The following is a 70,909-nucleotide window of genomic DNA, read 5'->3' as shown; positions in this document are numbered from 1 at the left end:
ATAGAACGTTGTTGTTGGCTGAGTGTGGCCATGAGCACGTGAAGAAGCTGCAAAGCATGAGATTTGTTAAAAGGAAAAGAGGAGCCTTGTAGTTACGTGAAGAAGCTACCAGTTGCAACGAAAAATTGTGTACAGGAGGGATCCATCAAAGTTCAAGTTCTGCACATGTTGTTTCTTTGGGTCAAGTTTGTTGATGGGCTTGGTTTGCGTACGGCAAGGACTCACGTATAAGGCTTGGAGGAGTCTGGAGTGCGTCATGGCAAGATCATGCAAACACAGGGCATCAAGGCAATACACGAAGATGTGTAGAGGCGGACACGACGCAGGGTGAAGCATGGTTGCAGTCGGATAATTTCGGCTGGGTCGGACTGGGTTGTCTGATGGACTGACGTGGATGTTGGTCAAAGCAGAAGACGGAGGTGATTTCAGCGATGACGACATATGAGCGTGATGCTGATGGTGGCCGACTTCTGGGCGTGGAAACACGTGATGCAGGCCTGAGGGCTTGTGCGGCTTCGACAGACTATTACGCAGGGTTGATTCAAGACAGTGCACATGAGAGCTTGGAGTCGACAGGGCACGGGAGGGTGGCACGTACAACCACCATGGAGTCATGTTGAAGGTGGAGCTGGAGTCTGACGGATGACTACACTCTGTGCTGATGGAGGGGCTACGGCGTAAGTTAATGGAGAGTCGAAGCTTATTTCAGCGGGTAAAGCGAGAGACACGTGGATCGGACTGGGTGCCAGTGGTCTGATGGAGGCGTGATACTCGGCATCGGTCGGTGATGATCGATGGTTCTCTGCAGTGGGAGTTGAGATAGTGGGGGCTAGCTACCCGGGAGACTCGACCAGGACAGTAGAGGCTCGACGCGGTGATAGCGGCGAGGCGTGCGGTAAGCACAGGACACAGCGACAGGCCAGGGCACCTGTGGTCAGGTATGTTGTTAGAAAAAGTGTGCAGGGGGTGCTGAAGCAGTGTTGATGAGTACCGGATTCAAGTTGGTGACTAGGTCTATCAGTGCCGGTTGATGGACAGGAGTTGACCATGTAGAAACTGAGAAAGTGGCGGAAAGTCTGGAATTGTCAAAAGCTAAGAGAGTACATGGCCGTATATTTTGTGGTGTTCAGTGCACATGGCAAAGTGCGGATGACAAGTACAGAAGGAGGCAGAGTGCTATAGCTATGGGACATGTCAAAGACTATCCAGGAAAAAAGGATGAGACAACTATAAATTTGACTCAGGGTGACACAGGGCGACGGTGAAATTCCTTCAAGTTTCAGATAGACGGTCAAGAAAGAGTGGTGTTGTCGAGTTCAGGTAACTCTTGTATGTGAAATCCAATATGTGAGTTGTTCATTTTCACGCAGATAAATTATCGGTGTGTGATGGCGTTGAACGGAAACTCCGGAAGTTGGGAGTACAAAGTAGAGTAATGAGAAACTTAATTTTGCTTGAGTGTTGACTGTGAAGAAGACGAGAAAGGACTACAGTTGCATGTGGAGTCCGGGAGTAGCAGCGGTGCTCATGACGTATCTCAAGTCCAATGTACATGGAGGTTCGACGCATGGATGAATTCAAGGTGGTGAATAATATTCGCCAAGGTGGAGTTTGTTACAATTGTGTCGAATATTATTGCACAAGGTAGGTTACAATTGGACTTGGTTTTGGACTATGTGTAGACAGGGTGAGAGTTGTGTTCTAATAGGACACCTGTATCCTAGGCCTCTCATATATATCGGGGGTAGACACACGATGTAACCTATGCCAACATAATAGCATGGGCACGCGGGGGAGCCGGTAGCGTGTGCCGGCGCCCGGGCGGCCGGGGTGTGGTATTGTGACGGTGTCATGGGGAGGAGCGCCCGTAGTCATGCTCCGGGGATGTAGCCATATCGGTGAACCTCGTTAACAAATCTCTGTGTCGTGTTTGTGTGATTACTTGATCCTCCATAGATCGACGGAGTGCCTCGGATTATTCTAACACGTACTGGAAAACATGATTTGGGCATTTCTAGTTTGATTTAGAGATTCAGACAAAAGTTTACTGTCAAAATTGTCAATTTACTGAACAAAATTTATATACTTAACTGAATTTACACCGATAACTGAATTCTTGCCGTCAAAATTCAGTCAGCACATATCTAGATGACGAATACTCTTGTTCTCTTATCGCTACTGAATAGTTTGCAGTATGTAGACTTTAACATACTCCATCTAACATACTCTAACATACTACATCTATGCAACATACCCTTCGGTTGATACTTCTAAAATTACTGTTGATACTTGTAGAATTACAATCACAATGACAGCAACAAATATAGCAGTTCGCCAATTTAAGGAAAATCAATACAATATTCAGTTTGATTCAGTTAACTTCTCATTGATATTAACTGAAGATTTTGGGGGTACTGAAAATTTCAGTTGGGAGTACTGAAAATTTCAGATGGGGTTATGTTTAATCTTTAGTCAGATTTAAGGCCACTGATGGGTGGCGCGCCATCTGAATTTTTCGGCCGGTCTGCTCGTAGACATTTGATCTGCATGTACAGCCGTTAGATTTGTCCCCATAGTAAAAAAATCAGATCTGTCCTTGTCCTCGTCATTAACCTCTGCACAAGAAAAACGAGAGGAAAAGGAGCGCCGCCCCGCACGCGCCAACCGCCTCACCTCCTCGTCTTCCCGCACCGTCGGTCACCGCCGGTCGCCGCCTACACTTCTCGCCGGATCCACGCATGTAGTCGCGTCCACCCACGGTGGTAGCTTCGGTGACGACGCCAGCAGCTTGCCGGTGAGCTCCATGATTGCAACACCTTAATGCGTCGTCGCCGACCCCTCGCCGTCGAGGCTTGCTGCCTAGGGTTGCATCAGCAGCGGCCAAGATTCAACGCCGCTCATGGATGTAGCAGAAAAAAATGTTGGTCATAGCAAAACACTAGTAGAAAACGGGCCTATTGTCCCGGTTCGTAAGGGCCTTTTGTCCCGGTTCCTGAACCGGGACTAAAGGGTCGGTACTAATGCCCTGTCCCTTTAGTCCCGGTTCAATCCAGAACCGGGACAGATGGGCCTCCACGTGGCATGTGCGCGGAGCCCAGGCAGGAGGGCCTTTGGTCCCGGTTGGTGGCACCAACCGGGACCAATAGGCATCCACGCGTCAGCATTTCTGTGGCTGGGGGTTTTGTTTTTTTTGAAAGGGGGGTGGGTGTTTTGGGGGGTTAATTTAGGTGTTTCATATATTGTGTTAGCTAGCTATAATTAATAGAGAGAAGTGTCCTCTCTTATGTCTGTGCTTGGTCGACGCTACGTACTATACATACGTATAGAGAGGACTAGACACGCTAGCTAGCTAGTAAGCAAACGAAGGAAACAGAAGATCGTCATGAACATATATGCATACAGAGAGAAGTGATATCGACCACCTCTCCTTCTCCGAGAGATTGGTCGAACAACAAGTTCTCGTATATCTATCCGACACTACCGGCTAGATATATACAATAATTATCTCTTACAAATATAATCTCCTAACATATGGATGCATGGTCCACATAGTATTCTCCATCTTCAGCGATCACTTGGTCAAGAAAGAATGCCGCCAATTCCTCTTGAATTGCTCGCATGCGAGCTGGTGCTAGGAGTTCATCCCGCTTCCGAAACATCTAATTTGAAGAAGGGGGTCAATACATATATATATGAATGAATGAAACTCAACACAAATGATGGTAATAAAATAAAATTGTGAATGTTGTTATTTACGCACTTCATATTGTTCGTCAGAGTACCCCCGCTCACAGGTCGTGTGGCGGATGGACTCGCAAACGTAGTATCCACAGAAATCATTCCCTTGTTCCTGCCACAACCACTTTACAAGAAATAGAGGTCAATCAAACTGATAAGCAAGAATGCCAAATGGTACTAATGAAACTAGCGCTTGAATCACTAGGAGATACGCGGAACATGCTACTATAGTACTTACTTCCGGGTGTCTAAATTGCAGCTTCTTCGGCAGTCCCGGAGCTTTTTTGGTGAATTTTCTCCAAACCCTGCCAGATAAAGAAAACAATTACTTGATATATTAGGAAATGAACAAAGTTGTTGATATGGTGGATAATGATCGATTTAACTTACTTCTTGAGCATTTGAGTCATGTCCGCATAGTCCTGGGGATCTTTTCGTCTCGAGTCTAAGACGGTTATTAGTCCCTTCTCAAGCTTAATCTCTAGGAGAATATAGTGGAAACTGCACACGCATGCATAACTCATCAATTACATTACTATAACCTTGACTAATATATAAGGGAAACTGAATATGCACAAGACAGTAACACTCACTTGAAGTTGTAAGGAAAGAGTATTATATCTTTGTTTTCATTTATTACCAACGATCGTAGCAAGTTGGCCTCGGTATCTGTGGCATGAAATTTAACTTGAGTTGCATCTATGAGATTTGTGTTAATGAACTCAATATCACCAATTTGTCTTTTCTTCAATTCGACGATCTTCAATCTGCATAATATAGTGAGGATAATTATAAATACATGCAATGAAAGAGCTGAGCTATATAGAGAGACTTAATGACAGAAGTACTACTACTTACAGACAGTAGCAGGTGACCATTGCTTTATCGAGGGCCAATTGATTGAAAAACTGAAAGAACTCCTCAAATGGAACAAGCAACTGTTCAATTCCAACGATGTCATGCTCCTTTTTAACTCTCACATACAAAGTACTCCTCCCCCCAGACTCTCTGCAGATTTGAAAGGATCGAGAAGAGGTGTCTAGAGGGGGGGTGATTAGACCCTAAGTGCCAAAAGTTGCAGTTTTTAATATTCTTAAGTTTAAGTGGAGTTTAAGCACAAGTTTAACAAACACGATACATATCAAGCAAGCATGCAATGAGTATATGAGCAGCGGAAAGTAAAGCATGCAACTTGCAAGAATGTAAAGAGAAGGGTTTGGAGTATTCAAACGCAATTGGAGACACAGAGGTTTTTGTCGTGGTTCCGATAGGTGGTGCTATCGTACATCCACGTTGATGGAGACTTCAACCCACGGAGGGTAACGGTTGCGCGAGTCCATGGAGGGCTCCACCCACGAAGGGTCCACGAAGAAGCAACCTTGTCTATTCCATCACGGCCGTCGCCCACGAAGGACTTTCCTCACTAGCGGTAGATCTTCACGAAGTAGGCGATCTCCTTGCCCTTACAAACTCCTTGGTTCAACTCCACAATCTTGTTGGAGGCTCCCAAGTGACACCTAGACAATCTAGGAGACACCACTCTCCAAGAAGTAACAAATGGTGTGTTGATGATGAACTCCTTGCTCTTATGCTTCAAATGATAGTCTCCCCAACACTCAACTCTCTCTCACAGGATTTGGATTTGGTGGAAAGAAGATTTGAGTGGAAAGCAACTTGGGAAGGCTAGAGGTCAAGATTCATATGGTTGGAATGGAATATCTTGACTCAACACAAGTGTAGGTGGTTCTCTCTTAGAAAATGTGTATTGGAAGTGTAGATATGTTCTGATGGCTCTCTCGATGAATGAAGAGTGGGTGGAGGGGTATATATAGCCTCCACACAGAATCTAACTGTTACACACAATTTGCCAAACTCGGTGGGACCGAATGGTTAAACTCGGTCGGACCGATTCAGCAAACCTAGTGACCGTTAGGATTTTCGGTGGGACTGAGATGCAACTCGGTAGGACCGATATGGTTAGGGTTAGGGCATAACATAATCTCGGTGTGACCGATTACACAAACTCGGTGGGACCGATTTTGGTAATAAGCTAACCAGAGAGTTGGTCAGGCAAACTCGGTGAGACCGATTACACAAACTCAGTGGGACCGATTTTGGTAATAAGCTAACCAGAGAGTTTGCATTGTAATCTCGGTAGTACCGATTGCTCAAACTCGGTGAGACCGATTTTGGTAATGGACATACACAGAGAGATTACAATCCCATCTCGGTGAGACCGAGATCCCTATCGGTGAAACCGATTTGCTAGGGTTTGTGGCAGTGGCTATGACATCTGAAACTCGGTGGTGCCGGATAGATAGAATCGGTGGAGCCGAGTTTGACTTTTGGTTTAGGTCATATGTGGATGTGGGAAGGTAGTTGAGGGTTTTGGAGCATATCACTAAGCACTTTGAGCAAGCAAGCCATTAAGCAAGACCTCATCCCCTCTTGATAGTATTGGCTTTTCCTATAGACTCAATGTGATCTTGGATCACTAAAAATAGAAAATGTAGAGTCTTGATCTTGAAGCTTGAGCCAATCCTTTGTCCTTAGCATCTTGAAGGGGTTCCACATCCTCTAGTCCATGCCACTACATTATTGAACTTATTTGAAACATACTAGGTAAAAGTGTTAGTCCAACAAGAGATATGTTGACATTAATTACCAAAACCACCCAGGGAGCACTTGTGCTTTCAAGATTTTCAAGTACCAATCATGCAATCTTCGTATCATCGTTGATAGAGATCTTTCATCTTTGACGAGAGGCTTCCCGTACTCATATCTTTGTATCTGCACCTCCATGAAATCATAATGTACATCGTCGGGTAGGTAATCTCCAAGATTGCTATAACCGGGCACCATCCTCGGATCATTAGCGACGATGTCGCTAGGCACCTTGAGCGGGGGGCACAATTTCTTTGCTTGTTCGCCGAGCTGGGCAATTTGTTTCCCAGCTCGTCGTTCTTTCAGCCTTTGATCACTGACAGTACTTCCCGACCGCTCCGCTTCGGCAAATGCCTTTCCGATAATGCACTCATAGTTGCCTTTTGGCAGAGACTTGGGTGGTTTTGTCAGGGCAGCCAGAGTGCGCTTCGCTTTCACCGGATCTACCTTCTCCTCCGGAGGTGGATGTTTCTTTGCTTTCACCCGTTCAAAGAAGTTCCTCACTTATTCTCGCGCGATCTCGGCGTTCTCCTCCGGGGTCCTCTCGTATGGAAACTTCTCTGGAGTCTTCAGAGAAGGACTGAATCTGTATGTCCTCCCGCCTTTGGCTGTACTGCTAGACGCCGGTAGAGCAGACGGAGCGGCTGTCTTCTTTACTTTCTTACGAGGCGGAGGAGAAGGACTACGATGCGCCGGAGCAGCCGGAGCGGCAGCGGGTCTCTTCCGCCCTTGCTAACGAGGCGGAGAAGGAGGAGGCTGGCTGCTCGGGCGCGCCGGCGCAGGCGGAGAAGGAGGCGGAGTGCCTCCACGCGCCGGAGAAGGAGCTGGCCGAGTGCCCTGATCGTCACTCACCGGAGGAGGGGGCGGTGGAGGAGGCGGAGTGCCCTGACTCGCCGGAGAAGGAGGAGGAGGAGGCGGAGGCGTCCAGTTTGGAAGGTTGATAAGCTCCTTCCGCCATAGGCATGGAGTCTTCAGAGCAGAACCCAGCCGAGTCTCCCCTTCACCGGTAGGGTGGTCAAGCTGGAGGTCCTCAAATCCCTCCGTTATTTCATCGACCATCACCCTAGCATATCCTTCTGGAATCGGCCGGTAGTAAAAAGTTGCGCCGGGTTCAATAGGAAAAACAGAGCCAACAGCCGCCTTGACCTTCATATTAATCCATTGCGTCATAAGGTGGAAATTTTGAGACTCTGTGATAGAATCCACGGGATAGCTGGCAGGAGCCGTCAAGACATGCTCCGGCTGAAGCAGCTCGGTGGAAGCCACGCTGCTTCTCCGCTGAGATGGCGGGGTAGCTTCGGGGGAAGCTTCGGCGGTTCGTTTGCTGCGATTTGCTTCTCGTTCCTCTATCGCTTGTACCCTAGCGTGCAGCGCCTGCAGTTGGGTCCGCTCCACTTTCTTCCTCCTCTCGTGGCATTTGTAACCGCCTACGTGCGGAAACCAGCCTTCCACGGAATGGAGCCTGGCGTGCCTCGTGTCCGTCCAGGGTGCTCAGGATTCCCGAGGGCCATTGTGAGCTCATCGTTCTCTCTGTCTGGAACGAGTGTCCCTTGCTGCGCTGCTTAGATATAGTGCTTAAGCCTCTTGACTGGTATTTCCATTTGCTCGTCCGTCCAAATGCACTTCCCTGATACAGGGTCCAAGGTTCCGCCAGCCCCGAAGAACCAAGTCCGGCAACGGTCTGGCCAATTAATTGTCTCTGGTTCAATCCCTTTATCAACCAGATCATTCTCAGTCTTGGCCCACTTAGGCCGGGCTACGAGGTAGCCACCTGACCCCGTGCGATGGTGATGCTTCTTCTTCGCAGCATTTTGCTTGTTTGTCGCCGACATCTTCTTACTCTTTTCCGATGTCTTGTGGGCCACAGATGCGGGCCAGTGATCTCTGATCTTCTCATATCTGCCCTTGAATTCTGGTGTCTCTTTTTTATCGACAAACTTATTCAGCTCTTTCTTCCACCTCCTGAATAGTTCTGCCATCCTCTTAAGATCAAAAGACTTGATTAATTGCTCTTTAACTGGCTTCTCCGGATCATCCTCTGGCGGTAGGGTGAAATTTGACTTTAGCTCAGTCCAAAGATCATTTTTCTGCATATCATTGACATAAGACACCTCAGGGTCTTCTGTGGCCGGCTTTAACCATTGCTGGATGCTGATCGGGATCTTGTCCCTAACCAGAACCCCGCACTGAGCAACAAATGTGCTCTTTGTTTGGATGGGTTCAATCAGTTGGCCGTCGGGCGCGATTGCTATGATCTCAAACCTTTCATCCGAGCTCAACTTTTTCTTCGGGCCTCGTCTCTTTACCGAAGTTGTGCTCGATCCGGAGGGCTAGAAAAAAGAACAAAGACTTAATTAATATGTGTACATACCAAAACAATGAATGCATCAATTAGCTAGTCAGCACAGGCTTAACTAATATATATACCTGGCCGGACTCGGTTCGGTCACCGGAGACGTCATCACGGTCTCCTTCTTGCACCGGCATTGGGTCACCGGAGCCGTCCTCACGGTCTCCTTGCACCGGCATTAGGTCACCGGAGCCATCATAATCATAGCCAGCTGCTTCTAGACCATCGATGTCGTTGAGAAACAACGAGCAGACGGCATCACTTCCTCGTGCGATTATGTCCCCCAAAAACTCTTCTTGTACTTCGTCTCGGGCGGTATCCATAGTTTCTACAAATATTTACAACATGGCAATTATTATTCAAACATAACAAATGGATATATTAGTGGCAAACGTAGAACTATTAATTAGTGGCCTCGACGCTGCTTCTCTAGGGTTTGGCGTGGCCTCGACGCTGCTTCTCTAGGGTTTGGGGTGGCCTCGACAACGCTTCAAGGATAAAAAAAGAAGAGGAAGAAGAAAAAAAAAAGAGGAGAAGAAAGAATAGAGGAATGAGGGTCGTCGAGGGTCGCCGAGCGGTAGAGGAAACCCTAAATAGCAAGTATCGTTGGTGTGAGATACATGTGGCCGTCGGTGTCGGACACTGCATCCATAGCGGTAGAGGAAACCCTAAATAGCAAGTATCGTCGGTGTGAGATACATGTGGCCGTCGGTGTCGGACATGCCCGCGTCACTTGTGGGACGTGGATGTAGTGTCCGACACCGACGGCCACATGTATCTCACACCGACGATACTTTCTATTTAGGGTTTCCTCTACCGCTCGGCGACCCTCGACGACCCTCGTTCCCGATAAAAAAAAAGAGGAAGAAGAAGAAAAAAAGAGGAGAAGAAAGAATAGAGAGTTCTCCTCTATTCTTTCTTCTCCTCTTTTTTTCTTCTCTATTCTTTCTTCTCCTCTTTTTTTTTCTTCTTCCTCTTCTTTTTTTATCCTCTTCTTCCTCTCATGTTCGGCGACCCTTGACGACCCTCGTTCCCGATAAAAAAAAGAGGAAGAAGAAGAGAAAAAGAGGAGAAGAAAGAATAGAGGAGAAGATCTCCTCTATTCTTTCTTCTCCTCTTTTTCTCTTCTTCTTCCTCTTCTTTTTTTATCCTCTTCTTCCTCTCACGTTCGACGACCCTCGACCCCTCGGCGACCCTAGACCCCCTCTCGACCCTCGACCCCTCGGCGATCGTCGACCCCCTCTCGACCCTCATATATAAAACCTTTTCTTCCTTCTTCTTCCTTCTATTCCTTCTTCCTAAATATATAAAACTTTTTTAAAAATGAAACTAACCTAAAATGTACTAAATCAGAGAACATATATAGATAAAACTTTTCTAATTAAAAATCTAACTTTTGCATATATGTATTTTTAAAACATCATTACAACTGAAAAAATACATACATATATACATATATGAACATACATCAAAAAAACATATATGAACATACATCAAAAAACATATATCTAAAAAATACATACATACATATATATATGAAAATCTAAAAACATGTAAAAAAAGCATGTATAATTAAAAAAATGCACGGCGGCGGCGGGGGCAGCAGACGCGCCGTGCTCACAGAGGCGGCGACGCGTCGGGGCAGGGGACGGCCGGCGAGGGCGCGGGCGACGGCGACGACGGGCGCGGGCGACAGCCGGCGAGGGCGCGGGCGACGGCGACGACGCGTGCAAACGACGGCCGACGAGGGCGCGGGCGACGGCGACGACGGGCGCCGAGGGCGGGGGTGAGGGCGCGGGCGACGACGACGACGGGCACGGGCGACGGCCGGCGAGGGTGCGGGCGACGGTGACGACGGGCGCGGGCGACGGCGACGGCGACGGCGGGGGCGGCGGGCGGCGTCGGGGCAGCCTGGCGGCGTCGAGGAGGTCGGCGTCGTCGGTGGCAACTGGCGAGGGAAATCTGAAAATTTCCCAAGTGTTGCTTATATAGCAAAGGCATTGGTCCCGGTTGGTGGCACCAACCGGGACTAAAGGGGGCATTGGTCCCGGTTTGAGCCACGAACCGGGACCAATGCCCCCTTTAGTCCCGGTTGCTGGCACCAACCGGGACCAAAGGCCTTGTGCTGCCCCGCACCAAAACTTTAGTCCCACCTCGCTAGCTGAGAGAGCTCGAGAGTGGTTTATAAGCGGTGTTGCGCCTTCCCTCTCGAGCTCCTCTCAAATGCAGGCTTTCGGGCCCAAACCTGCGCTGTGTGCCTGTGGGCCTACTGGGCCTCCTGCGGGCCTGAATCCTGGCCCATGGTAGGGTTTCTAGTCGTATTCAGGCTGTGGGGGCCCAGTAGGTGGCACTTTTTTTTTCTTTGTTGCTTTATTTATGTTATTTTGTTTTTACTTACAACAAAATACTTATTGTTGGTATTTTTCCAATTTTTTGTTTTGTTTTGTGCATTATTTATTTTCTTTTGTTTTTTGCTTTATTTTTTAATTCTTTTTTGCTTTTAGTTTTAGAAAAATTATGAACTTTCTGTTAGTGCCATTAGTTTTCAAATTTGAAAACACTTTTTTTGTTTTTTCTTTGTTGCTTTATTTATTTTATTTTGTTTCTACTTACAACAAAATACTTATTGTTGCTATTTTTTCCAGTTTTTTGTTTTGTTTTCTGCATTATTTATTTTCTTTTGTTTTTTGCTTTATTTTTTAATTCTTTTTGCTTTTAGTTTTAGAAAAAATATAAACTTTCTATTAGTGCCATTAGTTTTCAAATTTGAAAACATTTTTTTAGTTTTTTTCTTTGTTGCTTTATTTATTTTATTTTGTTTCTATTTACAAAAAAATACTTATTGTTGCTATTTTTATTTTTATTTTTCCAGATTTTTTGTTTTGTTTTCTGCATTATTTATTTTCTTTTGTTTTTTGCTTTATTGTTTATTTCTTTTTGCTTTTAGGTCAGCAAAATTATAAACTTTTTATTAGTGCCATTAGTTTTAGAAAAATTACAAACTTTCTATTTGTGCCATTAGTTTTCAAATTTGAATAGTTAAAATTTGAATTCTTTGAAATTTGTGTGAATCACAAGTTTGTGATTAACTTTACTAAAAAATGAACATATATGCACATATAGAGAAAATTCGACCTAAATTCATAGTTTTCAAGTGAACTCTGAAAAAGTTGGCATAGCATACTCGTGTGTTACAAAGTTGGCATGGTATCATCATAATAGTTGCGGGAGAAAGTCTTCACTTTTTCTTCGCTTGTGTCATTTGCTTATTGCGCCGTAACCATGGATAATCTTCATCGTTTATCAGGATGCTTGGGTCAGGCTTGACATTGAAGGGAGGAATTTCATGAAACTTTTTATAATCTTCAGACATGTCTGTCTTGCCCTCCACTCCCAGGATGTCCCTTTTTCCTGAAAGAACTATGTGGCGCTTTGGCTCATCGTATGATGTATTCGCTTCCTTATCTTTTCTTTTTCTCGGTTTGGTAGACATGTCCTTCACATAGATAACCTGTGCCACATCATTGGCTAGGACAAATGGTTCATCAGTGTATCCAAGATTTTTCAGATCCACTGTTGTCATTCCGTACTATGGGTCTACCTGTACCCCGCCTCCTGACAGATTGACTCATTTGCACTTAAACAAAGGGACCTTAAAATCATGTCCGTAGTCAAGTTCCCATATGTCCACTATGTAACCATAATATGTGTCCTTTCCGCTCTCGGTTGCTGCATCAAAGCGGACACCGCTGTTTTGGTTGGTGCTCTTTTGATCTTGGGCGATCGTGTAAAATGTATTCCCATTTATCTCGTATCCTTTGTAAGTCAATACAGTCAAAGATGGTCCCCTGAACAACAAGTACAGCTCATCACAAACAGTGTTGTCACCTCTGAGACGTGTTTCCAACCAACTGCTGAAAGTCCTGATGTGTTCACATGTAATCCAGTCGTCGCACTGCTCCGGGCGTTTGGAGCACAGACTGTTCTTGTGTTTATCGACATACGGGGTCACCAAGGTAGAGTTCTGTAGAACTGTGTAGTGTGCTTGAGACCAAGAATATCCGTCCCTGCATATTATTGAGTCACTTTTAAGAGTGCCTTTTCCAGCCAGTCTCCCCTCATACCGCGATTTAGGGAGACCTATCTTCTTAAGGCCAGGAATGAAGTCAACACAAAACCCGATAACATCCTTTGTTTGATGTCCCATGGAGATGCTTCCTTCTGGCATAGCGCAGTTACGGACATATTTCTTTAGGACTCCCATGAACCTCTCAAAGGGGAACATATTGTGTAGAAATACGGGCCCTAGAATGACAATCTCGTCGACTAGATGAACTAGGACGTGCGTCATGATATTGAAGAAGGATGGTGGGAACACCAGCTCGAAACTGACTAGACATTGCGCCACATCACTCCTTAGCCTTGGTACGATTTCTGGATCGATCACCTTCTGAGAGATTGCATTGAGGAATGCACATAGCTTCACAATGGCTAATCGGACGTTTTCCGGTAGAAGCCCCCTCAATGCAACCGGAAGCAGTTGCGTCATAATCACGTGGCAGTCATGAGACTTTAGGTTCTGAAACTTTTTCTCTGGCATATTTATTATTCCCTTTATATTCGACGAGAAGCCAGTTGTGACCTTCATACTAAGCAGGCATTCAAAGAAGATTTCTTTCTCTTCTTTCATAAGAGCGTAGTTGGCAGGACCTTTATACTGCTTCGGAGGCATGCCGTCTTTTTCGTGCAAACGTTGCAGGTCCTCCCGTGCCTCAGGTGTATCTTTTGTCTTCCCATACACGCCCAAGAAGCCTAGCAGGTTCACGCAAAGGTTCTTCGTCACTTGCATCACGTCGATTGAGGAGCGGACCTCTAGGTCTTTCCAGTAGGGTAGGTCCCAAAATATAGATTTCTTCTTCCACATGGGTGCGTGTCCCTCAGCATCATTCGGAACAGCTAGTCCACCGGTACCCTTTCCAAAGATTACGTAGTGTAAATCATTGACCATAGCAAGTACGTGATCACCGGTACGCATGGTGGGCTTCTTCCGGTGATCTGCCTCGCCTTTGAAATGCTTGCCTTTCTTTCGACATTGATGGTTGGTCGGAAGAAATCGACGATGGCCCAGGTACACATTCTTCCTGCATTTGTCCAGGTATATACTTTCAGTGTCATCTAAACAGTGTGTGCATGCGTGGTATCCTTTGTTTGTTTGTCCTGAAAGGTTACTGAGAGCGGGCCAATCGTTGATGGTCACGAACAGCAACGCCTTTAGGTTAAATTCCTCCTATCTGTGCTCATCCCACGTACGTACACCGTTTCCATTCCACAGCTGTAAAAGTTCTTCAACTAATGGCCTTAGGTACACATCAATGTCGTTGCCGGGTTGCTTAGGGCCTTGGATGAGAACTGGCATCATAATGAACTTCTGCTTCATGCACATCCAAGGAGGAAGGTTATACATACATAGAGTCACGGGCTAGGTGCTTTGATTGCTGCTCTGCTCCCCGAAAGGATTAATGCCATCCGCGCTTAAAGCAAACCATACGTTCCTTGGGTCCTTTGCAAACTCATCCCAGTACTTTCTCTCGATTTTTCTCCACTGCGACCCGTCAGCGGGTGCTCTCAACTTCCCGTCTTTCTTACGGTCCTCACTGTGCCATCGCATCAACTTGGCATGCTCTTCGTTTCTGAACAGACGTTTCAACCGTGGTATTATAGGAGCATACCACATCACCTTCGAAGGAACCCTCTTCCTGGGCGGCTCGCCGTCAACATCACCAGGGCCATCTCGTCTGATCTTATACCGCAATGCACCGCATACCGGGCATGCGTTCAGATCCTTGTATGCACCGCGGTAGAGCATGCAGTCATTAGGGCATGCATGTATCTTCTCCACCTCCAACCCTAGAGGGCATACGACCTTCTTTGCTGCGTATGTACTGTCGGGCAATTCATTGTCCTTTGGAAGCTTCTTCTTCAATATTTTCAGTAGCTTCTCAAATCCTTTGTCAGCCACAGCATTCTCTGCCTTCCACTGCAGCAATTCCTGTACGGTACCGAGCTTTGTGTTGCCATCTTCGCAATTGGGGTACAACCCTTTTTTGTGATCCTCTAACATGTGATCGAACTTCAGCTTCTCCTTTTGACTTTCGCATTGCGTCCTTGCATCGACAATGACCCGGCGGAGATCATCATCATCGGGCACATCGTCTGGTTCCTCTTGATCTTCAGCAGCTTCACCCGTTGCAGCATCATTGGGCACATCGTCTGGTTCCTCTTGATCTTCACTAGCTCCCCCTGTTGCAGCATCACCGTATTTAGGGGGCACATAGTTGTCATCGTACTCTTCTTCTTCGTCGTCTTCCATCATAACCCCTATTTCTCCGTGCCTCGTCCAAACATTATAATGTGGCATGAAACCCTTGTAAAGCAGGTGGGAGTGAAGGATTTTCCAGTTAGAGTAAGACCTCGTATTCCCACATTCAGTGCATGGACAACACATAAAACCATTCTGCTTGTTTGCCTCAGCCGCATCGAGAAACTCATGCACGCCCTTAATGTACTCGGAGGTGTGTCTGTCACCGTACATCCGTTGCCGGTTTATCTGCGTGCATTATATATAATTAAGTGTCCAAATTAATAGAAGTTCATCATCACATTAAAACCAAAGTACATACATAGTTCTCATCTAACAACATATAGCTCTCCAGAGCATCTAATTAATTAAACCATACATTGAAACTATGTAAAACATTTCAATGCGAAAACAAATGCGATCATAATCGCAACCAAGGTAACAATTGATCCAACGGCATAATGATACCAAGCCTTGGTATGAATGGTATATTTTCTAATCTTTCTAATTTTCGAGCGCATTGCATCCATCTTGATCTTGTGATCATCGACGACATCCGCAACATGCAACTCCAATATCATCTTCTCCTCCTCATTTTTTTTATTTTTTCCTTCAACAAATTGTTTTCTTCTTCAACTAAATTTAACCTCTCGACAATAGGGTCGGTTGGAATTTCCGATTCACATACATCCTACATAAATAAAATATATGTCACGTTGGTCGGCATAATTTTCATAAACAATAAATGAACCAATAGTTATAAAGATAATATATATACCACATCCGAATCATAGACAGGACGAGGGCCGACGGGGGAGGATACCAAAACCATCGCACTATATAAGATGCAATAATAAAAGTAAGAAAATAATACAAGTATCTATGTAAACATACAAGTAAGAATATTTTTTCCTTTCAGAAAAAAGATAAGAACAAGAGGCTCACCACGGTGGTGCCGGCGATGAGCTCGGCGCGGGTGATCGACGGCGGTGAAGACGGAGAAGGGGCATGACGGACCGCTAAACCTAGACAAATATTGAGGAAAATGGAGCTTGGAGGTCGAGCTTGGAGAGGAGAAAGCTTAAGTAGTGTGGTTCGGGCATTCCATCGAACACCTTGTGTGCATAGGAGGTGAGCTAGAGCACCACCAAGCCCTCTCCCCCTCGGCCAGAAAAAACAGAGCAGTGTGCTCTGGTCTTACGCGAGGGGGTATATATAGGCACCTCATTGGATCCGGTTGGTGGCATGAACCGAGACTAAAAGGGGAGCCTTTGGTCCCGGTTCAAGCCACCAACCGGGACCAATGGTGGTGGGCCAGGAGCGAGGCCCATTGGTCCCGATTCGTCCCACCAACCGGGACCAAAAGGTCCAGACGAACCGGGACCAATGGCCCACGTGGCCCAGCCGGCCCCCTGAGCTCACGAACCGGGTCCAATGCCCCCATTAGTCCCGGTTCTGGACTGAACCGGGACTAATGGGCTGACCCGGCCTGGACCTTTGCCCCCTTTTCTACTAGTGAAAAAGAACGATAGTTGAAGAAAAATCGTCGTCGCCGTTGTCGCGGGTTGTGATTCCGACATGATGGATGTAGCAAAATCCCTCACCGATAGTAGCAAAATGAAAAGACGGTTGCGGCAAAATAATCTTGCCACCGTCACCAGTCGTAGCTCTGGCATGATGGATGCGGCAAAATCACATGCCGGTTCCAGCTCTTGATTTTGCCGGTTGTAACAAAACCAGAAGTTGGTTCTAGCTCAGAGCTTCCTACCGAAACAACTCGCTTGTTTGCAAACCACCTCGTGGTCGCTGCTTTCGCCAGTCGTCGTGGTAGCAAAAAAGCTCAGGGGTAGAAGCTTTTTTCCTTGTCTGTTGCAACAAATGAGGACGGCCGTTGTCGCCGCCGCAGAAAACAAACCAAATGATGATGCAGTAAAAGCAATTGCTGGTTCTAGCTATGGATTTGCTCGTTGCAGCAAAACACGACAAAGGTTGCAAGTTTGCTCTATGGGGCTGTAGGGAAAAAGTGTCGGTGTGGTCTTCTTTTCCAACACCGGCGACCATAGTTAGTAGCAAAAACACGCCACCGGTTGCAGCTCCGGCACTCTCCGAGCCCTATACGGAGAGGTGGAGAAGCTCGCTGCAGCATGTTCGCTGGAGTCCCAGCACCTCGTCGCGCACCGTAGTATGGGTAGCGGATGGTCCTAGCACGGGGAAGGAGGTGGAGGAAGAAAGGTAGAAGATAATATGTGATAGGTTGCGGCGTAGAAAAGAATCCTTGGGGTGAAAGACGGGTGAAGAGATAAGATCAGAAAAAAGTGGATCGTGGGTGGGCCAGCTGCCTACGTGGTTGTCTATGGGTGAGTGCGCATGCAAACGAATCGGTGCGACCGGCTGAAGCTTCGACCGGCGCACCGTACACAAACGTTTTCCCATATTTAATCTGGACGCCGTCATGATCCATGAGGTGTGTACCTTTGTTTCAAGAAGGTGAACCACATAAAGGAAATCTATCTATCATTAAAAAAAGAGGGTGTGCATGTGTCTTGTTGGATTGATGGTTTGATTGATCACCACACACAATGAGTACTTAGTTTGAGAAAAAAAATGAAGTTGGACTACTAAAATCAAATAAAATACTCCATGAATTTTGTCATCTTGTCTTTGGAACAGCTTGACTCAAAAACATCACGCATCACTGAGTCACATGGATTCCTACCCGAGTGCAAGTCCGATCCTGTTGGCTGGCCACGTCCGCCAAAAACTGGACAAACGCCACGCGTGACGACCCGCCGTCGTTCCAAGCTGCCGAGGCGTCTTCCTTGTTCGCCGCGACCCGCGCCATGAGCGCTCTGCCCTCCTCGGACTTCATGACAAGCCTTACCTTGCCCTCCACCTCGCCGGCCTTGACCAGCCCCTGCTGCCACCCGACCATCTCTACGGCGATCCCCATGTCCCCCACCATGAACAGCTTGTTCATCTTCTGCTCCGCGTACAGCGGCCAGCACAACATCGGCACGCCCGCCGTGACGCCCTCCAGCACCGAGTTCCATCCGCAGTGTGTCACGAACGCCCCGGTGGCCTTGTGGTGGAGAACGTCCGCCTGCGGTGCCCACAGCTTGACGACGAGGCCACGGCCATTTGTGCGCTCCATGAACCCGTCAGGCAGAAGCGCGTCGAGGTCCGGGTCGGCACGGGGGTCGAACGGCTTCTCCGGGTCATCGTCGCTGACTGGGGCTCGTACAACCCACAGGAAGCGGTGGCCGGACTTGTCAAGCCCGACGGCGATCTCCCTGAGCTGCTCCTCGGAGTGGTTCCCTATGCCGATGCTCCCGAAGCAGAGGAAGACGACGCTGCGGTCTGGTTGGCCGTCTAGCCAAGCGAGGCACTCGTGCCGCTCTTTTGCCTCGGCGACGGCGATGCTGCTGCCGACAAATGGCCCGACGCAGTACACCGAAGGCAATACCCGGCCGGGGACACACCGAGGGTCCCTGAGAGCCGCCACCCCCCGAGCCTCCAACGACTCGAGCGTGTTCACCAGCGTGCCATCAGCGTCAAGAATCCGGGGCAGCGAGGCCATCATCGCCTTGTACTTGTCGCTCTCCAGGTCCTCAAGCAGTTCGGCCATTAGGTGCGAAGCCGGCATGGGTGGAAGGCCGAAGAGCTGGAGAGGGGTGTCTCCTAGCTCCTTGAAGCTCGTCCCGCCCTCTGCGAGGACCGTAGGAAGCTGTGCGAAGGCGGCGAGGACGGAGGCGCTGGAGGTGAACAAGTTGTAACCGGGGATCCCGAGCCTCTTTACGATGCCGAGCGCCTCGCTGGACAGCGAGTCGACGACCACGGCCTGGACGCTCCGGGGGCGCATGGAGCAGAGGAAGTCGCGGAGGCGCTCGTTGTAGCGGCGTATGAGCTCGAGGTAGCCGGCGGGGAACTGCGTGTCCTGGGTTAGATTGGGCACGTCCTCCACGCTCGGGAGCGTGTGGAAGCGCACGGACGGCATGGTGGCGGCGACGCGGGAGACGATGGCGCCGAAGGCGATGTCTTCCTTGACGGCGGGGTCGATGAGCGCGACGGAGACGGCGTAGCCGTGCTCGAGGAGGGGGGCGGCGAGCTGCATCATGGGGACGAAGTGGCTCACGGCGAGGCCGGGGTACAGAACGACCGTCTTCTCCATTGCTTGAAGGCTTGAATGAAGCTTCGGTCGATGGTTGTGTTGTGATTTGTGTGGTGGAGCATCTGCATCTGCAATAACGTCAGGCTCACATGGCACAACAATCAATGATTGAGAAGCATCGACTGGCCCTGGGCCCTGGCGGTCAGCCACATCCAAAATCTCACTAGCACGTTTGCTTCCCTCTGTGATTGCTACACTGCACCAGTGCATAGATTATCAAATTGTGACCTTCTTTTAAAATATGGTGTTGTTTTGCATTTCCTGCTAGTCCATGCATCCGTGCATGTATTAGTTGGATTTTCCTTTTCTTTTGAGATGAGCTAGCTAGGGATGATGTGTCTGTTCTTCACTCACGGTGAGCGGTCTGAGCGATTCAGGATTCAGCAAAGGGATGGCTGCATAGTGGACTAAAGTTACAAGTTTTGGTGTTCCTCTTCTCTGAACGTGGCAAGTTTTTGTTCGATGAATTGCTGTTAGAGCGTAGCTGGTGCGGCTTCTGTTAGACCTAACTGATGCTAAGGACACGACCAGCTGGTCACTAACGGCCAATGCCAGTTACTCTACGTGCTCTGCTTATGGAATTGATCGGATGGATGCATTAGAGTAGGTAGTAGTTGTTAGAAATCATCCATTCTGGTATTGATGGTATAGGAGTATAGGAGGCAAAGCACACATGTTGTATTTCTACTCTCATATGTGATATCTCAGTTACAATACCCTTTTATATCTCTTCCTTGCCAATATCCAATGTCGTCAGCCCTCGCACTGGCTAAACACTAGGTAAACTGGCCCGGTCTCTGCCTCTTCCAAAATACAAAAGTGGAGAGTCTCAATATAAGTGAAAGCAGTAGAAGGCGTATTTTCATCATACATCTTTAAGAGAGGAAGACACGGAACCGGCTGGGCGGGCTCGACCAAGACATTCAAAACCTAGCTAGCATTGCAGGCTGTGGAGCTAAGCATGGGACCAACCCCGAAGTTGGCAATCTTTAATTACTCTGTTAGCATCATCAACCAGAGTGTTGCTGAAGAAAATATGCCCTAGAGGCAATAATAAAGTTATTATTTATTTCCTTATATCATGATAAATGTTTATTATTCATGCTAGAATTGTATTAACCGGAAACATAATACATGTGTGAATACATAGACAAACAGAGTGTCACTAATATGCCTCTACTTGACTAGCTCGTTGATCAAAGATGGTTATGTTTCCTAACCATAGACATAAGTTGTCATTTGATTAACGGGATCACGTCATTAGGAGAATGATGTGACTGACTTGACCCATTCCATTAGCTTAGCACTTGATCGTTTAGTTTGTTGCTATTGCTTTCTTCATAACTTATACATGTTCCTATGACTATGAGATTATGCAACTCCCGTTTACCGAAGGAACACTTTGTGTCCTACCAAACGTCACAACGTAACTGGGTGATTATAAAGGTGCTCTACTGGTGTCTCCGAAGGTACTTGTTGGGTTGGCGTATTTCGAGATTAGGATTTGTCACTCCGATTGTCGGAGAGGTATCTCTGGGCCCTCTCGGTAATGCACATCACTTAAGCATTGCAAGCATTGCAACTAATAAGTTAGTTGCGGGATGATGTATTACGGAACGAGTAAAGAGACTTGCCGGTAACGAGATTGAACTAGGTATTGAGATACCGACGATCGAATCTCGGGCAAGTAACATACCGATGACAAAGGGAACAACGTATGTTGTTATGCGGTCTGACCGATAAAGATCTTCGTAGAATATGTGGGAGCCAATATGAGCATCCAGGTTCCGCTATTGGTTATTGGCCAGAGACATGTCTCGGTCATGTCTACATAGTTCTTGAACCCGTAGGGTCCGCACGCTTAAAGTTCGGTGACGATTATATTGTGAGTTTATGTGATTTGATGTACCGAAGGTAGTTCGGAGTCCCGGATGAGATTAGGGACATGACAAGGAGTCCCGAAATGGTCGGGACGTAAAGATCGATATATTGGACGACTATATTCGGACATCAGAAAGGTTCCGTGTGATTCGGGTAATTTTGGAGGTACCGGAGAGTTACGGGAATACGAGGAAGAAGTAATGGGCCTCATGGGCCAAGTGGTGGAAGAGAGGAGGCAGGGCGCGCGGCCCCCCTAGCCCAAACCGAATTGGACTAGGGGGGCGGCCCCCCTTTCCTCCCTCTCCTTCCTTCTCCTTCTCCTCCTTCCTTTCCTCCTCCTAGTAGGACTAGGAAAGGAGAGTCCTACTCCTACTAGGAGGAGGACTCCTCCTCCTGGCGCTCCCATAGAGGGTCGGCCGGCCTCCTCCCTTGCTCCTTTATATACAGGGGCAGGGGGCACCTCTAGACACACAAGTTGATCAGTTGATTTCTCCCAGCCGTGTGCGGTGCCCCCTCCACCATATTCCACATCGGTCATATCGTAGCGGTGCTTAGGCGAAGCCCTGCGTCGGTAGCAACGTCATCACCTTCACCACACCATCGTGCTGACGGAACTCTCCCGTGAAGCTCTGCTGGATCGCAGTTCGCGGGACGTCATCGAGCTGAACGTGTGCTGAACTCGGAGGTGCCGTGCGTTCGGTACTTGGATCGGTCGGATCGTGAAGACGTACGACTACATCAACCGCGTTGTGCTAACGCTTCCGCTTTCCGTCTACAAGGGTACATGGACAACACTCTCCCCTCTCGTTGCTATGCATCACCATGATCTTGCTTGTGTGTAGATTTTTTTTTAAAATTACTATGTTCCCCAACAGTGGCATCCGAGCCAGGTTTTATGCGTAGATGTCATATGCATGAATAGAACACAAGTGAGTTGTGGGCGATATAAGTCATACTGCTTACCAGCATGTCACACTTTGGTTCGGCGGTATTGTTGGATGAAGCGGCCCGGACCGACATTACGCGTACGCTTACGCGAGACTGGTTCTACCGACGTGCTTTGCACACAGGTGGCTGGCGGGTGTCAGTTTCTCCAACTTTAGTTGAACCGAGTGTGGCTATGCCCGGTCCTTGCGAAGGTTAAAACAGCACCAACTTGACAAACTATCGTTGTGGTTTTGATGCGTAGGTAAGAACGGTTCTTGCTCAGCCCGTAGCAGCCACGTAAAACTTGCAACAACAAAGTAGAGGACGTCTAACTTGTTTTTGCAGGGCATGTTGTGATGTGATATGGTCAAGACGTGATGAGATATAAGTTGTTGTATAAGATGATCATGTTTTGTTGAAGTTATCGGCAACTGACAAAAGCCTTATGGTTGTCTCTCTATTGCATAAGATGCAAGCGCCAAATAATTGCTTTACTTTTTCGCTATGCGATAGCAATAGTTGCAAGAGCAATTGTTGGCGAGACAACCATGTGACGACACATTGATATAGATCAAGATGATGGAGATCATGGTGTCATGCCAGTGACGATGGAGATCATGACGATGCTTTGGAGATGGAGATCAAAGGCACAAGATGATGATGGCCATATCATGTCACATATTTTGATTGCATGTGATGTTTATCTTTTATACATCTTATTTTGTTTAGTTCGACGGTAGCTTTATAATATGATCTCTCACTAATTATCAAGGTACAAGTGTTCTCCCTGAGTATGCACCGTTGCGAAAGTTCTTCGTGCTGAGACACCACGTGATGATCGGGTGTGATAGGCTCTACGTTCAAATACAACGGGTGCAAAACAATTGCACACACGGAATACTCAGGTTAAACTTGACGAGCCTAGCATATAAAAGATATGGCCTCGGAACACGGAGACCGAAAGGTCGAGCGTGAATCATATAGTAGATATGATCAACATAGTGATGTTCACCATTGAAACTAATCCATCTCACATGATGATCGGACATGTTTTAGTTGATATGGATCACGTGATCACTTAGAAGATTAGAGGGATGTCTGTCTAAGTGGGAGTTCTTAAGTAATATGATTAATTGAACTTTAATTTATCATGAAGTTAGTCCTGATAGTATTAGCATATCTATGTTGTAGATCAATAGCTCGCGTTTAGCTCCCCTGTTTTATTTTTGATATGTTCTTAGAGAAAATTAAGTTGAAAGATGTTAGTAGCAATGATGTGGATCGGATCCGTGATCTGAGGATTATCCTCATTGCTGCATAGAAGAATTATGTCCTTAATGCACCGCTAGGTGACAGACCTATTGCAGGAGCAGATGCAGACGTTATGAACGTTTGGCTAGCTCAATATGATGAACTACTTGATAGTTTAGTGCACCATGCTTAAACGGCTTAGAATCGGGACTTCAAAGACGTTTTGAACGTCATGGACCATATGAGATGTTCCAGGAGTTGAAGTTAATATTTCAAGCAAATACCCGAGTTGAGAGATATGAAGTCTCCAACAAGTTCTATAGCTAAAAGATGGAGGAGAATAGCTCAAGCAGTGAGCATGTGCTCAGATTGTCTAGGTACTACAATCGCTTGAATCAAGTGGGAGTTAATCTTCCAGATAAGATAGTGATTGACAGAATTCTCTAGTCACCATCACCAAGTTAGTAGAACTTCGTGATGAACTATGATATGCAAGAAATAACGGAAACGATTCCCAAGCTCTTCGTAATGCTAAAATCAACGAAGGTAGAAATCAAGAAAAATATCAAGTGTTGATGGTAGACAAGACCACTAGTTTGAAAAGGGCAAAGGGAAGAAGGGAAACTTTAAGAAGAACGGCAAGCAAGTTGCTGCTCAAGTGAAGAAGCCCAAGTCTGGTCCTAAGCCTGAGACTAAGTGTTTCTACTTCAAAGGGACTGGTCACTGGAAGCGGAATTGCCCCAAGTATTTGGCGGATAAGAAGGATGGCAAAGTGAACAAAGGTATATTTGATATACGGATTATTGATGTGTATTTTACTAGTGTTCGTAGCAACCCCCCGGTATTTGATACTGGTTCAGTTGCTAAGAGTAGTAACTCAAAACGGGAGTTGCAGAATGAACAGAGACTAGTTAAGGGTAAAGTGACGATGTGTGTTGGAAGTGGTTCCAAGATTGATATGATCATCATCGCACACTCCCTATACTTTCGGGATTAGTGTTGAACCTAAATAAGTGTTATTTGGTGTTTGCGTTGAGCATGAATATGATTTGATCATGTTTATTGCAACACGGTTATTCATTTAAGTAAGAGAATAAATTGTTGTTCTGTTTACATATATGGTTACACACCCAATGAAAATGGTTCGTTGGATCTCGATCGTAGTGATACACATATTCATAATATTGAAACCAAAAGATGAAAAGTTAATAATGATAGTGCAACTTATTTGTGGCACTGCCATTTAGGTCATATTGGTGTAAAGCGCATGAAGAAACTCCATGATGATGGCCTTTTGGAATCACTTGATTATGAATCAGTTGATGCTTGCGAACCATGCCTCATGGGCAAGATGACTAAGACTCCATTCTCCGGAACAATGCAGCAAGCAACAGATTTGTTGGAAAACATGCATACTGATATATGTGGTCCGATGAATATTGAAGCTCGTGGCAGGTATCATTATTTTCTGATCTTCACAGATGATTTGAGCAGATATGAGTATATCTACTTGATGAAACACAAGTCTGAAACATTTGAAAAGTTCAAAGAATTTCAGAGTGAAGTGGAGAATCATCGTAACAAAATAAAAGTTTCTACAATATGATCGCAGAAGTAAAATATTTGAGTTACGAGTTTGGCCTTCAGTTAAAACAATGTGAAATAGTTTCACTACTCACGCCACCTGGAACACCACAGTGTAATGGTGTGTCCGAACGTCATAATCGTGCTTTATTAGATATGGTGCGATGTATGACGTCTCTTACTGATTTACCGCTATCGTTTTGGGGTTATGCATTGGAGACAACTACATTCACGTTAAATAGGGCACCACTAAATCCGTTGAGACGACACCATATGAACTATGGTTTGGCAAGAAACCTAAGCTGCCGTTTCTTAAAGTTTGAGGTTGCAATGCTTATGTGAAAAGTTTCAACCTGATAAGCTCAAACCCAAATCGGAGAAGTGCGTTTTCATAGGATACGCAAAAGAAAATTTTGGGTACACCTTCTATCACAGATCCGAAGGCAAGATATTTATTGTTGAGAATGGATCCTTTCTAGAGAAGGAGTTTCTCTCGAAAGAAGTGAGTGGGAGAAAAGTGGAACTTGATGAGGTAACTGTACCTGCTCCCTTATTGGAAAGTAGTTCATCACAGAAATCTGTTCCTGTGACTACTACACCAATTAGTGAGGAAGCTAATGATGATGATCATGTAACTTCAGATCAAGTTACTACCGAACCTCGTAGGTAAACCAGAGTGAGATCTGCACCAGAGTGGTATGGTAATCCTGTTCTGGAGGTCATGTTACTTGACCATGACGAACCTATGAACTATGAGGAAGCGATGATGAGCCCAGATTCCACGAAATGGCTTGAGGCCATGAAATCTGAGATGAGATCCATGTATAAGAACAAAGTATGGACTTTGATTGACTTGCCCAAAGATCGGCGAGCCATTGAGATTAAATGGATCTTCAAGAGGAAGACGGACGCTGATAGTAGTGTTACTATCTACAAAGCTAGAATTGTCGCAAAAAGGTTTTCGACAAGTTCAAGGTGTTGACCACGATGAGAATTTCTCACTCGTATCTATGCTTAAGTCTGTTCGAATCATGTTAGCTATTGCCGCATTTTATGAAATCTGGCAAATGGATAAACAAAACTGCATTCCTTAATAGGATTTATTAAAGAAGAGTTGTATATGATGCAACCAGAAGGTTTTGTCGATCCTAAAGGTACTAACAAAATATGCAAGCTCCAGCGATCCATCTATGGACTGATGCAAGCACCTCGGAGTTGGAATATACGCTTTGATAAATTGATCAAAGCATATAGTTTTATGCAGACTTGCGGTGAAGCCTGTATTTACAAGAGGGTGAGTGGGAGCACTACATCATTTCTGATAAGTATATGTATGACATATTGTTGATCGGAGATGATGTAGAACTATTCTGCAAAGCATAAAGGAATGTTTGAAAGGAGTTTTTTCAAAGAAAGACCTCGGTGAAGCTGCTTACATATTGAACATCAAGATCTATAGAGATAGATCAAGACGCTTGATAAGTTTTTCAATGAGTACATACCTTGACAAGATTTTGAAGTAGTTCAAAATGGAACAGTCAAAGAAGGAGTTCTTGCCTGTGTTACAAGGTGTGAAGTTGAGTAAGACTCAAAACCCGACCACGGCAGAAGATAGAGAGAGAATGAAAGTCATTCCCTATGCCTCAGCCATAGGTTCTATAAAGTATGCCATGCTGTGTACCAGACCTATTGTATACCCTGCCCTGAGTTTGGCAAAGGAGTACAATAGTGATCTAGGAGTAGATCACTGGACATTGGTCAAAATTATCCTTAATGGAATAAGGATATGTTTCTCGATTATGGAAGTGACAAAAGGTTCGTCGTAAAGGGTTACGTCGATGCAAATTTTGACACTGATCCAGATGACTCGAAATCTCAATCTGGATACATATTGAAAGTGGGAGCAATTAGCTAGAGTAGCTCTGTGCAGAGCATTGTTGACATAAAAATTTGCAAAATACTTACGGATCTGAATGTGGCAGACCCGTTGACAAAACTTCTCTCACAAGCAAAACATGATCACACCTCAGTACTCTTTGGGTGTTAATCACATAGCGATGTGAACTAGATTATTGACTCTAGTAAACCTTTTGGGTGTTGGTCACATGTCGATGTGAACTATGGGTGTTAATCACATGGTGATGTGAACTATTGGTATTAAATCACATGGCGATGTGAACTAGATTATTGACTCTAGTGCAAGTGGGAGACTGAAGGAAATATGCCCTAGAGGCAATAATAAAGTTATTATTTATTTTCTTATATCATGATAAATGTTTATTATTCATGCTAGAATTGTATTAACCGGAAACATAATACATGTGTGAATACATAGACAAACAGAGTGTCACTAGTATGCCTCTACTTGACTAGCTCGTTGATCAAAGATGGTTATGTTTCCTAACCATAGACATGAGTTGTCATTTGATTAACGGGATCACATCATTAGGAGAATGATGTGATTGACTTGACCCATTCCATTAGCTTAGCATTGATCGTTTAGTTTGTTGCTATTGCTTTCTTCATAACTTATACATGTTCCTATGACTATGAGATTATGCAACTCCCGTTTACCGGAGGAACACTTTGTGTGCTACCAAACGTCACAACGTAACTGGGTGATTATAAAGGTGCTCTACAGGTGTCTCCGAAGTTACTTGTTGGGTTGGCGTATTTTGAGATTAGGATTTGTCACTCCGATTGATTGTCGGAGAGGTATCTCTGTGCCCTCTCGGTAATGCACATCACTTAAGCCTTGCAAACATTGCAACTAATAAGTTAGTTGCGGAATGATGTATTATGGAACAAGTAAAGATACTTGTCATAACGAGATTGAACTAGGTATTGAGATACCGACGATCGAATCTCGGGCAAATAACATATCGATGACAAAGGGAACAACGTATGTTGTTATGCAGTCTGACCAATAAAGATCTTCGTAGAATATGTGGGAGCCAATATGAGCATCTAGGTTCCGCTATTGGTTATTGGCCGGAGACATGTCTCGGTCATGTCTACATAGTTCTCGAACCCGTAGGGTCCGCACGCTTAAAGTTTCGGTGACGATTATATTATGAGTTTATGTGATTTGATGTACCGAAGGTAGTTCGGAGTCCCGGATGAGATCAGGGACATGACGAGGAGTCTCGAAATGGTCGAGACGTAAAGATCGATATATTGGACGACTATATTCGGACATCGGAAAGGTTCCGTGTGATTCAGATATTTTCGGGGGTGCCGGGGAGTTACGGGAATACGAGGAAGAAGTAATGGGCCTCATGGGCCAAGTGGTGGAAGAGAGGAGGCAGGGCGCGCGCCCCCCTCTAGCCCAAACCAAATTGGACTAGGGGGCCGGCCCCCCTTTCCTCCTTTTCCTCCCTCTCCTTCCTTCTCCTTCTCCTCCTTCCTTTCCTCCTCCTAGTAGGACTAGGAAAGGGGAGTCCTACTCCTACTAGGAGGAGGACTCCTCCTCCTGGCGCGCCCATAGAGGGCCGGCCGGCCTCCCCCCTTGCTCCTTTATATACATGGGCAGGGGGGCACCTCTAGACACACAAGTTGATCAGTTGATCTCTCCCAGCCGTGTGCGGTGCCCCGCTCCACCATATTCCACCTCGGTCATATCGTGGCGGTGCTTAGGCGAAGCCCTGCGTCGTAGCAACATCATCACCGTCACCACGCCGTCATGCTGACGGAACTCTCCCGTGAAGCTCTGCTGGATCAGAGTTCGCGGGACGTCATCGAGCTGAACGTGTGCTGAACTCGGAGGTGCCGTGCGTTCGGTACTTGGATCGGTCGGATCGTGAAGACGTACGACTACATCAACCGCGTTGTGCTAACGCTTCCGCTTTCAGTCTACAAGGGTACATGGACAACACTCTCCCCTTTTGTTGCTATGCATCACCATGATCTTGCGTGTGCGTAGGAAATTTTTTGAAATTACTACGTTCCCCAATAGTTGCCTGGTTTAAGATCTCGATGAACAATTTTTCGGATGTGTAAATAGGCAATAGCTGATAGCGTCTGTTTAACCACCAGATTGGATTGTGAAATCAGAGCCAGCTTTTGGAACAAACTTGTCTCTCGTCAGTGCCCCGTCACTGTCTCGTCAGTGATGTGCCAGCCTTCAAGAAATCCCGAGTCCATAAATTCAAGCAGAATCCTAATATTCCCTTCAAACTGATACATATCATGATACCCGGTGAGGTTTGGGTGCTTCACGGTGTGCAATATGGATATTTTAGGGGGCAAAGCCCCCCCCCCCCCCCCTCCCCCGCCCTCTCAGGAATTCCATTATATTATTTTCCTTGATCTCTTCTATATGTTTTGAATCTGGATTTGTAGCATTGCATGTACTTTGTTCCAAAACCCCATTTGTATTGCCAATGATGCAATGCCCAACATTTGGAGGTACAGATGCTCAAGCTACACTGCTCCTCGAGTGCCTAAGACTTCTCGATCATCGGTGAGGAGAATTGCTTAGGATCGCGTGAAAATGAGTCCTTCTACATACCCTCCTGAAGCTATAGTGTAGGATCTCCTATTGTTGTAGCTTTGAACTGGGTGTGGTCTTTTGCTGCCTTTGGCGGTTGTAATAAGTAGGGCTGTTGCAGTTAGCTTTAAACTACAAGTCGTTACCTTTGAACTGTAGTAGTCTGAACCGCTATAGCCTTGGCTTTTTTAATAAAAGGTTGTGGCAGGGGAAACCCATCTCATTTCAAAAAAAAAAGTAGGTAAAATAACAACATCTGCAATATCTAGTAGATAAAATATGAAACTACTTTTCATGAATTGGATCAAATGATATAAATTTTGTATTGTGCATGCTGATATATTTTCCTAAAAACTCGGTCAAACTTACACTCGTTTGACTTAAAAAAAATACACCTTATATGGAATTTGTCGTTGGCAGGATTTCAGCAAATATCTTCACACATCTCTCTCTTCAGTTCGTCGTCACACATCTTGGATGAAATGGAGTTGCCCGCGCGAAATGATAACAGTCAATTACGCATGATCTAACTCCCGGTGGCTGGTTCAACAAGAATTGATGGAATCTCATGTCGCAGAGGCAAAGCCAAAGCCATACGTGAGCAGAGTGCAACAATGGCGACGGCGACGCTCCCAGTTACCTGTCCTCTCCACTTTTTCCTCTTCATGTCTAGCATCGTCGTCGCCGCCGGCGTCGCGGCCACGGAGAGAGTCCCAAATCCAAACAACAACACCACCGGGACCACGTCCGCCTGCCCGTCGTACCGCTGCGGCCACGCCGTGGACATCCGGTACCCGTTTTGGATCGACGGCGGGAACGGCACATTGAACGGCTCCCACCACTGTGGGTACCCGAGCCTCCGGCTGGAGTGCCGGCGCGACACGCCGGTCCTGCGGCTCCCGTCGGGCGACTACGCGGTGACGCACATCCTCTACGGCGACCGCACGGTGTCCCTGTTCGACCTGGGCGTCTTCTCCCGGTCCAACACGTGCCCGCTCGTCGGCCGCAACCTCACGCTCCCGGACGGCTCGCCGCTGTCGCTCACGGCCAGGGACGCCAACCTCACCTTCTTCATCCACTGTTCCTTCATCGGCATCCCGGCGCACCAGGTGGCGTGCCTGGAGGGCAACGGCCGGCACCACTCCTACGTCTTCCGGGAGGGCGACGATCTCACGCCGTACAGTTACGCCGGGCTGTGCCAGGACGTGGTGGGGATGCCGGTGCTGAGGAGGTCCCTGCTCGGCAGGACGGGGACAGCAGCCAGCGGCCCGCTGGACGCCGTCATACCGGCGCTGAACATGGGGTTCGAGCTGAGCTGGAGGCCGGAGGCGAGCGGGGAGTGCGGCGGCTGCGAGAAATCCGGTGGCCTGTGCGGTCACCGTCGGCTGGCGGCGCGAGATGCATGGACGTTCACGTGCTTTAGAACTGCAACGACTCCTGCTGCATGGGGCACACCCAAATCTTCAGGTACGCAACACTGTTTCGATCGCCTTCAATCAGCTGAGATTGTTCTCTGCACCTTTCTGTTACCCTATAGTATTATTGTTTGGCAGTCCCATTTCCCGTACTAAAGCATTTTTTTGAGAGAGAGAGAGAGAGAGAGAACGATTTTTTTCAAAGTCTGCCACTTTAGTTCAAACTTCAAACTAGTTGGTACGCACCCAAAAAAGGTTTTAAAAAGTTAGACCATATGTACTAGTGCAGTAGTGCTGGTGGCCTGAGACAAAGGACACCAACATTGGCCTAAACTCAAAGAAACAAGTTGCTATGGATGTACTCCAAAAATGCTAGACCTACAAACAAATACATGATTTTACAGGCTCTTTTCATCTCTTAACCAATCACAAACTTGACTCCCCCCCCCCCCCCCCCCCACCTGATTTTCAGGAGGGTGGGCCACCTCCCTCACCTATTGACCAATCAATTAACCCTCTTTGTATAATCCTGTAATTTGTTTGTATGTGTAGCATTACTGGAATGTACTCCAGCACTGCCCCAATGTGGGGTGACTGGTAATTTGCGGTAGAAAACTACTATGTGGACGGCAGCTAACCGCACAAACTATGGACGGTGGAATTATTAACGGTGCTATATCCAGTTATTGCTCTATGCATGAACGGTGTGATCTACTGCGTCGTCTGAAAATCGTTCAAATCTTATCATGTGTGTACCAGCGTTCTTTGTGGTAAACCGTAGCATCAATCACTTTCGACAGCCTCCCTTGTTGTGCCCAAGCATTCGCTTTTACTTTTGGGTGGATATCCAATAGACAACTACCTCAACTTTCATGTTTTCCGACATGTACTTCCATAGCCGGTTGTGACCACTCAGTGTTTAGTGAGAACATATATATTGTGGGTTTGTTGCCAATGATGGCACTACTGAACCGTAGCCTTGTTTCTCGCGGGAAATGTTGAAGCCATAGCCAAGAAAAGAACATCCCTTACAAAAGAAAAGCGAGTGGACCGTTATTAGTTAATTGGATTTAGTCCAACACTAACATTCATCAAACTTTCAACAAACAATCCGCAAAGCACAACTATTACTTATAAGCATTTTAAGAAACAAAAAGATTAAGCTTTCAATTGTTGCTCCATGAGATCTCCGCCAAAAACACTAAGACTTTCAACTACCTATATGAGCCTTTGAATAAAAACTTAACGAGCTTCGACCAAAAAATAAACATAAGAAATGCAGAAACCCTAGATTGAACGCCATTGATCCTAATTAACCCCCCTCGGCGATGGCAGTGAACCATGGCGGTCGTAGCGATAGATCTGGATCTTGAGGGTGGAGAAGAAAAAGGAACCGACTACTAGCATGCTTGACGAGAGCAGCGGTCATCAAGATATTAAAGTCGGAAGGTGTCTAGATCATCAACGTGCGGAGAAACACGAGAAAGAGACCGAGAACATGGTGAAGACAAAGGCTAGCTCCCTGCTTTATCATCTTCGTTCCTTCACTCGTAGTCAACCATGCCGTGCCGGCGACGGCGGCTGGAACGCCGTGGCGCCGCCCCGTGTGGTGGCGCTCTAGGAGTAGATGGTAGAACCATGCACTGATTTGGGTGGATGGGCCCCACGTCGATGCATGCATGCAGTCATGCAGGCGTAACGCGTCTTGTCCGATACGGAGGGGGAGGACTCCTCCTGAGTCAAGTCTACGTACGCATACAGAGGCTTAACTTGCTCTCTCTTTTTTTTGGCATCGATGCTTAACATGCAAGCACTCGTTTCCAACAAATTATTACAGCGCGTATGAGAAAAATAAGCCGTCACTGTATGCATTATTCGCACACAGCCACAGGACAAGGATACGGTAACGACCCTCCAGACTGTGTTATTACCAAACTCTTGGATGATGTAATCCTGTTTTAATTCGTAATAAAGCTTGCCATGATGGTCTTTCCTTGAAAAAAAGATACGGTAACGACCAGAGCACGCGGCTGTTTTACTTTGCTTGCTTGCGGAAAAGGGTAGAAGAAGAAGAAAAAAAGTTGTTTTCCCGTGTATAGTAGGTAAGGACGCGTTCAAACCCAGACCCGGACCGACGACCTTCCTCCGGCCACTGGCAACCGGGCCAGCGCCGCCGTGAGGACCCACGTGGCGGGTGAGCTCCCACTCGGCCACTCGCCGGCGAGGTGGTGGTGTCCACTTCAGTCAAACTCCGTGACCACGAATCGTCAACACAGCCGGCAACCATGGCTGCATGAATGTCCCGGTGCTTCTTCTCCTTCTCAACTTCTCAATCCTCATCATCACATCAACTGCCGCTCTTCACTGCACGCCTCCCTCTCTGCGCCTTCGGGAGCACCACGTAGCGTAGCCGGTGGCCTCCCTTCTCCCTTCGGTCGCAGCAAGACCAATGACTCCATTTCGTGTCCCGGCGCCCGCCGGCGTGCTCTGCTCAGCCATACTGCTGCTAACTGCTGGCGTCCTTGCCACACACGCCACAAACGCCACGCCGTCGCCGTCGTCGTGCGAGCCGGCGACGTGCGGGGGCCTGCGCATCGAGTACCCGTTCTGGCTCGGCGGCACGCACCCGCCAGAGTGCGGCTACCGGGCCTTCCAGGTCAGCTGCCACAGCAACGGCACGGCCTCCCTCAAGAACTCCATCTGGACGTACAAGATCCTGGACATCTCCTATGAGGACAGCTCGTTCCGGGTCACCAACGTCGAGCTCTCACACAGCACCTGCGACGCCAAGCTCCAAGTCAACGTCTCCTCCGACCTTGGCCTCGCGCCCTTCAGCATCAGCGCCGCCAACCGGGAGCTCTTCTTCCTGTACGACTGCATCGACCTGCAGGCGGCGCAGCAGCCACCTACGCAATGGGCGCCCTTGAACTGCGACAGCAACTCGTTCGCGTGGCTTGCCGGGGGTTACAAGCTCGACGACAAATGGCCGCTGGTGCCGGGGAACTGCTCGGTGTCGATGATGGCGCCGGTGATGGGGTACCCGGGGGCGACCGCGGCGAACTACCACAAGCTGATGGAGCGCGGGTTTCGTCTCGAGTACACGGCCGGCGAGTGCACAGCGTGCAGGGACACCGGTGGGCTTTGCCGGATCAACACCACCTATGACATCTTCGATTGCCAATGTCCCAGCGGCATGTCTGACGGCCCCTTAATCTGCGGTGATGAATTCATCATCCCCGCAGAAAAAGGTAATCGATTCAACTCGTTTTTACCTCTTTAAACCATCTCATATGCCATGTATACTACTAGTTCAAACCCACGTTTAAAAAATAAGACTAGGTGCACAATTTTGTCACAAAAAGATAGACTTTATTCAGGAAAATTACAGAATAATTTCGGGATTCCAAATTTCGAGTCATTTCAGGGAGGCGCAAATTAAATATGTCGACATTCCAAATTGTAAACCCTCCCTTTGCCCTTCCAAATCTTAAACCAATTGATTGACACAATTTTTTTTAATTTGGGTCGGTTGATTGGTTTCTAGCCATTCGAAAGAAAATAAATGCTAGATGGGTGTCTTCAATCTCTAGATGCGTGTCTTCAATGTCCAGACAGCCCTCTTCCACACCTCTAACAGCCAAGCCATCGCAGGCCTAACCGCCTGCTACCATCGCCTGCAACCGGCGTGCTCCCACGTTGCGCTGCTCTGCCCTCCCCCAAACCGCCGTGCTGCTGCCGCCCCACCTCTAACCCTGGTCATGAACCATTTTTTCGATGAACCTGTACCCCCCCCCCTCCCCCTCCCCCTCCCCCCGCGAACCCACCCCTAAGATAAAGAACGGGATCACCTGCCATCCTAAGAGAGACCCAGAGGGCTTCTCTGGCAAGCCAGTGACTGATTCTTCTTTCCTTCTGACGGCTGCTTCCTTCCAAAATCGACTATTTTCAGATGACTTAGAAGTAGCTATTGTGTGTAAATATATGGGTTGACATGGTAACGCTCATCTATACATTTTGTTTTCTCTTCCCTCCCATGTGATTATATAGTCGTGTAAAATCGTATCAAAGGTGACCAAAATTTTGGTTGCACTAGCAAATCAAGTGGTGACGCAATTTTAGATGGCCTATTGATGACTTGGGATGTGTGCATCTTGTTCGATGCAAAGTCCCCGGAGCAAGTGACATATCCACTTTCTTTGAAAGTAACAAGTGCACTTAGCTCAATTATTATTTCGTTTCTCTACGGGTTTGGTGGTCGTTTCCCAATTTGGCAGCAGTTTAGTCTTCTTGCTATTAGTACTCCAGTCCCCTCTTTTTGTCTGGTAATAATTGTCACCCAGTGAGATATGTATGATATGCGATACTCCCTTCGTCTGAAAAAATTCGTTCCTCAAATGATAGCTGCACTTGGTGCTAAATACATTCATTTAAGACTAGTACATCCATTTAAGAAACAAGCTTTTTTTTCGGACGAAAAGAGTTTCGTGTCAAGATTTAATGCAAGAAATGAATTTGAATTTTCAGATACGCCCACCACAATCCCTGTGTACTACTAGCAAATTCAGCCCAGTCCTGCATTCCATGTCCTAGTGTCAATTTTAAGCAGAGCATACCACTTCTTTTCCTTGCTTCCGTTCCTAAATATAAGTTTTTTTAGAGATTTTACTACAAACTACATACTCCCTTCATTCGGAAATATTTATCTTAAAAATGGTTCTATCTAGACTTATTTTAGTTATAGATATATTTATTTTATTTATTTTTAGGATAAGTATTTCCGGACGGAGAAGTATATATCACTCATTTTGCTTTGTATGTAGTTCATAGTAAAATCTTTAAAAAAAGTTATATTCAGGAGCGAAGGGAGTATTCAGCTTAAATTGGAAAACCTTCCCCGCTGGCGTTGCATCCTTCAAAAAATCTTTGCAGTTAGTATCTGAGACACGTTCCGCTCCCGATTTTCGCATGCATGCAAGAAAGTCATTCGAAAATATAGCAAAATAACGCCGCGAGGATCGATCAAGACCATCTTCCCAAGTTCTAGCATTGACCAACCTCTGTAGCCTCCGTAATCAAGCGCCCAAAATGTCGCACAAATCGGCTGCTCCCTTCGCCCGCTACCTCCTCGTCCATGGACGACCACCCCCTGCCGCTTACAAATTACTAGTACGATCCAGTCTCATTCACCCAATCATAAAATACCCCAAAAATATCCTCCTGTTTCGCCATTCGATCCGAGATGCTGCTCGTGCTACTATTGTTCACGCCTCTGCTTGGCGCCCGCGCGCAGCCGCTGGACGCGAGCTGCGCGCCGGCGCCGGCGGCGTGCGGCGGCCTGACCATCACGTACCCGTTCTGGCTGCGTGGCCACCACGAACGCAACTGCGGCTACCCGACCTTCGGCGTCACCTGCGACGACCCCACCGGCGCCACGGCGCCCACCCTCAGCGAGTCCTACCTCCGCCTCCTGGACATCACCTACGGCAACCGCTCCGTCGTGGCCTACTGGGAGCTCTTCTTCTGCAACAACTGCTCGCGCGCGCCGCCGCCGCCCGCGGGGTCGCTCTGGCTTAACAACTGCTCCGGCACAGTCAGCGGCGCGTGGTCCGTGCACATCGGACGGAGGTACGAGGCCCGGCCGGCGGGGCCGGCGGAGTGCAAGTACTCGGTCGTCCCGGTGCTGCCCGGGTCGGAGCTGCGGGCGTGGGGTGACTACGCGGGGATGGTCAGGCGCGGGTTCCTGCTGGAGTGGACGGTGCCCGGGGACTGCGCCGCGTGCGCCGCGACCGGCGGGGGGTGCCGGTACGAGCCCGGCGCCAACGCGTTCGGGTGCCTCTGCCCCGGCGGCCGCATGCACCCGGCCACGTGCGGTGACTACGGTGAGTTGCTCGACACCTCCCCTGATTCTCCATGCGAATGCGATTCGAGTGCCTGTTATAGTTTCTTCCGCAGATTGTTATTTTCTGGTCTTTCAGTACCTTGCATGCTTAGCAGTGTGGTGATAAATAAGATTAGCTTGAACGGGCCAGTGTTACCGATTGACTGGTTAATCTGTTGACTTGAGTTTTCCCTCCATAGCAGCCGAAGTGGTAGGATAACATACCCAGATCATCCATAATTTTGACCAGCAAAGTCAGCGTCACGATTTCCAACAGAGACTTTTTTTTGCGAATAACAGAGACATTTTCTTTGGAAGGAATGTACATCGGTTGATCTATACATTAAGTCGCTACCCGATCTCTCAAAATTAGTTAGCATAAATTTAGGTTTTCAAGGTAAAATCGGACCTAAATGACCCTTTATCGGCTTTAGCCCATAAAAAAATCATCCCCACGGCCGCCGCTTAAATTTACTCGAGTAGCGTCGCTTATCGAAAAAAAAATACCCTTCCTGCCACTCCGCTATTCTCGCTCTCTCTCAGCACATCTATGCTGACGCTGCCCAAATCCACCCTGCACCCCCCTCCCCCTCACCTGCACCGCAGCCACCCTCGTGCCTCCGTCAACGCTTCCAATCGGTCGGCGCCGTCCCGAAATGGTGGGATCTAGCCGTCGGAGGTCGCCCCCACCGACTCCAAACGCGGATCCACGCCGCATCACACCGCCGACCCGACATCACGTGGCGGCTCCGCCGTCTCGCTCCCTCACCACCAACCTACCACTGTTGTCGCCGCTGAAGAATAAGTATCACGGCATGCAGCTGCAGTCGTGGGGCATGGGTGTCGAAATGGACGTGGACACCAGCCGATGATACTAGCATGGCTCCTTCCGGTCAGCGGAGTACGTGGTGAGGGCGTGTGACAAGAAGGCGGTGAGTCTCTACGATAGTCGGGCGGAGATCAACTTCCCCATAGGCAGTGACGAGGTCTCGGCGCCGGTCGAGATTGACCCCCGAGTGGTCTCCTGCTATGAGTTGTGGGAGAATCAGGAGGCCATTTAAGGGACTTGAGGCGGCGTGCGGCGATGAAGAGTACAGGGCCGAGCTTCGTCGGCTGCATCTAGAGCTCATCGTCGAGGAGCGCCGGCAGCTCGAGTTTACAAGAAGGTGGCCAAAAAATTTCTGGATCTCTCCTTAAAAACACCTCATCTCCCCTCATAAAGAGGAAGAGGTGTAAGTTTCCCTCTAACTCATTTGCCGTTGATGATAGTCAACCGCCTGGATTTTCATGTCCCGTACACCTTTGACATCCAACAAATTTATTGAAAGAAGCCCTAAACACGCTTGTAGGGGAGGTTTTCGCGAGAACTGCCGGAGATACTCTTAGTCCCCTTCACAAGGAATATAAAGTACATGCATTAGTGATGGATCAGGTGTTTTTGCTTTATCCCGCACACAATTCTTCTGACGGGCATCATACATGAAGAAATATTCTATCTTGATCATATATAAACCCAAATCAAAATCCCAAACTGGCTGAAAATGTGGCATTTGAAAACTTAGTCAAATCGAAAGAAGTCCAAAAGGGGGCTGGTTAGCAGCCTCCGGTCCTCTAGCTGTGTCATTTTTTTAGACCTTTAAAATTTCACGTTGATTTTCGCCAGAATTAAAAAACACAATTTCAAAAAGAAAGTCAGACATGCATGAAAGACTAGTCAAACAAACCACACCGTTCGTTTCTACATCTTCCCTCCGGTGACTCCATTGCTTCACACTCGCAAGTAGAGACACAGACACCACCCATCTGCCATTGACAAGCTAGCTAGATGCGCGCTTGCGTGATGCCTCCGGCCGTGCTCATCCTCCCGCTACTGTTGTCCTCCTTCCTGCTCCTTGTCCGTGTGGCGGTGGACGCCGAGTGCGAGCCGGCGGCGTGCGGGAACCTCACCATCAGGTACCCCTTTTGGCTGGGCGCCCCCAACCGCCCCACGCCGGAGCCCTCCTGCGGCCACCCGGCTCTCCAGCTCTGGTGCAGCGGCGGCCACGGCAGCGCATTCACGGCCTCCATGAGGAGCTCCGCCATCCAAGTCCTCAGCATTGACTACGGCCGCAACACCTTGGTGGCCACCGACAGCAGGCTGGCCGCCGCGGGCGCCTCCGTGTGCCGCGCCGACTTCAACGTCTCCTCCAGCCTAGCCCTCAGCCCCTTCAGGGTCAGCCCAGGCAGCCGTGCCCTCTACTTCCTGCACGACTGCAACGGGACGGAGCCCATCGGGCGCGGCTTCGTGAACGCCACCGCCGGCTGCGGTAGACCTGCCTATGCGTGCCTCGGCGGAGTCTACGACCGGGACACGATGCCGACGATCCCGGCGAGCTGCACGTACTCGTACCTGCCGGCGCTCGCGTCGGAGGTGGCGGTAACGCCGGCCACGACGGCTGCAGACTACACCCGGCTTCTGAAGGCCGGGTTCCAGCTGCAGTGGGCGGGCATCGGCTTTGGCGACTGCGTAGCCTGCGGCGCCAGCGGCGGGCAGTGCCGGTACAGCAACGCGACGGCGGCGTTCGGCTGCCTCTGCCCCGGCGAGGGGGAGCTTCGCGGCTCCACATGCGCCGGTAAGTACGACATGCAACGCTGCCACTTTGCCTATATATGGGCACGTAGTACATGCTTTGTTTGATTTTCCTTTGTTCACTGCACTTTCGCAGTATACCAGCGTTGCACTAGTCTTTTTTTTTAGAATTGAAAAAAAAACCACGCAGGATATGTGGGCTGAATAGAAGGCAAATCGCCCACGCAGGATATGTGGGCTGCAGCCCAATATTCCTAATTAGGTAACCTGGCTAGCACGCGTACAGGTGATTTTTTTCCGCTCGATATTCAAAAAACCCTGCAGATGTGGCTTAGAGAAATATTGGCTGTCGTTTATTCCCTAATAAAAAAGCTATGTTTTTTATGGCCAGATTAGAAAATATTCGTGAATTTATAAACAATGTATGGATTTTCAAGTAAAAATGCTCAAAAAAATTAGAAAACATTTCCATTTTTAAAAATGTAAATATTATGAAAAAATATTGAATAGAAATATTATTTTTTTCAATATAATTTCGTAATTTAAATAATATACGAAAAAACTATACTCCCTCCTTCCCATAATGTAAGACGTTTTTTGACTCAAAAAACGTCTTACATTATGGGACAAAAAACGTCTTACATTATGGGACGGAGGGAGTAAATTTCAAATATTTTGAATAATGTCCTTATGACAAAAAATTATGAGTTTTAAAAAAGATCAGTTCCTGATTTTTCATAAAACTGAAACTGAAAAAAGTAAAAAGTTTAATAAAACTATGAATTAGAAAATTGTTCGGGAATGTAAAATTTTAGTAATTAAGAAGTGTTTTTGACTTTTACATAAAACTGCTACGTATGATCTCCTATAGAAAAGCAGAAAAGAAAAAAAAATTGCACCTAGCAGTACAGTACTAGACAAAAAAAAACATAAGCGCAAATAAGTGCAGGAGCACGCAATTCGTAGCAAGTACACTATATCCTTCGCTACGGGTGATACATAGCAAACGCACGATAGCCAACCAGTGTTGTCCCGATATTCACATGCGGGTGATATTCTCCTAAGACGCTAAATACATCGTTGGGGTGGCATTGGGTGGTCTATTATGGTCATTGACATTATAGAGGATTTTCAGTCCTATGCCTGCTGCCAGCTAGAACGGGATTTTTCCACTTCACACCCACATAATCAGGGGCTGTTCGATACAAGAGATTGTCCGACAAGTGTGCGAGGTTAGAGACGAAGACAATAATAATCCGGGACCCAACGACGGCCCAATTCAACCATTGTGTGGGGTCGTCCCTTTTCTCCCTTATGCCTTCTAAGGCGTTGTACTTGTTTTTGCGTTGAACTTAGAGAGCTTTATACATCAAAGGTTTCAAGTACAATCAGTCAAAATGTTGCTAACACAAATGTTAGTTGTCGGGTATAGTCGGCTATTTTCCCAAGGTTTATTGTTTTGGTTTGGGTGGAATTCTGGAACCTAAGGATGTTTCGAAATTTGAAAAACTATTTAGAAATGCGTCTTCAACCGTCAGTGATGAAATTCCATGCAACATTTTACCAAGATCTCACCGAAATTCATGAAATCAGCCGAAATTGGAAGAACACATAGTCGCCCGTCATTTGGTAGATGAATAAGCTTTAGTTGCTACCAAAAAAAAAAACTTAAGTATGATTATCGCAAAAGAACACTGCCCCAAATTTATACTGATGTGATGCTTTTGGGATAAGGTAGTTCCATCCACCTACAAACTAATCCATGACTTTCTTCTACCTTCCTCCTGATCACAAACATCACCAACCTTTCACTAGTAATAGCTCATCACAGTCACATGATGGAGGAGTTGTCCACATATGCGGCAGGCCGGCCGGCACATATGACATAAACCCCGGAATTAAATTACCGGCAACATACACATCACAATCACAAATTTGGAACCACATATGCAGCTCGAAAATAACACTGTTAGAACCACACAAGGTGGAGCTTTCTTTTCCCCTGTCAGCCCTCAAAAGTCAGGAGGCAGCACCGGTTTCCCACTCCTGTTGATAAAAGAAAGTCCAATGTGTAAAAAAAAGAGCAGTCAAACAAAGGCACACACCATTGGCATTTCCCCTTTCGTCCACCTAGCTAGCTTCTACATCCTCCCACCAAAGACTCCATTGTTTCGCATCCCAACCAGAGACACATGCAGCACACATCATCCACTCTAGAAATCTAGATGGCTGCGGCGCATCCCTTGCCTCCGGCCGTGGTCAGCCTCCCGGCCTCGCTCCTCCTCCTCTTCCTCCTTCACCATGTACATGTGGTGGACGCCGAGTGCGAGCCGGTGGCGTGCGGCAACTTCACCATCAAGTACCCGTTCTGGCTCGGCGCGCCCAGCCACCCCCCGCCGGAGCCGTCCTGTGGCCATCCGGCCTTCGAGCTCTGGTGTGGCGGCGGCAACGCCTCGGCGTCCATGCGTGGCTCCGCCATCCAGGTCCTCAGCATCGACTACGGCGCCAGCTCCCTCGTGGCCTCTCACAGCAGATTCTCCTGGCGGGTGGACGGCGTGTGCCGCGCCGACTTCAACATGTCGTCCAGCCTGGCCCTCAGCCCGTTCAACATCAGCCCAAGCAACATGGCCCTGTGCCTCCTGTTCGACTGCAAGGGGACGGAGCCGGGCGGGCGCGGGTATGCGAACGCCACCGCCACCTGCGATAGACCCATCTTCGCCTACCTTGGCGGGAGGTACTACCGGGACACGCCGCCGTCGATTCAGACGGGGAACTGCACGTACACGTACCTCCCGGTGCTCGGCTCGGAGGCGGCGGTGTCGACGGCGGCCAACTACAGCAGTCTCCTCAAGGCCGGGTTCCTGCTGGACTGGGCGGGCACCGGCGGCATCGGCGACTGCCCCGCCTGCGTCGCGAGCGGGGGCCAGTGCCGGTACAGGAACGCGATCGGGGCGTTGGCCTGCCTCTGCCCCGGCGGGAAGCTGCGCGGCCCGACATGCGCCGGTGAGTTCGCCCACGCCGCCACTTGCATCTACTCTACTGTACCAATCAGCGGGCGCCGACGCGGATAGCGGTATTGGCACGTGCGCGTTTGATTATTAGTCTGATCTTCCTCCCTGGTTCGTTGCATTTCCGCCGCATGGTGCCGTATTGTCGTCGCGCTAGCCAGCCATGCATTGCCGTCCCGATCTTCCGTAGGCCCCTGGAAGATTTCACCGTTGGCTTTTCTTCTTCTCCCCCGGTAGATATTCAGGCGGCTGACCGGCTAATAACACGATGAGTACATCGCTGGTGGCGGCGCCATTGACGGTTGACTGGTGGATTGCTGTGCGCCGGCACGAGAGATCGTCCGGTAAACGCGCGCGAGCGGTCGTCTCCTTTCTCCGTTCGTTCCAAGGTTTTACCCAACTTTTACGCATTTCGTTCCAAGGTTTACTCGATCTCGGTGGGAGCAGAGGGGCGACAGCACTAGTTATTAGTGCACTTTGTCCATTGAAATTTGAAGACAGAATCAAGTATTAGGTCTAGTACGTAGCTGCCAGAAGATTCGGTTTGTGGTGGGCATGTAAACGAGTGCGGTCAGTAGGTGCGTGTACACTTATCTAAAAAAAAAGTAGGTACGTGTATACTTATCTAAAAAAAAAGTAGGTACGGTATACTTATCTAAAAAAAAGTAGGTACGTAGACGCGTGTACCATTGGACAAGTTTTATTTTATGAACGGGTCATTGGACAAGTGGAACTGGGTATACAACAAGTGGCTTCTGAACGTAGAGAAAAAAAACTCTGAATCTTGTTTTTTTTTTTTGAGCACTGCGGCCGAAATTCGCATGCTGCACTTGTTCAGTCCAGTCAGAGCCCAGTCCTCCATACACTTTCGGACGTACGGCCTGTTAAGCCCATATCTATATACTAATAGGACTTTCGGCTGAATTACATCTCTTCGGCCCACAATGATAGGTATTGAGCTATTGGCCATCAGGTGAGAATATTATCTTGTCTCAAAAAAAAGGTGAGAATATTATCTTTGACATTAGCTCCATACTTCTTACCCTAAAAAAAAAGCTCGATACTTCTTTTTTGATCCATGCACAAGAACTGCATGTAATATATTAATAACAAGAGAGGGTTCAGCCGGCCAAACGACCGGCAGGTTCAAGCTTTCAAGGACACTGAAACAAACAAACACACAAAAAAACGACCACAACTAGCTCCCGCCCATAGCTTAAGAACAGTAGCTACTAAAAAAATTCAATCCTTAATATATTTTATTTTAATTGAATAAAATGTATTAAAGATTTAGATTCTACGCATTTTCAGATAGCCGTTTGAAAAAAGGATTTAAGCCCTGAAAAACACGTTCTTGGAAATTCATAATCTCTAACTCAACCAAGTAGCACGTTGCAAATGCTAATAATGCCCAATAAATGTGTAAACTGGAGGTTTGAAATGGACTTCTCCCCTATAAAGAAAGAAATTTGCATGGAGTTAAAAGTTAAAAGGGGTAATTTTGTTTTTCCTACTAATTAAGTAATATTTTAGTAGTCCTACTTCTAATTAGCTATCAATTAAGATCACGTTGTGTTTGGCCGATCATGGTATTCCTATGTCGGTCGATATACAAACCAGCACGGCGGGATTAAGGGATATGTCTATCTCCACCTAGGAGGAACAAAGAGAGGAGAATACATCCCGCTTTAAGCGCATTTGCCGACGCTTATCCCGCTAGACCGCTGCCGAGGCGGAGGAAAGCAAGCGTCATGCTGCTGTGTAGGAGAGCCGCGCCGCCGCCGCCGTGGACTGCGGAGGAGATGCAGTGCCGAGGTCACGTTGGAGGAGAGGGAGCCAGTCGATGCTATGGAAGAGGCAGTTTGGCCTGCCGGAGTGCCGTTGTTGAGGTGCTGGGGTCCCCTCCAGGCAGCCCAGGCAATGGTCTGGGCCATCAGAAAAATTTCAAGCTCATAGTTTGAAAAATTAGATCGGCCTGGGGCGCAGCCCACTCCTCCTAATCCTCTAGCTGGGCCTCAGGTCTGAGAAGGCTGGCCCAATACCACCTAGCGACCGAGAAGCTATCGTTTGCCAACCCTACCCTGCCGGCCAGGCCGCCGCCGCCCGCCGTCGTGCTCGTGCGGTCGTGCTCCCCTTCGATCCCCTTCTCCTTGGCTGTGGACATGTTCGTCGAGGCGGCGAACCCCGGGAGGCGGCAGGATGCCGGGCGAGGCGGCCTTTGCCAGGAGGCAGGACCGCAGGAGGCCAGGAGCAGCCCACCCCGGTCCCTTCGTTCTTCCGCCTCAGGGCCCCAGCTCCGCCGTTGCACGGAGGTATTCCCCCATCCGGCCATCCCACAAAACTGCCATCTCACCTCTTCCAAATCTCATTGTTGCTTGCTTAGATGCCTCTGTTTGATGAATGATGATGATATTTAATTCTTGTTTGTGCTTCCCCATTTGCAACATAAACATGGAAACCGATTTAGACATTTAGTAAAAAAAATCTATATAATTTTACAACTTTACGTGGACGTAAGATGAATAAACAAAAAGTGGACGTAAGATGAATAAACAAAAACGAAAGATGGAGCTATGGGATTCGATCCTTGCACCTGCTGCGTGCAGGCTCCTCCCGATAACCAACCCAACTAACTCTATTTGATGATTAAAGGTAAGTTACATTTTCCTTTATCAGACCACCGCTCCTTTGCATTACAGTCAAAAAACTAGAAATAAATTTAATATTTGTGTGTGGGGTGTTTTTGGACTCATACCGGAGTCTCTTATAACTAAGTTGAGGCCCATCAACCAGCTCACCTAAATTACTTTTGTTGTTTTACCTTCCAATTTTATACCTAAGTTCTCGTGGTAAATTAAGAGGATTAAGATGGGAGCACGCAATCCTTGCTCCCATTATGGTAGCATGTTTATCTTCATTTCAAGACCAGGAACACGCAACCAATGCATATCATCGGGCTCCTAAACTTGATAACTTAGGTACAAAGACCACGATAACTTTGATCCGTGGATCAAAGTTATTGAAAACATACCACTGATAAATTTTTTGTAAATAGCATGATAATATACACCCCCAAACTTGATAACTTAGGTATCAACACCGCGATAATTTTGACCCATGGAAAAAAGTTGTTGAAAACATAATCCGGTAACATCTGTGTAAATAACATGGTAATATAAGCTCTCGAACCTGATAACTTAAGTACAAACACCACGATAACTTTAACCCGTGAAAAAAAAGTTATTGAAAACATACACTGATAACTTTTTTTTTGTGTAAATAGCATAATAATATAGGCTTCCGGTCCTGATAACTTGGGTATAGACACCACGATAACTTTGACCCATGAAAAAAAATCTTGAACATACCACTGATAACTTCTCGTGTAAATAACATGTTAATATGTACTTCCGGACATGATAACTTAAGTACAAACATCACGATACTTTGACTCATGTAAAAAATTTGTTGAAAAAACATACCATTGATAACTTCTCGTGTGAATAACATGTTAATATACACTTTCAGACATGATAACTTAAGTACAAACATCACGATAACTTTCACCCGTGGAAAAAACTTGTTGAAAACATACTCCGGTAACATCTGTGTAAATACATGGTAATATAGGCTCCCGGACCTGATAACTTAGGTACAAATACCACGATAATTTTGACCCGCGAAAAAAAGTTGTTGAAAATACACTCTGATAACTTTTTTGTGTGTAAATAGCATGATAATATCGGCTACCGGTCCTGATAACTTGGGTACAAACACCACGATAACTTTGATCCCATGAGAAAAATTGTTGAAAACATACAACCGATAACTTCTTTGTAAATAACATGATAATATACACTCTCAGACTTGATAACTAAGGTATAAACTCCACGATAACTTTGACCCGTAGAAAAAAGTTATTGAAAACATACCCCAGTAACATCTGTGTAAATATCATGGTAATATAGGCTTTCCGGACCTGATAACTTAGGTACAAATACCACGATAACTTTGACCCATGAGAAAACTTCTTGAAAACATACTCTGATAACTTTTTGTGTAAATAGCATGATAATATAGGCTCCGGTCCTGATAACTTAGGTACAAACACCACGATAATTTTGACGTTTTTTTTTTGTTAAAAATATACCACTGATAATTTCTCGTATAAATAACATGAGCTGATAACATGGAAAAATGTTGTTAAAAATACCTCCCAATAACTAATGTGTAAACAACCTGATAATACACACACATAAGAGCTGATAACTCATATACAAATATCATGGTAATTTTTGACCGAGGGAATGAAAATTGTTGAATCTCGATAATCTTTGTGCAAGATGGTAATATACACAACAAAGCTGATAACTCGCTGCAAACATAATAATCACTTTTTGACCCCTGGGATAAAAGTTTGTTGAAAACATACCCCCCGAAACTTTTGTGTAAATGACACGGTAACTTATGTATGACAGACGTGATAACTCACGTAGTCCGGATGTGGTAACTTTTGGTCCGAAAAAAAGTCATCAGAACATATTAACATGGGATCTAGTTTTGAAGATCTCGTCGAGACGCTTTTTTTTGTGAAGACAGTTTTTTAATCGGGGTGACGGTTTGAGCTACAAAATATTTTGAAGTTTGAAAAAAGAAAGAATCTGGAATGACATTAGCTTTCGTCCTTTAGTGAATATATGCATGTAATTAAAAGGAGGAGTGCACGTGAAAGAAAAATTAGTCATTTTAATGCATGCATGTACATAATTAGAGTGAAGTAAGGATTGTTCTTGCCTATTGCTAAAATCCGAACGTTTGGTAGTTATAAAAGTCCTTTTCTTTTTAAGTTCAAACCAAGGGATCCACGGAAACGAGTCCTTCAACTCGAATAACTGATAATATCACTCGTATTAGTCCAACTCAAGCCCAGTGATATTGATTATTGGTACAATGAGCATCGCGTCTAGTTGAAATATAACATTGAAAAAAAAGCAGCATTTTGCTTTTATTGTTTTCTGTTTAAGCAACCAAGAGCTGAAAACATACCTTGAAACAGGGTTTTCGGCCCTTTGTTTTTCACCCTGGTCATCAGCCCATCCTGGCTCCGCCATTGGCTGAGATGCAACATGCCACTGTCTCCCCTTCTCCATCTCATCTCGTTTTGTTCTCGTGCTCGTTGGCAAGCGACCTCCCGCATAATGTAGTATTTCTGTCAGGCACCGTTGATCTATATGCTCCAACCAACTCCAGCGAGGTTACTCGCTGCTAATCTGTGTGTCCTGTAACATCACCGTGAGACGCACCCTTGGTTTACTCCCCTCAATTCTGAGAAGGCTGCGATGCTGCCAGCCCATATCAGGCGCACTCCGTGCATGGCCTCGCCTGAGATGGAGGGTAGTTTTTGTTTTCCCTGAAAAATGTGATCTTTACACACCTATCATGATCCAGGAATCCATGAACAAGATGTACTTGAAAGACAAAGTACGTGAATATGTGATCTTTACACACATATTCTTTAACTTGCACAAACCAATAACCCAATAAATGATCTTCTTTTTCATCGGATACTGAAAGTCTGAATGTTGTACAGATATTAGAATCTGGTATTTTATCTAAATTTTCCTTGATAAAGGGTCAAAGGGATCTTGTATTTAGATAGCTGACAAAAGCATGAGTAGCTGGTATGGAAACAAACAGCCTATAAGCATCCAGGTTCATGTCACATCGCGGGCACACAGAGGTCATGTTGATGGCTTACCCGTCAATGGTGTTAGGATTAGAAATTCAGAAACCATGGCCTACAAGTCCAAGCGGTGGTTGAGGGAATTCGTGGATGACGATAGCTTAGCCCCGATTTTCCAGTCACTCGTTCGTACCACCATAGGATCCGTCCACATATATCTTACTTCAACCACGATATCCTCTCATACACATTTCTCCACCGCCCCACGGCCAAATCTTTCTGCTCCTATGGCTACTACCAGCTGCTGGTTCTTGGTGTTCGTCTGGGTAGTAGCATGGGAGATGCCACTGACGGTCGCTGGTGCTGAGGAGCAGGAAGGGGAAGGCTGCTCGAGCTCTGCCAAGACGTGCGGCAACCTCACCATCTCCCACCCGTTCTGGCTCGCTGACAGGGAGGCGGGAAGATCGTGTGGTCCCTTAGATTTTGAGGTCAGTTGCTCAAACAACAACATTTCATTTCTCCGGAGCTCTGGATTCACTGGCTTTGCGATCATGGACATCTCGTACGAGGACCGCAATTTGCGTGTCATTGATGTACACAAAGAAGAAGACTTCAACGTCACCAACGGCACCTGCAATTTCCCCAATTGGAACACCTCCAGCAAGCTGGCAGTGCCGTTTAAGGTCAACCCTGCCAACCTGAACATCATCTTGTACAAGTGCACGAAGAGGGTGGCCCTGGTGGAGGTGAGATGCGCAAACGCGAGCAACGTGTTTGTTCGCGCGGGAGTGCGTTTCGATGAGACGGGGAACTACGGCGGCTACGCCTTGGAGGGCTGTGATGCTATCGTCGTGCCGGTGATGGGCTCGTCCGGCTCGGCGAACGCGAGCCACTTCGAGCAGCTCATCAGCGATGGCTTCCTCCTGACATGGGATCCACCCCCTACAAGTAAGTTCACCGGCCAATCATCTTTTAATCAAGTTCGTAGCTAAGCTAGGACGTGGAGTGCCTAAGTAACTTTCATGGATTCCCATAATCGATCAAACAATCAAACATGTTACTACTCACTAACCGAGGATTAGGATGAAGTTGATAGTTTTTGTTCTTCTTATTCCTACATTTTAGAAATCCAGTGAATCAAACAGGCCCTAGTTAGTCTGAACTGAGCTCCCGAAGTCGGCCGTATAAACAGCCAAAATTGGCATCACGCACTTGTTCAGTAATCCAGTCAGAGACCAGTCACACTTTCAGAATTTTCCTTTTTGAGACAGTCACACTTTCAGCTTCAGACAACATATTAATTATTTGGAACGTTTGGATGGTTGGATTGGGAGTGGCTACAAGACAGTCAAAAAATTTAAAGGGTCAGTCGATTTCCAATTTTCTATTTCAACCGTTGGATCAAGATCCAACGTCCACAACTTTATCTTCAACCTCTGAGCATGCACTGTTTCTCTTCAAACAGTGCATGCTCAAGAAAAATTTAAACTGTTTCTCTATTTGGGCCAGCTGTTGCCACAACCCATGTTAGCCCGTGTTTCTTTTTGCGAAAAATGTATTCTTCTTAATAAGATTTCAAAATGTTGTCAAAATATCAGTTTTAAGAAGTGCACAAGAGATTGTGGGAAATGAAAGATATGTTCATTCATACAAACAATTGTATTCATCTATAAAAAATCCATGGATTTTTTTTAAATTGAATATGTGAAATAAAATGTTCATCACATATTTTATTTTTTCACATATGGAGAAAATTATATTCAGATGTTTAAAGAGTTTTCATAATTTTTAATGAACCGAAGAAAAATAATCAAAAGAGGAAATATGTATAAAATAAATATAAAACTGATACAAAAAGGAAAATTAGAAAAAATAAATACCACCTAAAAACATGGGAAACAAGAAAAACAGAAAACTAGAGGAAATTCCCAAAAAATGAAAAGAAAAGAACAAAACATAAAACTGACCGAACCAGGAGATGTGCTAGACCCAATTATGCATCCTCTTTTGTGTTATGCCGACATTTTAATGGGCGTCGAATAGGGTTTGTCAGCATAGCCTGTGAACCTTGTTTTGGGTCACCTAGGCAAATACATAAACCCACATCCTCGCTCGTACTTTTATCCGAGTGTCATCTTTGAGTCTTATTTGAGGCTCGTTGCACTGGATAGTTGGTTTCTTAACAGGATTAAAAAGTTATGGCGGTTTCTATAATGAAAATCCATGAGAAGGCTCGTTGCTTAAAAATATATATTAAAAAGACGTTGTAAAGAATCAGATTGGAAATGGGTTTAATGCTTTCAAGTCCTTGGAAAAAACCACTATTTAGAACTTTGCCAAGTTGCACGTTACAGAGGCTAAAATGACGCAAAGTAAAATGTGTGAGCTCTAGGTTTGAACGGACGACGTCTCCCCTGCACAGACAGGAAAATTGCACTCAATTTCTAAAATGCGCAACCCCAATAGCCAATCAGTACAAGGATCTTCATTCCTACGGATAGTTACCTGTCAAGTGTGAATGCCGTAGAACAAGAGCATGGAGTACCAGGAACCGACAGAACCAGCGTACCTAATAAGCATCCTGGTTCAAGTCACATCACGGGGTCTCTCTGGTCATGGTCATGGCTTACGGGCCAAGGGGGTAACTCTCAAGGCCTCAGGTTTATAAGTCATTGCTTTCCAGTCTAAGGGGTCAGTCAATTGGGGAATTTCGTGGAGGACGATCGCTTGGAGAAACTTTCCAGTCAAATGTTCCGTCTTGCTTGTCGTCCCCTTATATGGTTCGTGCTTCGACCACGCTATTCTATCTTACGCGTAGCCTATCTCCCGTAGCCCAGTCATGCATCCCCTTTGGTGCGCACTGCAATCTTTGAAATCTTCTACGCCCATGTCTCCGAGCTGCTGGTTCCTCGCCTTCGCCTGGGTTTGGTGGCTACCACTGGTGCTCGTGGCGGCTGAGGAGCAGCAGGTGGAAGGCTGCTCGGCCAAGTGCGGCAACCTCACCATCTCCCACCCGTTCTGGTTCACTGATTGGGACACGGGAAGATTATGTGGTTTACCTGGACGGCCGGAATTCGAGCTTACATGCTATAACAGCACTTATCCACTTCTACCGAGCTCCGTGCCCACCAACGCCGGCTTTGCAATCATGGACATGTCCTATGAGGAACGCAGCTTGCGCGTCGTTGATCTGCGCAAGCTGCAATTATTACATGACCCACCCAGCATCTTCAACAACTGCTTGCCGATCTGGAACACCTCTGCCAAACTGGGCCGCCAGTTTAAGATCTCCCCCGTCAACCTGGAACTCATCTTGTACAACTGCACGGAGAAGGCCGCGGCGGCGGCACGCCGGGAAAAAGAACTGGTGCAGGCGAAGACGATGAGGTGCGTGAACACGAGCAACACGTTTGTTCGCGCGGGAGTGCCATACGACCGCACCGGGAACTACTCCGGCTATGCTTTGGAGGGCTGCGATCCAATCGTCTTGCCGGTGCTGCGCTTGCCGTCTGGCAAGACGAACGCGAGCCACTACGAGCGGCTCATCCAAAGTGGCTTCCTCCTGAAATGGGAACTGCCCCCTCCAGGTAAGTTCACCCAGTCAAATCATCTTTTATTCTAGTTCGGCTAGCCGCAGTCCCTAATTTGCTTGGATTTCCCTAATCGAAGCAAGCAATCAATCATGTTAGCTCAGTGCTCTCACTAGGTACGTCATTAGGCATTCGTTAACCAGTTGAACTGGGGTATGGTTCAGAACAAAGTCCTCTGACAGAACTTGTGCCTAGTCACGGTGACTGAACTCTGAACTGCTCGACTCTGCAGCACGGCCAACATAGGCATCGCGGGCTTGTTCACTCATCCTCTTGACAGCCCAGTGGAAAACAGACTGTGAAACTTGGACTAGTGGGCCTATGTTTATTTTTCTTGGGCAATTTCGACCTAACCACGGTGCTTTGCTCATTAGTTTTTTTTAGCAACGCTTGTTAGTGGGCCTATGGTTTTTTAGCAAGTGCGCCTATGTGGTACACTTCTATATTTAAAAAAAATACTGTCTTTTTAATGCAATGACTTATAAAAAGTCATTTTAATACATCAAGAGAATATGTCGAATATTCATGTAAAATAATTTCGTTTCATATGTACACCTAATTTTTATACTAATTAAATAATGTCCATATATTTGAAAATAGCTATTCATAATTATAAGAAAAATGGTCATGTATGTCAAAAGAGTTGTTCATACATTTCAGAACAAATATTCATGTTGAAGAAAAGGGTTCAAGACTTCAAAAGGAAGTGTATATATAATATATATTTACTACAAAAGTGCAGTAAAAATCAAATAAATATACATATAAATAAATTCATATAGTAAGTCAGTAATTTTAAAAATTGACCTAAAAAGTGAAGAAATAAGCAAATAACAAAAATATCAAAAGTAAAAGGTGAAAATGTAAAATTATTAATATGAAAACAAAAGGTAAGTAAAAAGGATTAATATGAAAACAAAACCCATTGTAAGTGATTTGAATAAAAAAGACCATGATCATTCTATGGATTTGCTATCTCTAAGTTGGTTTTCATACGCAGGCCAGGTCGCACATTATACAATGTCTAGATGTAGAAATGTGCAAGCGAAGGTTAGAAGTTCTTTTCATTAGATTAGATAAATGTCTAAAGAAGAGCACAAAATATCCTGGTCCTGGTTCTAGTGATATCATGGGCTCACGGAGGTCATGGCATACCTTACCTACAGATTTGATTAAGTCATGGCTTACTAGTCCATGGTGTCTATTGGGAAACTTCCTGGACGATGATCGCTTGTCCCAAATTTCCAGTCAAATGACCAATAATACTCTGCTCGTTCGAGGTCCCCATATATATATGGTTCGTGCTTCCACCACGGCATTATCTCTTATACGTGTAGTCTACCTTCCCACAGCCATAGCCCCTGACCAGCAAATCCAGGTACCACCCTTTGCTATCCACTGCAATCTCTCCAAATCTTTTGCTCGGATGTCTCCCAGCTGCTGTTGGTTCTTATTCTTCATCGGTGTGTGGTGGCTGCCGCCGATGCTCGTGTTGGCCGAGGACCAGCAGGGGGGAGACTGCTCGACCATGAAGTGCGGCAACGTCAGCATCTTGCATCCGTTCTCGCTCACCGACAGAGAGACGGGAAGATCATGCGGTCCTGATCCTACCCGGACTTCGATGTCGCTTGTATCAACAACAGTATTCCAGCTCTACGGAGCTCCATACCACTCAACCAGGGCTTTGAAATCCTCAATATCTCCTACAAGCAACGCAGCTTCTATGCAGTTGATATGGGCAAGCTGGGCGTGTTGAACGCCACCAACAAGTGCCGTGCGGTGTTCTATAACACCTCAGTCAAACTGAACGGCCCGTTCAGGATCGCCTCCGTCAACCTGCACCTCATCCTGTACAACTGCACGGAGGAGGACGGAGCAGCAGCCGCGGCACGTCAGGACACAGAACTGGTGGAGACGAGAGTGAGGTGCGAGAACGAGTGGACGGTGCTTGTTCGTGCGGGAGTGCAGTACGACCCAACCGGGACCTACAGCAGCTACGCTTTGGAGGGCTGCGACGCCGTCATCGTGCCGGTGCCGGGCTCGTCCGCGGGGGCGAGCGCGAGCGACTACGAACAGCTCATGAGGGATGGCTTCCTCCTGACATGGGAGCTGCCCCCTCCTCACCCTGCACGTAAGTTCAGTTCACCCCGTCAAATAATCTTTTAATCGAATTCCTAGCTATGTCAACCAGTGCTCTCAGTAGGTTCGTACGTAGCCGTGCGGACCATTAGATGTTCATTCAACTGGGGTATGGTACAGAATAGTAAGTGGCTTCTCGGCTTATGCCTAGTCTGACTGAACTCTGAACTTCTCAAATGTTTTTTCTTTTTCTTTTGAGGGGATGAACTTCTGAAGTCTGGACGACGGCCAATATTGACATCATGGACTACTTGTTAACTGATCCACTAACAGCCCACCGGCAAATAGTAGACTTTATGGAAAGCTCGGACTAGTGGGCCTATATTTTTTTCTAGGGCAATTTTGGTCTAGTCATGGAGCTCCGGCCTATATTTTTTTCTGGCGGCTGTTATGCAGCCTACTAATACAACTTATTTTTATAAAAATGATACACTTCTATATTTAATTTTTTTACTCTTGGAAACCATTTTTATGAAATGACATACAAAAATACATCAAAAGGAGATGTTGGATGTTTGTGTATAAAAATATACTTATGTCATACTTAAACCAACCTTTTAAACTAACTTTAAAATTTCAGAATATTTGGAAATAATTGTTCATGCCTATAAGAAATTGATAATGTATCTCAAAAGAGATGCACATGCATTTCAGAACAAGTATCTATCTATTTGAAAACAAGGAGAGTAAGAAAGTAAAAAATAAACAAATAACTAAATCCATATAGTAAGACAGTACTTTTAAGAAAGAAATGGAAATAAATAAGAAAGAAAGACAAATAAATAAGAGAGAAAACTAAAAGTAAATGTAAAAGAAAAAAGGAAAAAGGGTGAATATGAAAACAGAAAGGTATTCCTGCAAAAAAGAAAACAAAAAAGAAAGATAACAATGCAGAAAATGACTATAAAGAAAAGAATAACTCATATTTGCATGCCATCTGTGCCCGTTCTTCACTCCAACCTAAGGCAGGACTAGGATTTTTCGTGAAGTCTGGGTCTACGGTGCAATTGTACGGTAGGGATTGCTGTGCGATACTGAAGGGAATCTGTTGGCAAGGGTCACCTGTGACACTGTTTTCTGTCCTTGGTCGCGGACCGCCAATCCATTTGTGTTTCGGGGGCTCTTAAATGTAACCACAGAAATAAGAGTTGTTTTGTTACATCACATGGACTTAGAATTTTCTTGCAGCATGGTAGTGTGCATTGATTGTGCATACCCTGATAGTTTATTTAACGTCCTTTTGTGAAAAAAAACAGTAAAACCTTATAACAAGTCAATGCAAGGAGGATTTTTCTTGGGAATTGGGGCACAAGGCGATGAGTAGAAAAAATTATAAGGGTTATAATCTTTAGATTCGAGCATGTCCTATAGAAAGAATTCTGAAGACTAAAGTTATACACAATCCATTGTAATTCATTTGGATCAAAAAGGCCCAAATCATTCCATGGATTTGCTATTTGTAACTTGGCTAAGAAGTTGTTTTTTCCTATGCTGGCTATATCGCACATCACAAAGTCTAACATTATAAAAACAAATTGTGTTTAAATTTTTAAATATGCAACTGTAGGTTAAAAGGCTTTATTCATTGGATACTTGTTATTATTCCCGCTGCCCGGGTTTATAATGCCAATTAATCTTGTGTTAACTCAGACGGTTTTGAAACTTATCAGGTTCATAGGAGAAAAAAACTCAGTCTATAAGTCCTACACAATTGGCTGGTTTATAAGGCCTTGTGAGACAAGATTAATAGTAGGTACCAGGCAAGTGTGAATTGCAAAATTAATGGTTCTATACCAGCCAAGTGTGAAGGTTGTACCAGGATTATAACCTGGTTAGATAGCAGACAAGAGCGTGAAGTAGTCGGAACCGGAAAGAACCTGCCGAAGCATCCTGGTTCGGAAGTCACATCACTGGTTCAAAGGAGGTCATGATCATGGCTTACCTCGTCAAAGGGGAACCCCTGAAGTTTGATAAGTCATGGCTATACTAGGCCATGTGTTCACTCGGGGTATATTTTGTGGATGACGATCATTTGCCCCAATTTTCCAATCTGATGTTGTCCGCTCACTCGCCGTCCGTCGCCATATATCGTTCGTGCTCCGTCCAACCGTATTCTCTCATACCTGTAGCCTATGACCACCCTTCCAGCCACGGTCCTCCTTTGCTGTTCACTCTAATCTTCCCAAATCTTCTACACCTATGGCTCCGAGCTGCTGGTTCTTCTTGGCCCTCTGGCTACCATTGGTGCTCGTGGTCGTGGCGGCTGTGCAGCAGGTGGAAGCAGGCTGCTCGGGCTTGGCCAAGAGATGCGGCAACCTCACCATCTCCGACCCATTATGGGTCAGGAATAACTTTGCGGAGCGAGCGTGTGGTTCCTCAGATTTCGAGGTCACTTGCTTTAACAACACTCCAGTTTTACGGAGCTCTATGCCCACAGGCTTTGGTTTTGGTATCGTCGACATCTCCTATGAGGAACGGAGGTTGCACGTCGCCGATGGAGGCAAGCTGTACTTGCTGCAAGCCCGCAACAGCTGCGGAATACAGATCTGGAACACCTCCGCCAAACTCGGCGTCCCGTTCAGCATATGCGCCGGCCATCTGAACCTCATACTGTACAACTGCACGGAGAAGGGCGCAGCAGCGGCCACGGCACGTCGGGACAGGGAGCTGGTGCGGACGAGGATGCGGTGCGGGAACGACAACGTGGTGTTTGCCCGCGTGGGCGGCCGTTATTACGACGAGACCAGAGACTACGGCGGCTACCCTATGGAGGGTTGCGACACTTCTGCCGTCCCCGTGATGGGCTCGTCGTCAGGCAAGACGAATGCGAGCGACTACGAGCAGCTCATCGCCGATGGGTTTCTCTTGACATGGGGTCCGCCGCCTGCACCTTCACCTCTCCCTACGCCTGCACCTGCACCTCCGCCTCCATCTCCACCTCCACGTAAGTTGGCTAGCCAAATCATCTTTTAACCAAGTTGCGTGGCTAAGGTAGTAGGTGCAGCATCTTTACTTGGATTTGCCTCATCGAACCAAGCTATCAATCATGCCTACTTGTCGGGTGATAGGTGCGACATATGCCAATGGATGGCTTATCATTGTGGGAGCCAGTAAGACATCGCCGGTGCCTGGAAATGGGATAAGGCGAAGACATGCACGCCGGCGGATCTTACCCAGCTTCGGGGCTCTCCGTAGAGATAACACCCCTACTGCTGCTCTGCAGGGTCTCCGCATGTTCACTAGATGAATCGAGTAGCAATACCACGCTCCTTGAGCTGTTTGGTGGGAGGAGGAAGAAGGGCACGGCAAGCCTGCTTCTTCTCCTTGTGGGGTGTCTAGGACTAGTAAGGGGTCGAACCCTTTGCATGGGTGCTCCGGGGGGTTTATATAGGCCTACCCCCGGGGTACAATGGTAATCCGACTGGGCGCGGGGCCCAGCCGTCTGTGACTGCGCTCGCCGGCTTCTGCGCCGGCTGCTGGGGCCCGCCGACTGGTGGGTCCCGCCGGCTGCCGGCCCCTTGGTCGACAGGCAGGCCCCACTGTCCAGGGCCTGGTCGGCGGCGGGTTACTGTGGCTCCACCTTGTTGACGTGAGCTTCATCGTGGTAAGCGCGGCTACAGTACCGCCGCCTGCCAGGCAATCGCTGTAGCCTTACCGCGTCTCGTCTCCTTAATGGGGCGTCTTCTTCGAGGGAGGCGGCAAGCCGACTGCGGGGAGTCGGTTCTGTCTTGGGCCGACTGGTTGGAGGCGTGGCCGCCTTCGGGCGTCTCTCTGCTCAAGGGGGCCCACCGCCTGTGGGCCGCGCTGGCGGCCCGTCGTGGGTGATGTCAGGTTCAACATGGCAACAGTGCCGCGCCGGACGGGTCGTGCCTACCCCGTACGGCGCATTGTGCCAGGCGTGCTCCGGGATTCGGGGGTGGCAGGCTTTACTGTAGCCACGCCCCGTCGCATCGCCGTTAGGTGGGTGCAAACTTTTGTGGGTACGGTCTTGACCGCTTTATGGGGAGCCGGCTTCTTGGAGTCAGCCTTCTCATGAGGGCTAAAGTCGGACCGTCTTCCGAAAACCGGCCTGGATAGCAGCCAACAAGGGGAAGGCGGCCCCATGTCTTGAATTCTTAAGAGCGGGCGGGCTCGCAACTTTTTCAGAAGGGCCAGGGGAAGCCGGCTAGGCTACCCATGGCTATTTACTCCGACACTACTCGACCTCTTATTTGAGGATAAGGGCGGCGCGGACCCGTAGTCGTCGTGCCCAGCTGTGGCGGCGGATGGATGTGGCCACCGCGGCACTTCCACCTCCCTGCTCGATCAGTGCGTGCGCCCACTTGACCATAGCCAAGTTGGCACGTCCTGGCAACACGTGCTTGTTCTAGCTAGATTTTCTCCGGTGCAATGCATCTTGGCCGGCAATCATGTTGGCATTGCGCAAGTTAGTGCCGGTACCCTTTTTATCTTCCGTAGGCTGTCTGTCGTGTTGGTGCATTTCATCCTTGCGTGCGGTAGCTGCATGACCTCGTTGTGGCCACGAGTGATGGTCGGGTAAACGTGTAGCGCCGCCGTTAGTTTCTCATGACTTGGGCGGCAGTGCCTGTCTATCTTTCTATCCTGTAAACTCCTTGACGCGTGGATTTCACAAAGAAAAGCTCCGGCTACTTTTTCTTTTTACCTGGGAGATCTTTCTACTATCTGTGGGTCTGCGTCTGCCCACGTAGCCAGATCGATTTTTCTCGCTCTCAGTTCACAGCCCTGGTGCCTTTTCCCCTTTATGCAAACAAAGAGTTCTTTCTCTCGCCGGCAACCACTGCACTAGGACCGTACTGGTACGACTGATTAGTACTGCCACGAAGCTTCGGCCGTTCGATTAGCACAAGTGGGTGCTAGTTTGCGTCAGTAGATGTTCATTAGCACAAGAGCGGACCGAAAGGAAGGTACTGCTAGACTTGGCGTACGGCCCAAGACTGGATCAGCCCAGTTTGAACTCTCAGCCCTGAAGTCGGCACTGGCTGACAGTGGTTTCGAAAAAGTTCATACACGATTCGGCCGTCTTCTAGTGAAAAATAGTAGTCCTTATTTTGAAAAACATGTTAAACATTATACTCCCTCTGTTTTTATTTAGTCTGCATATTAGGTTTGACTGAAGTCAAGCTTTATAAAATTTGACCAACTTTATAGAAAAAATTACAAGCATTTACCATAAGAAATCTATATGATGTGTTGGTACATTCAACAATGAATCTAATAATATTGATTTGTTATTTATATATTAATATTTTTGTTTATAAACTTAGTTAAAGTTTACAAAGCTTGACTTTGATCAAAGCTAATATACAGACTAAATAAAAACGGAGAGAGTACTTAGTTTGCTGTAAGCTGGTAACGAGCACACGCCATTGTGTGGAAAATTCGTGTCAGAACTGTCAGCACCTATGGCCAGCATGCACACTTAGTATACTAGTCTGCGCTTACATTTCACCGGTTCACGGCTCCTGTTACCAGTCCTCACATAAGCATCCATCCAACCCAGCCATGGGTCCATGGCCGACAAGAGCGTGCACTAGCCGCAGCCGATCGACACGAGGAGCCCGGGCTCGCAGCTTATCCGGTCCAGTCGCCTCACTGCTCGACCACGACATGGGATGACTGAAAGGCGCGTGTGTGGACGTTCGTTGCAGCGGTCAAATGTTCCGGCTGATCACTCACTGACCCCCCCTTCCCTGATGGATGTCCATATACGTAGTAGGTAGGTACGATGAGTATCTCAGTTGATACAATTCTATATCCTCCTCCATCCACCTTGTGTGCCCAAAGAATTACCTATCCTGCTACTCACCTAAGCCATCTACCAGAATCATCCTCCCTCGCATGTTCCCATGGCGCCTTGGGCCTTGTATCTTCGTCTCCGTTGTTGTCGTCGTTATCGTCGCTTCCACGATGCCGGCATGGATGCTCGTCGCGGCGGCGGCGGCCTGCGAGCCGGAGCGGTGCGGCAACGTGACCGTCTCAGCCCCGTTCGGGATCGTCTTGGGCTATGAGGAGAACCGGTGCGCCCAGTCCGGGTTCCAGGTCCACTGCACCGACGACGTCCCCTACCTCGGGTACTACGAGCCCGGGTTCGGTGTGCAGATCCTCAACATATTCTACAACAATGATTCCCTGCTCGTCTCCGACGTCCACAAGCTCGGCGACTTCAATCTCACCGGCGAGGGAGGATGCCACGTGCCCAAGGCCAACACCGCCAGCAAAATCGGCCCTCCGTTCTCCATGAGCGGCCTCAACCGGAACCTCATCTTCTACAACTGCGCCGGGGCACCGTCGCCGGAGACGGTGCGCCGAGCGGGGCTGGCGGCGACGGTGTGCCGGAACAACACCTTTGTCCGCGCAGGGGGGCGTTACAACGCGACGGGCGTGATCGCCGGCAGCTACCATTTACCGGGCTGCAACGTCACCGCCGTGCCGGTGCTTGGGGCGGCTGGGAAGGTGAATGCCAGCGACTACATAGAGCTCATCAGCGATGGATTCCTCCTCACATGGCGGCCGCCGAGTGCTGCCGGTAGCGGTGAGTTCAGTCGTTGAATTAATCATTTTCTATCGAGTTCCTAGGAAACAAACAATCTGGCCTCAGCTTCCCTTCTCTAGCGGGCCATGCAAAATTAATGGCGGGTTGGCAAGCCGTCGCCGTGGCGGGCCATGGTTGGCGCTACTTGGCCGCCGCCGCGGCATTGCCGCTGTCCAACGGCTTCCCCGAAATCTAAGGGACAGTGATTAAAAAACGGAAATGGGAAAGAAATAGAGCGTTGACTCTGACCGGTCAAGCCGCTCTGGCCACCGTCCTTGTTCCCCAAGTCGCACATCCCACCCTCCATTCTGTCCCGTTAACTAGTCCTCGCCAGCTCCGGTCAGTCAGCCATCCCCACCACAATCCATGCCGCCGCTCCAGCCCCCTCTCCTCCTGCTCCTGCTCGTCGCTTCCATTCTCGAGCTGCCGGCGCCGGCCGCTGCGGCCTGCTCGCCCAAGAAATGCGGCGACCTGAACATCAGTTACCCGTTCTGGCTGGAGGAGCCCGGCCGGCCGCCCTGCGGCTCCCCGTCCTTCCAGCTCAACTGCAACGGCAGCCAAGCTCTCCTCAGCCGCTCCATACTCGGGGCCTACCAGGTCGTTCAAGTCTTCGCCGAGAACTCCTCCTTCCTCGCCGTCGACAAGAACCTCCCGCTCCACGACGGCTGCCCCAAGTTTTGGTTCAACATCTCGCTGGGTCTCGGGTTGAGTCCGTTCGTCATCAGCAAGAGGAACAAGGAGCTGCTCGTCCTCGACAAGTGCACGGAGCAGAAGGTGACGCCGCCAGGGTTCAACCGCACGGGTTGCGCCAACGAGTCTTTCATCCGCCTTGGCGGGGAGTACGGCAGTCACCGCGAACCCGTCCTGCCGGCCTGCCGTCTCTCCGTCGTGCCGGTTCTTGGTTTTCCGGGCAGCGACGACTACGTCCGGAGCATGAAGCAAGGGTTCCTGCTTGAGTGGACGGTGCCGTCGGATAATTGCCCCAAGTGCGAGGCAAGCGGCGGTCAGTGCAGGTACGCCAATGACGGCACCGGGTTTTCCTGCCATTGCTCCGGCGACGTGTACCCTGAGATGTGCGGTGAGTTGACGAAAATTAACTGACACCGCCACCATGAATTTCCCTAGTCAATAACTAAGTAGTTCTTTGATCAAGCTAATCCCCTCAAAACTTCAAGTGCTAGCGACCGATTCAGTGACTCCCAAAATGCCTGACGTAGGTAGCAATTTTGACACTGCCATCTGCCATTGAATCGCTGTCAAGAACAGATTTACTGCGTTTTACGTCGCTGTTGGTAGGAGGAACATAGAATGCTGATTGGACACCGATATTTTGTTGTTCTTTCAACTCTCTTTTTTGCGGGAAAAAAAAGAGTGCTTGCTTGGTTTCTTGGAGCTCCTGCAGACTACTATTTTGTTTCTGGTAGTTAGTGATGAAGTTAGCCCATTGATTGAGACGTTGGATGATTGGAGCCTATGGGTTCCTAGTCAAATGCATATGTTGAATTAGTCAACAACGCTATTCAACAAAGATGCCGTACTGACGGTTCCAAACAGACTATTCCCCGTAATTGCCGATCGATGCGCTTACTTTTCTGTGCCCTGGCCCGTTTTTCAAACATGTGGAAGTCAGAGTTGTTGCAACTGTTTGTTGTGGAATTAGGGGTGTAAAGTTGAATCGGGCACTGTGGTTAGTTTCAGTTGATACTTAGCGGTGCTGATGCACATGGTAATTGGGTGTTAACACTGCTTAATGAGTGCAGAATAGTGGGGCGATGCCAATCATTATGGCAGCTTACAGCATTCCATTTAAAATTTCTCTGTAGCAAGGCACCAAGCTAGCTTCAATGGAACTATCTATTCAACTCTGTTTGTTTTCTTGAAAACTATGATGGCACAGTTGCTTTTTTTTATAGATTTTGACCTACTGCCAAATGTATGAATCCGTTATTTCTGGTGTCACTTTTAGGATCTAAGTATCATGATTGTGGCTTCTATGAATTTTTTCTTAGTATACATTGCTACCTTCAGTTGTGAGTCTGAAATTCAGCTGTTGCTGGATTTTCCTCATTAAACAGTCACAAAAGGGAGTTCGACTTTATGTAGAACCTCGCAAAATTATCATGACAATACCAAGTCATCCTACATAATGCTCTTTTCATTTGTCAAGTGATTACTCATACTTGTTTATTTCTTCATAAACTGCAAAGATATTTACAGACTCTTCTTATGCAGGGGACAGTAAAAGGATGCAAACAGTTTTCATAGTAGGTGAGTGTCAATCAACTCTGAAGCTGTTCGGCCCATCTATTCCTTCGGTTCTTATTTCCTGTGCTCCATATTGTACCAGAATATGGAGAATAAGGGGGTGAAATCTCGTGATGAAGAATTAATCAGATCCCTTGGTTGCTTCATGTTGCTAATGCGTTATATTTGTTGTGAACAGTTGGATCACTAGGCGCTGCTCTTGCACTAATGGTGTTCGTCATCTATGTCTTGCACCAACGAAGGAGGAAGAAAAAAGCTATGGCTTCAAATGAGTTCATGCGAAGTGGATCTTCAATGACGACATACAGTAAAGACCTTGAGCTGGGTGGTTCTCCTCATATCTTCACTTTTGAGGAACTCGAAGTGGCTACTGATGGATTTAGTGCTTCAAGGGAGCTTGGTGATGGTGGCTTTGGAACTGTTTATAAAGGTAAAACACATGTTTTCAGAAACTCGTTGCTTCTCAATCTTATACGTAAATTGCAGATGCTAGGAGCTCTGTTCTCAAGTGTATTCTCTGATAAAATTATCTTGCCCTTAATTCACTTGGCAATGACAACTTTGAACATTTTGTCATTCAGGAAAACTCAAGGATGGGAGAGTAGTTGCGGTGAAACGCCTTTACAAGAACAACTACAGACGGGTTGAGCAATTCCTGAATGAGGTTGACATCCTATCCGGCCTGCTCCACCAGAACCTTGTCATCCTATATGGCTGCACGTCTCGGATGAGCCGTGACCTTCTCCTGGTGTACGAGTTCATCGCAAATGGGACCGTCGCGGACCATCTTCATGGATCCCGTTCGGCGGAACGAGGCCTCACATGGCCTCTGAGGCTGAACATTGCCATAGAAACGGCTGAAGCACTGGCCTACCTCCATGCAGTCGAGATCATACACAGGGATGTGAAGACAACCAACATATTACTGGACAATAACTTCCATGTCAAAGTTGCAGACTTTGGGCTGTCACGCCTGTTCCCGCTCGAGGTCACCCATGTCTCGACTGTTCCACAGGGCACACCGGGCTACGTCGACCCTGTGTACCACCAGTGCTACAAGCTGACTGACAAGAGCGACGTCTACAGCTTTGGTGTCGTGTTGGTGGAGCTGATATCCTCAAAGCCTGCTGTGGACATGAGCAGGAGCCACAGTGAGATCAACCTGGCCAACATGGCTCTCAACAGGATTCAGAACCATGAAGTTGTTCAGCTGGTTGATCCGGAGCTCGGCTATGACACCGATCCCGAAACGAAGAGGACGATCGACCGCGTGGCCGAGGTGGCCTTCCAGTGCCTGCAGATGGAGAGGGACCTGAGGCCGTCGATCAAGGAGGTGGTGGAGATCCTGACTTGCGTCAGGGACGGAGACTATCAATCTAAGAGCATGAAAAAGAAGGCTTCTCAGAAAGAGGACGCGCACTTGCTCACGGAGGGCTTGCAGTTTTCGCCTGACACGGTCATCCATAGATTCGATAGCCAGTCAACTAACCACTCGGTAGCATCGAATGCTAGCGGGTTATGATGTGCTTTGTATTGATTCAGAAGAAATAAGGCCGCCCTGTCGATCGGATGAGTTGTATATAGCATAGAGTTTGCTAATGAGGTGATTCATCTTACTAATAAGTACAGGCTCATGGTTGCAGTAACTCTGCATTTCTAAGCTTGGCAATGATTCAAATGGTAGGTGTATGTACTAGGAGCAAATTCCAGGATAGGCACTGTAATATACATATAGTCAGTTCAAGTTGACGAAAAGATTGAATTCAGAAGTTGAACTGATCAACATTCATATTATAAGTAATCACACTGTACTTATATATAGGAGTAATGTACTTCTTTTGCGAATATATAGGAGTAGTAATGTACTTCCTCCGTTTCTAAATATAAGACCTTTTAGAGATTCCACTATAGACTACATACGAAGCAAAATGAGTGAATCTACACTCTAAAGTATGTATATATTCATCCGTATGTACTCCCTCCGTTCCAAAGTTGGTACAAAGTTGTGTCATCTATTTTGAAACGGAAGAAGTAGTTCATAGTGGAATGTCTAAAAGGTCATATACGTATTTAGGAATGGAGGAAGTACTTATATATAGGAGTAATGTACAATTATTAGAGAGAGGACGCGCACTTGCAGACTTGCTCACGGATGGCCTGCAGTTTTCGCCTGATTTGGTCATCCATAGATTCCATAGCCAGTCAACTAATCACTCGGTAGCGTCAAATGCTAGCGGATTATCTAACATCAAATGTTGAAAAAAATGTTGCCGAGGCCCTTTTTGGCACTCTTTGACAATGAAAACAAAGTTTTGCTTCCGTAGACCTCACAATTTTTTGTATATATAGATTTTGATGGATTAAAGGTGGAGATTAGAACCCTTCAAAAAAAGATGAAGATTAGAATATACCCTTTTAATAAAAAAATATTAAATTGTTCTGATCTCTTGTTTGATGCATTAGGAAGTAAGGATTAGAATTAGTTGATCCTAAATAAACGAGAACACGCAACACCGAACTGCAGTCCGGCGTCGCCATCTGCCGAGCCCCAACGTGGCATTCAAATCAAATCGGACGTCACGTGAAGGAGGAGACGGCATCTTCGCTGGGTAGTCGCGTCGTCCATATCACGGGCCGCCACAAGGAGCAGGCGTCGGCATCTCCGTCGCGTTGGCAGTCGGCCAGCCAGTGGCGCCCGATCGTCGTGAATAAGGAAGAGCCCTTCTTCCAGGCATCCTCCAAGCCGCCCCCATGCCTCCACTACTACCTCGGTGGTCGCGACACGTCCTCATCCTCATCCAAGAAATGCCTCGACGAGGCGGAGCACTAGAAGCGTCGCAACAAGGTGCGTTGGGCGGTGTACGTGAAGTTTGACGGCATGTCGGCCTGGGTCCTCGCGGACCTGCGCTTGCGGATGCTTAGGCCTTGTATCGGTCCAGGACCTACGATCAGACGCCGTCGACGCTGGCTTAGCAACCAACTTCTCCAAGCGGGACTGGCCAAACCTGAGCGCTTCATTCGACTCCAAGGCAAGGGCGGGTGGCGCAGGCGGAGTCTGCGGTTGCGCGTCGCCGAAGGCAGCCTAGCATCTACACCAGACTAATTTGCAATTATATATTTGAGTTATGCTTCAGTGTTTGCGGCTTTTACACTAAAAAGAGCATCACTAAATATGTTGAAATGACACCATATAAGATACGGTATAGGACGCCGAACCACTTTGTCTTTTCTTGAAATTTGAGATGAGATGCGTATGTAAAGTGTATCATGGTTTCCACTGAAGTCTTCAGTAAAGCAACGACACCAAAGCGCCGTCGCCGCTCGATCCAAAGGATCATGGTTTTCATACGGAGCGATCTGAAGAAAGTAGCCGTGATGATGCCTTCATGGACATCCTTGAATGCCGCCGCCGTCTGTCTAGACAAGCCAGATAGGAATCTGTACCCAGCATGCCTCCCAGCCTCCAAGACCACGAACGATCGCCTAAAACACCGACCACCACGTCACCCACACTGCCACGATTGTTGTGTCCACACCTAAGCCACGAGCTCCGCCCGTGAGCATCGTGGCTCCCACCACCAAGGGTCGCTGCCCCGGCATCCCGGATCTCCCCTCCGCCGCCACCATTGCATCCGGACGCCAACAACTGGTGAAGTGGCAAAAGGCATCACCAAGAGCCCCACATCTAGCTCCTTGGTGAGGACAGGGCCCAGTCGGCCCGTACAAGGCAGGGGAAGTGAACGACGGCCGCCAACTGCAACCACCCCAACCACCGAAGACTCAAACCTCCACCATGACCAATTTGGTTTCTCCAGATTTCAGCAACGGGAGTACGGGACTGCCAGGGGGCCCCTGCCTCCCTCTCGGATTCGCTCCCACCACCACCGGGCCGCCGAAGGTGCCTAGAGCATCAGCCACTGCCACTGACCGATGGAGCTCGCCTCCAGGCGCCGGGTCGAGGCACCAGACGAATGGAGGGGAAGATCACGGCCGTCCCCCACCGCGCCATTGCCACCACCTACCACTACAGGGTGGCCGTTCGCGGCCCATGCCACCCACAGCCTGCGCCGACGCACAGAAAAGCAAGCCGTCGCTACTCGCCCACCTGGACGCTCATCATCCACCGCCGTCGGCGATGTCAGAGCAGGTCGCCTGTGACCCAGGCCGCAAGCAGTCCCCTCTACATGATAGGCCGCCGGCGCGAGATCCGCTTGATCTGGTCTGGTCCGTCCCGCATGTCACCGCCTAAAGAGGCCGCTACTCCGCAGCCGCCACACGCCGTTAGGGGCCCAGTTCGCCCCCGCATCGCCGCCAGGGGTCAGTTCACCATTGCACCGCCGGCAGGTAGAGCCGCCACGACCCAGCAGGGCGGATGTTGTGCCGCCAGGCTTGCGACAGTCCAACGCCTCCAGGCGCTGCGTCGTTCCGCGCCAGCCGTCAACTGCGAATAGAGAGGTTAGATCCCTGCTGCCACTAACGTCAGCTGGGCTTTATCACGGTGACGGTGAGGGAGAAAGGCTGGGGGAGTCAAGTGGTGGCGCGCTAGGGTTTCCCCCGAGTACGCTTGCGGGAGGGGGCAGGGTTGTCTTAAGAAAAATTACTGGAAGTTTCTCTGTTTTTATTTACTTCACATATTAGAGTTGACTGAAGTCAAACTTCATAAAGTTTCACCAAGTTTATAAATAAAGTACAAACATTTTCTATAATAAATTTATATGATGTGAAAGTACATTTAATAATACATCTGATGGTATTGATTTGTTGTTCTATATATTAATATTTTTTTATAAATTTTCTCGAAGTTTATAAATCTTGACTTTGACTAAAGTTAATACGTGGACTAAATAAAAACGGAGGGAGTAGTAGATTTTCAACCCATTGGCCGGGATAATTCTTAAGTTTGGACTTCATTTGAGTTAATATATGTGTGATGATATGGGTGTGTGTACAAAAAAAATGTACTTTTCAAAGGAAAAAGATCAAAGAAAACTGAAGGTATTTCTCAAGAAAGAACCAAGAAAACTGAAGGTGAGATAGAAGTCACACAATCAACATTCAGGGCATTCAGGGTATTGATCAGTGTAGACCCACGCTTAATGAAAGCTGAATGTGAGACAGAAGACCATTCAGTGTATCGATCATTCTTTAAGCAGATGTTTGTGTAGAAGAAAGCCTGTCAGTGGCCAAGTTTTCCGTGTCCATCCGAAACACAAGCAAAAACAATATTCAATTTTTGTGTATGCAAATTCTGCACTGCACTCAAAATCAGAACAATTTACTTCTCATTTATTCATCGCCAAATCTGTTGGCGATTACACAAGTACAGAGTACAGACACGACAAGGAAAAGAAACGCAATACAGAGATGGCTCGTCAGACTCGGCAAGAACAAAGACACGACTGTAGCATACTTTTAGGTTGCAGAACTCGCACACACATGAACCAGACCCGAATACTCAGCCGGAGATCTGGATGGCCTTCACCTCAGGCTTCTTGACCTCGGCCTTGGGCACGGTGACGGTGAGCACGCCGTTCTCCAGCCCGGCCTTCACCTCCTCCACCTTGGCGTCCTCGGGCAGCCGGAAGCGCCTCACGAACTTGCCGCTGCTGCGCTCCACGCGGTGCCACTTGTCGTTCTTGTCCTCCTTCTCCTTTGTGCGCTCGCCGCTGACGACGAGCACGTTGCCGTCCTCCACCTCCACCTTGACCTCCTCCTTCTTCACGCCGGGGAGGTCGGCCTTGAAGACGTGCGCCTCGGGCGTCTCCTTCCAGTCCACCCGGGCGTTGGCGAACGCGGCCGTCTCGCTGCTGCCGCCTGAGATCGCCGGGACGATGGAGCGGAAGGTGTCGAAGGGGTCAGCCCAGAGGTCGGCGAAGGGGTCGAACACGTTGCTCCGCCTCACGATCGACATCGTGGTGTTGATTGCTTCGGCTTGTGCGCTCGGAAAATTCTGTGGATCGTTGGATGTTGTCTGCTTTTGCTTGAAACTGATTTGAGTTGGGGTACAGGGCGATGGGAGGCCAGATATATAGCGTCGCAGGTGCTGCTCTTGAAGCATCTCGACTACTCTGCATTTGATGAGCGTTTGGCTCCAGGAGCTTCTCCTTGTTTCCATTTTCGGCCCATGAAGGTGCTACCGTGTTCTAGAGCACTCTCCTGCTTTGGTGTTAGTGGGCCTTATCCAGTATCCAGCAGCACCTCAGCGAGTACTCTGGAATGTGATGGAGCCTTTTCTAGGATACGACATGGAGAAGTCGAGATGCCTCAGGAGCGCACCGAGCATACGACTCGCACCGGAGCCGAGACAACCGAGAAGAACGTCAATCACACACCAAAACTACGATCCAATTACTTGACTTTTTGATGAACCTGATATAAGATAGAGTCAAATCTTTTGTCCAGGTTTAACTTAAGCAATAGTAATATATACAGATCGCTGATTAAAACCAATATTATTTTCACCACCGAAATGAAGCGGAACTGTAGCGACTTGGGTCGCACGCGGAAGCACTCCGCAAATGTCATCCTCGACGGAGAGTTGTTCCTAGCACAAAAGTTGGTCCCAAAACACTTGAATCGTGTTTTTTTTTGAAAAGGGGGACTCATCTGCCTCTGCATCAGAATGATGCATACGGCCATCTTATTAATCAAATAAAGAAGTGCGAACAAGGTTCCAAAGTCTCCAAAAGTAATGAATATCAAAGAAAGCTCACACAGAGCTAAAAAAAAGGCTAGAAACACCAACTAGCCATGAACAGATGCCACAACCGGCTGGCTAAAGCTAGGTAGGCAAACTAAATGTCTATCCTATTACATGACCGCTATCCAAACCGGTTGAAAATATCCCGAACTGCCATCTCCCAGCGGAAAGATCCAGTAACCAAATGCTCCCTGGCCTCCGTCGGGGTGAGTAGCGACCACGAACGGATCAATGCCGTAGTTCGGAGTATAACCTGCAAAAATTGGATACATGATATTCTGTTAAAAACCAAATCATTTCTGCAAGTCCAGATAGTCCACAGCAAAGCGCAAACTCCAACCGGAATGTGTCTCGCTAAGTCAGGCTCAATCCCATTAAGCCATGTCCCAAATAACGCGTTAACAGAATTCGGTTGATTGATATTAAAAGCAATGTGGACCGTCTGCCAAAGCACTTTGGCCAACGGGCAATCAAAAAAAGGTGCTTGATTGTCTCATCCCGATCACAGAAACTACACCTAGTAGGTCATGTCCAATTACGCTTTATCAAGTTGTCCTTGGTTAAAATAACTTGTTTATGCACAAACCACATAAACACTTTTATTTTCAAAGGAACTTTGACATCCCAAACATGCTTGGAGGTAGGAATGTAGTTCGAATTAATAACATTAATATACATTGATTTAACAGTGAATACTCCAGACTTAGTCAATTTCCAGCGTAATTCATCGGGTTGTTGAAAAAGCTGGACCTCCATCAGTCTCCTAACTAGACGGAGCCATTCTTCCCAACGATTGTCCGCTAGCGTCCGCCGGAACCGAATATTAAGGGGGGTAGATTGAAATACTGATGCGACGAACACCTCTCGTCGTTGAATGATACGGTACAAAGACGGATATTGAATGGCCAAGGGTGTCTCGCCAAGCCAAGTATCCTTCCAGAAACGTGTACTAGTGTCATTTCCAATAACAAACTTCATCCTATTAAACAGAGATTGTTTGACTTTCATCAGACCTTTCCAGAAAGGTGAATCTGTCGGCCTGACTGTAACTTGGGACAAAATTTTTGTCTGGAGGTACTTGCTACGAAGGATTTGAGCCCACATGGCATCATTCTCCGTAGAGAGCTTCCACAGCCATTTGCTAAGAAGGCATCTGTTCTTAACTTCTAGGTTCTCAATACCGAGGCCCCCTTGGTCTTTCGGTCTACAGATGATATCCCATTTAGCGAGCCGATATTTTCTTTTAAGCTCATCACCCTGCCAAAAGAAACGCGATCGATAGAAGTCCAGTCTCTTCCTAACACCAACTGGTACCTCAAAGAACGATAGGAGAAACATAGGCATGCTCGTGAGCACCGAATTTATTAGGATTAATCGGCCTCCGTAGGACATGAGCTTACCCTTCCAGCAACTCAGTCAAATCGGTCCTCGATGCACTTCCACTCTTTGTTTGTCAGCCTATAATGGTGGATGGGAATACCTAGGTAAGAGAAGGGTAACTCTCCCAATTCGCACCCAAACAATTGCATATAAGCCTCCCGTTCGTCTTTGGCTCTACCAAAACAAAACATCTCGCCCTTATGAAAGTTGATCTTTAACCCGGTCAATTGTTTAAATAGACATAACACAAGCTTCATATTTCTCGCCTTGGCCAAGTCATGCTCCATAAAGATAATTGTGTCATCAGCGTACTGAAGGA

The 70,909-nt window shown here is 47.3% G+C and overlaps 5 protein-coding genes and 1 pseudogene across 13 annotated transcripts; 4 read left to right on the top strand and 2 right to left on the bottom strand.

Moving 5' to 3' along the window:
- Positions 1–17,575: 17,575 nt before the first annotated feature.
- On the bottom strand, positions 17,576–19,477 carry LOC125531815 (UDP-glycosyltransferase 88B1 pseudogene; annotated as a pseudogene).
- Positions 19,478–29,960: 10,483 nt separating this feature from the next.
- On the top strand, positions 29,961–31,436 carry LOC147977914 (LEAF RUST 10 DISEASE-RESISTANCE LOCUS RECEPTOR-LIKE PROTEIN KINASE-like 1.2). Its single transcript, XM_087514589.1, has 2 exons — positions 29,961–30,877; positions 31,378–31,436. The coding sequence occupies exons 1-2, from the start codon at positions 30,025–30,027 to the stop codon at positions 31,434–31,436; spliced, it is 912 nt and encodes a 303-aa protein (XP_087370715.1). The 5' UTR covers positions 29,961–30,024.
- Positions 31,437–33,259: 1,823 nt separating this feature from the next.
- Positions 33,260–64,329, top strand: LOC125542400 (LEAF RUST 10 DISEASE-RESISTANCE LOCUS RECEPTOR-LIKE PROTEIN KINASE-like 1.2). Of its 9 annotated transcripts, XM_087546016.1 has the most exons (5): positions 42,159–42,275; positions 48,265–48,911; positions 62,478–62,513; positions 62,689–62,940; positions 63,092–64,329. In XM_087546016.1, exons 1-5 carry the CDS (start codon positions 42,268–42,270, stop codon positions 64,030–64,032), a joined length of 1,884 nt encoding a protein of 627 aa, XP_087402142.1. In that variant the 5' UTR covers positions 42,159–42,267; the 3' UTR covers positions 64,033–64,329. The 9 variants fall into 9 exon arrangements, with proteins under 9 accessions (XP_087402139.1, XP_087402140.1, XP_087402142.1 ...); XM_087546013.1 differs by lacking the exons at positions 42,159–42,275; positions 48,265–48,911 and adding an exon at positions 33,260–34,073; XM_087546014.1 differs by lacking the exon at positions 48,265–48,911 and having other exon boundaries at positions 41,381–42,275.
- Positions 35,546–36,897, top strand: LOC147977913 (LEAF RUST 10 DISEASE-RESISTANCE LOCUS RECEPTOR-LIKE PROTEIN KINASE-like 1.2). Its single transcript, XM_087546019.1, has one exon. The coding sequence runs from the start codon at positions 36,065–36,067 to the stop codon at positions 36,881–36,883; it is 819 nt and encodes a 272-aa protein (XP_087402145.1). The 5' UTR covers positions 35,546–36,064; the 3' UTR covers positions 36,884–36,897.
- On the top strand, positions 38,514–39,752 carry LOC147977912 (uncharacterized). The gene has a single exon (XM_087546018.1). It carries the CDS (start codon positions 38,529–38,531, stop codon positions 39,378–39,380), a length of 852 nt encoding a protein of 283 aa, XP_087402144.1. The 5' UTR covers positions 38,514–38,528; the 3' UTR covers positions 39,381–39,752.
- A 3,435-nt stretch (positions 64,330–67,764) lies between the features above and the next one.
- Positions 67,765–68,618, bottom strand: LOC125542402 (16.9 kDa class I heat shock protein 1). The gene has a single exon (XM_048705434.2). It carries the CDS (start codon positions 68,566–68,568, stop codon positions 67,966–67,968), a length of 603 nt encoding a protein of 200 aa, XP_048561391.2. The 5' UTR covers positions 68,569–68,618; the 3' UTR covers positions 67,765–67,965.
- Between the last annotated feature and the right edge of the window lie 2,291 nt (positions 68,619–70,909).

This window comes from Triticum urartu, chromosome 3A (assembly GCF_056163025.1).
Source record: "Triticum urartu cultivar PI428250 chromosome 3A, HENAU_Tu73, whole genome shotgun sequence".
Lineage (NCBI taxonomy): Eukaryota > Viridiplantae > Streptophyta > Magnoliopsida > Poales > Poaceae > Triticum > Triticum urartu.
The sequence above is the reverse complement of the archived record's forward strand: the minus strand, read 5'-3'. Positions and strand labels throughout refer to the sequence as shown.

Excerpts from the sequence above, each read along its gene's own strand:
- LOC147977914 (XM_087514589.1), top strand. The coding sequence starts at position 30,025 with ATGGCGACGGCGACGCTCCCAGTTACCTGTCCTCTCCACTTTTTCCTC. Across the intron at positions 30,878-31,377 it reads GGGCACACCCAAATCTTCAG|CATTACTGGAATGTACTCCA; the intron begins GTACGCAACACT and ends TTGTATGTGTAG.
- LOC147977913 (XM_087546019.1), top strand. The coding sequence starts at position 36,065 with ATGCTGCTCGTGCTACTATTGTTCACGCCTCTGCTTGGCGCCCGCGCG.
- LOC147977912 (XM_087546018.1), top strand. The coding sequence starts at position 38,529 with ATGCGCGCTTGCGTGATGCCTCCGGCCGTGCTCATCCTCCCGCTACTG.
- LOC125542400 (XM_048705428.2), top strand. The coding sequence starts at position 48,074 with ATGGCCTACAAGTCCAAGCGGTGGTTGAGGGAATTCGTGGATGACGAT. Across the intron at positions 48,912-62,477 it reads ATGGGATCCACCCCCTACAA|GGGACAGTAAAAGGATGCAA; the intron begins GTAAGTTCACCG and ends CTTCTTATGCAG. Across the intron at positions 62,941-63,091 it reads CTTTGGAACTGTTTATAAAG|GAAAACTCAAGGATGGGAGA; the intron begins GTAAAACACATG and ends TTTGTCATTCAG.
- LOC125542402 (XM_048705434.2), bottom strand. The coding sequence starts at position 68,568 with ATGCTTCAAGAGCAGCACCTGCGACGCTATATATCTGGCCTCCCATCG.